Raw genomic sequence first — 72,089 nt, forward strand, 5'->3', positions numbered from 1 at the left:
TCGATCCCATGACCTTGTGGTCTGAAGTCAAGAGCTCTTCCAACAGAGCTAACCAAACACACTGACCTTTGTACATTGTCATAACATGAACGTGATGGGTCATTCCACCAAATTAATTAACTTTCGTTTCGGTAGTGACAAACTTTCGTTTCGGTAGTGACACAATGGTGAAAAAAAAAGATTTACTAAGTCCAGAGCTCGATGAATGTTAGGGACCCAAAAAAAAAGTCACTACAAAGTACTACCAATCAACTCTAAATTGCCTGAAACGTACTCCTAACAGGTTTTTGGGGGGACGATTTTGGCCTCCAAACTTAGGCAGCAAAATCAGCTCCTGTTATATTTGCTGCTGACCCGGAGCGCCAGACTCCACATGGCTTGCGCCTCTCCCCGTCACCGCGCTAGCCAATGACACTGACAAATGCTCAAAAGAACAAATGTATACCAGTCTGATACCAGTGCGTTTACATGGGCAATGTAGCCCGATTCTATCGGTATATACCAGCCCTTCAAACCCGAATGAAATTTCATTCGGATCAGACCGGTATGGCCATACCGATGCGTTTACATGAGCATTTCTATTCTGAATGAGCATTCATTCCGAATTGAAGTGGAATAAACCTGTCCATGTAAACGCAGCCATTGAGTGATTGAGTGGTGGTCTAATGGTCTGAAATTCAGCAACTCAAGCAATTCAAACCCCGGTTCTATCATTGATCATTGCTGAAGTACTCTGAAATTATGAAGGCCAAACTACAAAAGAACAATTCAAAAACACTATAGACAAATCCGGGGTAGAACAGTAAAGTTACACTAGAAATCTTTTTCCTAAAGAAACAATGTGGGCTCACTTTAAAGCCAAACAATAGTAGCTATAAAAAGTACAAATTCCAACCACAGTTGGCTTTTACTGGTAGATCTAAAAGGTCAGAAAGTGTTGTGTACAAAGTTGATATTTTGGGATAAGGATGGTGATGGTAAGGTAACAGGGTCACTCAACTAGTTAGGGTTAGGGGAGGCCACAGGGTCTAAAATCAGTAGAGCTCACCCTCCGAAGAACATACTCAGCAAGTTAAAGGAGCAGCATGGCCTCTAGGTGGGCTTTTAAACTCTTTCTTCACACGGAACACCCCGATAGCACGTATTTAATGACATTCCGTGGAAAATCTGATTCAGATAATAAATTACAATTCCAGAGGCACATGATATCTAACCATCCGGGAATACACATTATAACGCATTAGAATAATACAATGCGCTGGCTAACACTGGGAAGTGCCGAATCAGCAATTTATCCAAGGCCCTTTATGTTGTGACCCGACCGCAGATCTCCAAGGAATTGTAAAATCAATTCCTTAATGGCCTACGGAGACCCAGCATATCATCCCATTATGCACACATAAGGAGGCTTAGAATAATCTCTAGACCACAGGATAAGAGGAGGGCTGACACTCTTCCTTCCAACGCGGGCTCAAAGATTCACTGCAGAGCTTATAAGGACACTGACTGCCCTTCTAAACCTCAAGATTCACCCACTTTCAACTTGGTGTGCCTATTTTTGGGGCATGTCATTTTACTGTAGGTGTGGAAAATCTTTATATTTTGTTGGGGAAAAAAAGATATTGTGAAAATAGGAGATGCTGTATTTGCTATTCTTTGGATGAGGATGAGCGCTGTGCAAAGAGCATTTACACATTGTCGCTGTTGGGCAAAAACCTCTTATCTCCATATTTCAATTTGTTTATGCTTTATCATTATGCCCTACTTCATCATACAATAATGTCACACAACAATAGTGAAAACAGCAGATCTACAAGCTCACAAAGGCCCTGGATGCGAGGCGCTGTGAGCTTGTAGATGGGCTATTTTCACCATTTTAATGTTTTGCACCCTGTCCGTCCGTCCGTCCGTCCGTTTCTAATTCTCTTTTACTCCTTGAACTGCAAACGTGAAAGCCTGCGCGCACAAACAAGAGTTTCACCTCACCTTCACCTGTAATTGTGTTGTGACAATAAAGTCAATTGATTGATTGATTGATTTACACTGAAGGAAAGGAGACTGCGTAAGTCTCCCCTGTGCCAACATTGGCACAGGGGAGGGTGATCACTGGCACACTAGCATAAGTGTGAGAGAGAGGATTTTTGGTTTAAAATAAAATATATTTTTTAAATGTACAGTTAGTCGATTAAATTACGTCCCCTCACATCTGTATGCAAATTACACCCTGCACATAATTCTACATTCATTCAAACTGTGAACTCTGACCGGGGAGGGAGTCTGTGAGATAGGTGGGTTATTGCTCTGAGGGCCCTGTCTTGGGCGCCGCCTTACCCCTCATCCCTAAACGTATTAGCCATTCTTTTTTACTATTTTTAAAAACATTTTCAAAATAGTTCAACTAGCCAATCTACATCGATACGTTGTGAGCTTGTAGATTGGCTATTTGAAATGTTTTTCAGACTATGAGCAGATTCCTTTCCGGGGCGTAATGGGTTAAAGGCGGGGCACTGGTCTGGACACTCCGGTGTGGCACCGGAATGTTAGGGTCACGGCGTGTGTGTGACCCTAGAGACGAGCTGCCTGCGAGAACGGTGGAATCAGTGTCTGTGAGTGCGGCCTTACAGCTGCCATGTGAAACGTTTTAATGCATGCAACTTTGTTTTCACCAATCTGTACGGTACAGTACGTTAATACCGTATAACTACAAATTGTACAGTGGTTGGGGAGGTGGCCTTCCTACCAGGGTTGCCAGATCTGCTCATTATAATCTCCCCGCAATATTTTATTTGAAAATACCCGATCTACAAGCTCACAACGCGTCGCGATGCGACGCGTTGTGAGCTTGTAGATCGGCTATTTTCAAATAAGCTGATGTATATGTTAAAGTGTTCTCTTCCATTGACACATTTTGACCCTGGTGTTAGGTAGGACACCCTACTGGTTTCTAAAACTAGTACTGTCTGAAGCTCAGAATGCAATACCTCCCCTGACCGAGCACAGATCAGTGGTAGAGATTTCATTTCCCGCACAGGAAGACTCGGGGGTTCGAAACCCCCGGCACACGTGTGAGCTTTGTAGATCGGCTGTTTTTTTGGCACGCGACGCAAGTCATGTGACAAAGTATACATCCGGCTTCATCGTTTGCTGTTTTTTCCCTCCCACTTTTTCCTCATCTCACAGACAGAGACAGTGTTGCCAGATTCTGTGAGAGAAACAAGCAACCAGGTCTAGCAAAACCAGTCAAATAAAATATTGCAGGGAAATTATAATAAGCAGATCTGGCAACCCTCCTGGTCACAGACGGTCTCCTTGTGATGTAAAAAGAGCAGACCGGTCACACAGACGCTCACGAGAACGGCAGCTGTCCCGACGGAATCCAGATAAAAATAGCATCCACCCCACCGCCTTGTTGTTTCTTTTAACCTCCCCTCTATTTAGGGATGATTGGCAGTTCCCACCTCAATACTTGGTCTCCAGGTCCCCCCCCTTGCCCCCCCCCCCCCCCCTTCCAATTTAGAGTGTCCAATTTAGCTTAGTCAAGCCAATGTGTTACTACTTTTTATTTTATCTTCGAAACCAAAGTTTTTTTTTCAAAAAGGGTAGGCAAAATAAGCTTCGGCTTCAGCCTACACCTTTTCGATGCCACTTGTATAAGTGGACTCTAATGTATTTATGTATTTTTGCTCTTTTAAATGGACCGAAATAAATATTTACTACTACTACTACTTCCTTGGCAAGCTGTCATGATCTCTACATGTGTACCACGCCTCTTGCCAGCTATACTGTGCCTGTTGGGTCTCATGAGTGGCGATCCCTTTCAAAAGGGACCGTGGAGGAATTGTGGTAGAATGACACCTTTTTGAATCTGAGACATACATTTAACACTAAGTACACCATGTGGCTATGGTCGTAGCTGAATGCTTTACAGAGGGGCACCTTAGTAACAGTTAGCTGAGTGGATACTGTGTGTGGACCATCAAATGTTCTTGGCTTTAATCCCACTCATAGATCAGTGTGGCTTGTCATCAACACGGTCCTTTTTGTTTACGTCTGTGTATCATCCTATATCCCAGTGGTTCTCAAACCTTTTAGTGTCTAGGACCCCCAAATTGATGTAATTGGCTGCGAAGCCCCATCTGAAAAGGCTTTGTGCCAGGGATCCCCAGAAGAAAAGATTTGTGTTAAAAAAATTCAAAATTATTCAAGATTTTCACATGTTTTCTTGATGTTTCCAAAAATAACAGATCTACAAGCTCGCAGCGCGGCACGAAGTGACGCACTGTGAGCTTGTAGATCCCACACAGCATTAATTAGGATATATAGATTAAATGACAAAACACAGGATACGATGTCAATTTCCTATGCTTTCACAAAGAAATTGTCATTTTATTGATATCGTTTTTTTTGTCATCTAATCTATATCCTAATCTCTTTAGACAGTATACACACAGTGTGTATTAGCATTGTTTTTACCCCCCGGCTTAAAGTGTGCTGCTTTTTATTATTATTTAATAATATGATCATTGTAAATTTGAAAACAATAGAAGTTTATTGAAACCATATTCTCCTCGACCACAACCAGTGTGAGTCCAACAGTAATAGCAACTGTAAATGTATACTTATTTGCATGATGTTGCGCATCTAAAATAGCCGATTGTAGATCTACTATTTTCAGTGCGAGACCCAAGTATAAATCAGACGTTAAATTCTTACAGATTGACGACTTTGACCTTTGACCTCCAACTCCCCAGCTTCTCGGTACCGCTCTGACAAAACCATGGCAATTTACAAGCATGTGACTGCAGTCATATCTTCACATGTTCAGAGGGCTAGAAATGATGTGTGAAGGGGAGAACTTTACTGTCCGTACAGTATCATGCTAATGCCATTTTTAGCATGTGCTTGCTTCAGCTAGAGATCCAAGAGAGAAAGTTGGTGTCTCCCCAGATCTCAAATGTACAAACACACATTATGAATGAATCACTTAAGCCCTGTTACAAAAGAAAAATAGTAAAATAGCAGATCTAGATCAGCTGTTTTCACTGTTTAAAAAAAATAATTTATGAAACTTTTTGTTCAATATTTTGAAATGTCTTAAAAAAAAGTTTATTTCTTGTTTTTTTTTTTTTTTTTTTGGTATGAACATGTAAAATATATTTACTTGCGACCCATAAAAACAGGCCCGCGACCGAAACTGGGGCCCAGTGTTTGGGAAACTCTGTGACAGACAGCTGGCTCCTCTCCCAGTTACTGTAGTTAATACCGTCTCCTGATTGGTCAGTGAAGCGGAGCACCAGAATCACTAGCCCCGCAGAGCTTCTACAATAATTACATCTAAATATTTCATGTTTAATCACAGATTATGCCAGATCTGGCTGTACACCAGCGCACACACACACACACACACACACACACACACACCTACCCCCACACACACACACACACACACACACACACACACACACACACACTTACTTAGGTAATGACTAGTGGTGGATATAGTATATACTCAAGTATTCAAAAGTTTAAAAAATCAGATTGCAATTTTTTTTAATACTCCAAAAATGGACCTACAGCAAGTACAGTACTTATGTAAATGGACTTAGTTACTGTCCACCCCTGGTTATGACACAATGCACAATCAATCAAGTAATAGAAAAACATTCTTATATGGTACAGAGCAGTGGTTCCCAAACTGGGATCCCCAGATGATTAGCTTAATGTGCAACATTGTTTTCTCACTCAACAGTAAACCGACCAACATACAGAATAAGTGTATTACAGGGTATCTGCACATTTCTAAAGTTACAATTGAATGACTTTTAAGACCTTTTTAATACCAAATTGGCCACATTTTCAAATATTTCATAAGAAAGAGGCTTGTAGTTCGGCTATTTTTTCATCTCTGGAAACCGAATCTCCTCTGTAAAATCCTCAGTGTTAATTTAACTGTGGAAGGGTACAAATGGACCCGAATGGACCCCATTAGGGTCCATTGGGTTGCTAAGTATCAATCATTTAGTTGGGAACAAACTGGGGGTCCCTGGACCCCACGATCATCATAAACAGGAGTGTGAAATCAATAGTGCCTAATTATATCTATATATCTTATGTTCAGGCATTGTTTTTCTTTCTCTTATGATCATTTATGTGACTGCAAGTTCTGGGTAGCTAGCTTGTATGGAAAATTATTATTTTTATTTCCGTACACTATTGTATACCTGTAAACTTGTGATGTGACAAATAAAGATCAAGTCGATGGATTTGACCCCTCAGTCTTAAGTCAGTTCTAGTGTTGTTTTTGTTTGTAATAAACTGTCTGGCACTTGGAAGTATACATTCTGTCATTGACTGAGACTCCTATTCGCTTTCACCTGGATTAATGCCATCCATTATCATTTCTGGGTTTGTATATCTATTTAGTAAAGGGGAAGATTTCTATTCAATTTAGCTTCGATTCATGTGAAAAGAGGATGGAGAAGCACATCATTTGGTGTGAATCCACAACAAAGCTCAAGGATGAATCTCAGAATGAAGGATTCAGTGCAAAATGCTTTGGTGAGTTGCTTGTTGCCGTGTCTACCACATAATTACACTGGCATGAGACTGGGATGCCTGTAGTGTTGAATGAAAATCATACAATTTATATGCTTTAAGGCGCTGGTTGATAAGGTTTAATCCTCAGGCATGCATTCTTTCCACATGCCCTCAAACTATTGTATAGATAAGACATCATCCCACACACACACACACACACACGCACAGTAAAGTTGACCCTTAATATGAGCTCCTTTTGCTGTCCAGGCGAGGAACATAATCCTAAACCCCAGCTATAGCTGGGGTTTAGGATTATGTTCCTAAATTATACTGTATTATACTATAGCACAAAGCATGTTAGCCCACCCCTCCCCTTAGCCCACTAAAGATGCATTTACAGTATATCTTTGCTGTCGGGCAGAAACCTTGTATCTCTATTTTTCACGAATTAATGCCCAACTTCATCATACTCACATTGCCATCTGCGACACATGTTTTAAAGTGAAAGTGGTTAAGTCTGTCTGCAGGCTTTGCATATATTAAACCAATGAAAATAATTAACAGGAGCGTGTGACTAAATAAGATCTATATTGGATTTTTTTTTTTTACATTTTCTGAAAAGTAAACAAAATACTGTATCTATTATCTTCATATGCAGATCAGTAGGTCAGGCGAGTCGTGCCCCACACAGAGAGAAGGCATGAAAACACCAGAGGTCAACACAGGTAAACCTGTAAGCCTCACAGAGCCAATATGGCAGATCCCACAGCTCTCCGTGGCTCAGTGAGCGGCTAAACCTAGCATTGTCCCTGGGATCACAAAGGATGGCAGAGAGCTATTGCAAGTGTAACATTAGCACCACGCCGGTATTAATAGTAACGCCTACTGCCAGAGTTACAGTTGCACTGTAGAGAGCAGTGATTACACACAGACAGGTGTGTGTGTGTGTGTGTGTGTGTGTGTGTGTGTGTGTGTGTGTGTGTGTGTGTGTGTGTGTGTGTGTGTGTAAATATAGCCATGAATGCAGTTGAGGAATGTGTGTGTACCCAGGATAGCATACAGACACTAGAGGTCACATAGGTCAGGGAGCTAAATCCAGCTATCAAGACACAGCCAACTGGACCAGGCCACATATTATAATCACATTATTTTGGCATCAAATTCAATTATTTTCATATGGCTACCACCACCACCCCTTATAGCAGTGGTTCACAAACTTTTTATCTCAAGACCCGAGTCCCGAGAGTGTCTCCCTGGGACCCAAAATAGTGAAATTAGCCAATCTACAAGCTCACAACGTGTTGGGATGCGACAAAGTTCTGCTATTTTCCACTATCCTTTTTACTAATAGAATTTCTTTTTTTTAAAGATTTTAATTACTTTTCATTTCTGAAAATGTTTTTTTTTTTTCATTTTTTGCTTAAAAAAACTTTTGAAAACAGTATAAATTATTTAACGAAAAAAGCAATATTTATTTGTGACCCATAAAGATGGGTCCGCAACCCAAACATGGTTCCCGACCCACTGTTTGGGAAACTGCCTTATAGAAAGTGACAACACTTTTGACATCTGCCATGTGCCGCACAGCCGGCAGCCGTGAAGAATAGTCAGTTACACTGAAGTGAAATCATGTACTGTACTTATTGCAACAGAAAGCAAGTCAACCAAGGCTTTTCAAAGTCAAGTTGCAGTCGGCACAGAATATAACTAATTAGGGTCATACTAGGTCTGGGCCAGAGATCTCATATACTGTAGGAAAGAGCTTAATTGGCTTCCAGTGGAATCCAGACTGACCATGGTCCACAGGATTTCTATATGGAGAACCTTCCTATCTATTTAAAACATGTTTTACTCAGGTCAGAGACGCAAGATGTGTATAGTACAGTACTAGAGCTAGTATTGTAAATGTATGCCTGGATAATAATATAAATGTAAAAGTTTAGTACAGTGGATCTCAAAAAAGAAAACAAATACAGGGACCCCTATAACTCAGAGAGAGAAATTTGATGTCTCCCTGGGACCCAAACTAGTGCTAGCCGATCTACAAGCTCACAACTCGTCGCGACGTAGTTCTGCTATAATCACTTCACTTTTGGAATTTATTTTCTTTTAAGATTTATGAAATCCGGAAAATCTTTTGAAAAATAAATTAGTTTACAAACTCAGTACATTTTCAGGATTACAGACCTGTAAGGGTCCATTTGGAACCCTCTCAAGGAACCCTGAACCCCACTTTGAGAAGCACTGGTATAGTAGGAAATGGATCTTACTTACGTTGGAGCTACTCAATGGACAAGCCTGATTGACAGACTGGCGGGCGGAAGTATCGCCAAGTAATCTTGGCTATTGGAAAAGGTTGCAGTGTTTCACGTTAACATATTACTAATTTGAAAACTACTTTAAATAATCTATTCTTTACGGTTGAAGAATAACCGTATTCTTCGTAACCGTAATAACCCCCCCCCCCCCCCCGCAATAACTTGAATTCAGATAAGTTTACTAATTGTAACACTTTGCCATCAACTACTATTCCGTGAACAGGCCAGAATAATGTGGCAATTTCCATAATCACGGTGCGCTACTAAAAAAGAATATCCCACTGAATGAATACAGCACATTTGCTGGGGTGGCTTTATTACATACTGTATGCCCTTAGAAGCAAGCCATTATGACTTGTCTGAAACATCTTCAAACTTAAACCAACTTTGACATTTATTAAGTCATACATTGATTTTGAATTTTACATGAGCTTTATTCCTCAATCATACAGTTATGCAAAACAACTGAATGTTTTTACTCAAAAAAGCATTTGTAATATGCATGTATGCAAAACAATCACTAACATCTTTCTCAAAATGCACCAGTAACAATGTAGCTTTGGCATCTCTCATTTGCTTTCCCAAATCATTCGATATTACGACAAGCACACTTTTTTCCTTAACATTAATGTTAGAAATACAATCGCAGACAGATTTCTATGTAGTTATGTGAGACCCACAACCAAGTGTTCAAGGCCAATGTAATACTGCTCCAGTACAAAAGCTGTTTTTGTGTCAGATCCCAATACACCGGGTCTAAGCTGGGCATGACGATCTGAGGATGTGTGTGTGTTTGTGACCTCACACAAGTGAATGCAATTCGACACACAAAAACAAAGCTGACAAGATGAAACGCAGGGACACAGAACAAGTATAGACAGCATGTGATATTAATAATATATAATATAGGTCCCCACTCCTTGGGCATTTCACAAGGTGTACTGTGTAATATACAGTGACAAAAGACACCCAGATGTCTCTCTTAATCAACCTTGTTTTTCAAAAGCAATATAAATGTGTATAATTTCTCTGGACAATGTGTCTTTTCCCGATCTTCCTTTTAAACGTTAGAATTAGATGAAAACATCTAACGCTCTTTAAGTGCACAGCTTCTGTACCAGAGTCGTTACGCACCGTTCTGTACATTGGCTTTAACTCAGGCTTAAGCAACAAAAGGCTAGTCTAACACTAGAAATGGCAACATGTACCACCAAGCATCTGCTATAAGGGTTTGCAGGCAGGTTTGCAAATACATTGTTAAAACAAAAGCTTCCATACATTAAGATGAACAAAATGTAACTGATTATATGCACACATCCAGTCTTCCAAAGCAACTAGTCCATCATATGGTGGTTGAAATCCTAAGTATTATAAAACAGGCAAGATTCATAAAACATCTAAGAGAAAAGTACAATGCCAGTTATAATTACAATATTTATTTGAACACTTAGATCGGAAAACATTAGAGATTTCAAGCTTGCATTACAATTTCCTGAACTTATACTAGACCAATAGATTGACAGAGTTTGGTCTACTCATTTTAATTACTGAAAAACAAATTGCAATACTATGAGTTAACATGTATTAAAATAATAGGCTAGTAAGGTTTCAAATGTAAGACAATTTAAAAGAAAACAGCAACACCACACTGCAAGGAAGCACTGTGCATTGTGACAAATGTGTGTGAACTTTGTTTTAAGAGCCCATTCAACAATGTAGCACTGGACTTGACCTTGACCAGAGGGTTTGTAAAAAACTAGCTCCTCCAACCACCAGAACTGAAGGACTGAGACGATGATCTGGAAGAAAAACAAAAAAATACAAGCCACAAACTGTAAGTAAGGTTTTACAGAACAAAGGGGGATGACATTGAAGTGAGATGGAGGTATAACAATGAACGATTAGCCTATTCTCTATGAATAAGAACAACATATTTAACACTATTTAAACCCTATATACACTTCATTGACCGGGGGTCCCCCAGAGGTTTGCACTTGCCCCCCCCCCCTTTTTCCTTCATTACCAAATCTGTTAGCTGAAAAAAGCCAATCTACAAGCTCACAACGCGATGTATTGTAACAGTGTATACATAAAGTTTCCAGACCCTTTCAAGTTTTCTATATTTTATGTTATGTTTCAGACTCAACTTAACGGATTCAATTATAATCTTTTGGAGTGTTGGGCTACAACTTGGAAAGACACGCCTGTCTGCCAGAGTTGTGGAACGAGATGCTGGCGACAATGGACTGGAGGTGCAAAATGCATCCAGCATTGTCATGTGATTCACGTGAATGTTTATTGAACTCAAATGCACAATTTATTCATTCTTCAAAAAGCTTTAGGTATGTCATTAAAGTGGGGTCCAGGGACCCTCAGGGTTCATTGGGGTGGGGGGGGGGGGGGTTCTAAATGGACCCTGACAGGTCCGTAACTCTGAGTGTACAAATGGAACCAATACTACACTCTCAGAGTTATGGCGGTCCTTGAAAAGGTTTGAGAACCACTGTCGTAGAGACACCCCCATATTGACAGAACATTCTCCTATCGTCTATTTTGGCACATTCTCTGTGTTCCTACAATTCCCATGATGCATTGTACGGGGGTCAACACCTGTCTAGAAAACCCCATACGCTCTGTAGCGGCCGTGACAAGATGATGAAGATGTCTGTTTTGCCGGGAACACAACAAACTAGGACAAGGTCACACGGTCAATGCAAAAAAAAAATAATCAGGAAATAACAAGACTTGATTTATACTTAGTTGCCCTGTTGTGAGCTTGTAGATCTGCCAATTCTGGTGCGCAACACCCGCTTGCAACTAAATGTAACTCCGGCTTTAGGGTTGCTGTAGTTTATTCCGACTGTATCCCAGTGACAGCATCACTAGGGTTATATAACCCAGTCAATCCGGGAACGCATCTGTGTCATTTTAAGATTTCTTTGGCTATTAAAAAATAGCAGATCTACAAACTCATAGCGCGGCTACGAGCTTGTAGATCTTCTATTTTCAAAAAATAAATAAATCAGCAAATCTTTGAATATTTATGTTTTAAAGCGAACATTTGTAACTGTCAAATGTCTCAATTTTTCTGAAAAACGATTGTTTTATATTATAAGTTTTTCTTGTCAAGGACCCCCAAAATTATATGTTTTTGGCCCGCTGATCCCCATTCCAAAATAGCAGATCTACAAGCTCGTATGAGCTTGTATATCTGCTATTTTTTTAATAGCCAAAGTATAAAAATAACGGTTATAGAGCTAAAACCTAAAATGACACAGATGCGTTCCCAGACTGAATGGGTTAACCGTTCCGTGCAAGGTTTGGCTGCGTTTCAGAGGCAACACAGAAGACTGCTCGGTGTTATTATGGCTGTGAATGGAACCTTCACCAACAGAGCGAGAGAGAGAGAAGCGAGGAAGACAGAGAGTCAGAGAGGGTCTTATCTAAACGGCATGTGAATGTCTCTGATAGGACTTTTGCCATGTCTCTGCACTTTCCTGAACACTTCAGATTGCATTCCACTTGCATCGCACCCCGGGAGGCACACCGGGCTGCCATGTGACACATGGCAGCCAAAGGAAGAGAAGAGGACACATAGGGGAGACGGAGACAGTTAAGGCCAGGGAGAAAGCAATGGAAGGCAAAGAGCAACTACAGGAGCAAGGGGGAGAGGGACACAGTGGCATTAACCCTTTAAGACCTGAGGCGGTTCTTAGAAATGTTTTCTAAATCCAAACAGTTTTTTGCAAAATTAAAAAAAAAAAAACGTTTAAGATTTTTCAAAAATAGCAGATCTACAAGCTCATAGCGCGGCACTCGGTGCCGCGCTATGAGCTTGTATATCTGCTATTTTTGAATAGCCAAAGTTCCAGGTCTTAATGGGTTAAGCCTGCAGAAGGCTGAGGCATTTTGGTGGGAAGAAGAAGTGAATACTCAAGAGTTAAAGGAGAGGTGTATGTATATTCCTAGTTAACCATTTAAAACCTCATCGTCCCGATTCTGCCGGCCATGTCATAATAGGCAAAAACAAACAATCTACAAGCTTGTAGATTTGCTTTTTTTCTGTGAAGATGTAGCAGGAGAGCATGCGTGGGCACAATATAGACCCCTGGAAGGCTCTGCTCAAGGACGACTTCACCCATTTTCAACCTATCCTCATATAATTGGTCCTCACTAGACCAATTATATGAAGATGGGTTGAAAATGGGTGAAGTCGTTAGTAAAAAAAAAGTCGAAGAAGAGGTGTATATTCATATTTAAGGAGGGTGTATATTATATATATATAGAATTTAAAGTACTACAGCTAGAGAGGAACTTGTGTGTTGCGTTGGATATCCTTAAAATGCACACAAAATCACATGCACGTGCACACACAAAGTTGCAAAACATACTTACTGATTTGTGGACCCAAACGCGTTTCCAGAGAAAGCTAAAACAAACAAGCAAAGAGAAACTTAGCTCCAACAATTGTCTCCGTTTGATTGGCTAATTGAATTAGCCAGTGCTTTGAATTCAACACACTGACTGCACGTGCGACAAGAATGAATGACAATGGCCATCCTAATTCCTAATTCTCTCACAGTGGACCATTGTGGGCTACTATGAGAGACAGAATGAGAACAAGGGGGTAAGTAATGATTAATCCATTAAGACCTGGAACGCATCGGTGTCATTTTAAGATAGCTTTGGCTATTGAAAAAAATAGCAGATATACAAGCTCATAGCGCGGCACCGAGTGCCGCGCTATGAGCTTATAGATCTGCAATTTTTGAAAAATCGTGAAAATGTGCGCAAATATTAGAATTTTTATATTTTTAAGCAGACATTTGAGACTCGAATCTTTGCTTCTGGGGGTTCTCTTGAGCTAAATATTTTACAAATGTTCGCTTTAAAATATATATATTCCAAGATTTGCCTCAAGATTTGCCTCATTGTTCATATGAGCTTGCATATCTGCTATTTTTGAATAGCCAAAGAAATCTTAAAATGACGCACAGATGCGTTCACGGTCTTAAAGGGCTAATGGATGACGGATGAGGGCTAAATTAGACCATTTAAAATTTCAACCACATAAGTAACACTGATGATAGATTTCGGCCTGCCAGCAATGACAGGATTTCATGAATAACAGATTTGAGAAGAGACGGGGGAGAGAGAATGAACGAGTTATACAGAATGGGCCTTTACAGAAGACAACCTTCACGTATTCAACAAATCTGGGCCACACATGCGCACATGTGCACGTTTGCACAATGGACTTGCATGCCATGGCCCGCAGCATCGCATCAATACGAGAATGCACAATGACGGGTCATCAGGACCACAGCATTGGGATTCCACCATCTTTTACAAATTACACAACAAATGTGAGCAATTTGGTTACCATTCGCTATTAAACCATCAATGTATTCATGGCCCTAGCTGGTGGGTATCAAAAACATCAGTGTGAAATTGGTTTGTAAGTTTCCGAATTTCATTCCTGATAGCTCATATTTCAGCATAAAGATACCTACGCTACAAGACAGTGAATAACTGCACCATCACCCATAATCTTGGCTTTGCAGAGCGTGACAAAATGACATGGTGTCATTATAAACTGTTAAACCTATTGGCGTAGATGGTTATGTCCCTCATTTATTTGCCTTTTGATAGTTTTCCAAGACTAAAGGACTAAAATGTCCGTGAAGACATTGTTTTCCTTCTTCCTGAGCACAGCTTATATTATGTTTTGAATTGTTTACAATGGAAACGCCGCATTTTTGGAAAAACTCCAGCAGCGTGACAAGGTGCTCAGTGTCTATTTTGCACTCGCGCGTTCACGTGTGCCGTTTTTTAGCTGCTTGCTGAGAGCTGAAATATTTTTTAACTTGGAAGTTTGGAAGCGTTTTGGGGCATTTGGAAGCATTGTGGCGTGGCGTTTTCAACCAGGAAAAAAAATGATTTAGCCGCCGAACCCGTCACAAAATATTTTTGTTCCAGGGACCCCCGGAAGCAAAGATTTCAGTTAAAAATGTTAGCTTTAAAAATATATATATTCAAAGATTTGCACAATTTTTTCAAACACAGCAGATCTACAAGCTCATAGCGCCCACTTTATGAGCTTGTACATCTGCTATTTTGGAATAGCCAAAGTATAACAGTTTAAAATCTGAAATGACAGATGCTTTCCCGGTTTTAATGGTTTAAGATATTTTGGCCTGAGGTCGACGCTAGAGGAAAGGTCATGGGGGTCACTAAAATAGTTGTGGTCAATAGTTTCGTGCTCTGTCTGTCTACTGTGGGTTCAAATGTAGTTACCATTTAAGTCTGATTGTTTTAACACAGCCCTCGTGCATTCTTTCCCGTCAATGTTCATTGGAAACTGTGTGCTTATCTGAGTATAACCCCAATTAACTTTTACAAATGTTTTGTCTAAGACCTATGCAAGTCTGAGATAAGGTTTTAAATGAATTATTTGAACAATGAGCAATAATTTGTAATTTCGATGAAACAAGTCTGACATACCTTTGCCGAGAGATAAAGGCAATCTGGAGGGGCTTTAAGACAATAGTTATTTGCTCTATTCCATAACTGTTAAAATAAGGGCCAAAATACTGCAGACCTACAATTACCAGCCAATTTTAAAATTGTCATTTGTTTCCAATAAAGATAGAAATGGGAGAACATTTGGCTTTTGTAATAATCTTAAGATGAAAGGATGGTAATCTAAAAGGTAAAGCAAAAGGGATAATGTCAATATACTATACCAGTGGTCAGGGACCCAGTGTCAAAAAAAAAGCAAAAAAAAAGCCGATCTACAAGATCACAACGCGTCGCCCTGCACCGCGTTGTGAGCTTGTAGATCTGCTATTTTTGTCGGGGGTTGTGCAGCGGCGAGCAACCAAGAGTAAATGAATCAAGGGTTACCTCCTACTTGGGGCTGCGGCTGTCCAAACCCGCCGAAGGTGCTGGGCTGCTGCTGTTGTTGCTGCTGCTGCTGCTGCTGTAGCTGTTGCTGCTGCTGTTGCTGCTGTTGCTGCTGTCCAAAGCCTCCACCCTGCTGGGCTAGGCCACCGAATGATGGAGCGCTCTGAGTGGCTAGAGCGCCAAAGGATGGGGGGGCACTTTGGGGCGAGGCGAAGCTGAGGAATCAAGAAGATATAAAGATGTGATATTGGTTGTAATATTGCCCATTAATCCATGATATGGCATTGTAACGGTTTCATTCAACTGTTTTTAGGCGTGCCAGGTAGGCAAGTACCCACCAGAGAGTAGCTTAGTCTCTCTCTTTTTTTTTTTTATCCAAGTGGTGTGAAGGAAGCCGAACAAAGGACTCAATAAAACAATAAAGAACCCTTGGATCTTTGGAACCGTCAGCTCCAAACACAGAAAGAATGCTGAATGACAAATCCTCTTCTCCAAACAATTCACATCCTCAGTTCAAAAATTCTCCTCCCTGGATTCTAAACGCAGTGGAGGTTGAATATCTGCAAGCCTGCTTACACAGTTATTGAACTGTATGTTTTATATAACTTGCTCCAACTCGAGCCACTTCTATGATAAAATGAAAAAATTGATAGAGGATGCTGGACAACTGTCCTTGAGTGCTGCTGCCAGCACGCAGACTGAGGGTGCTTTCACATAATGATACAAAGGGGACATTACAGTATGTGAAAGCACCCTGAATCTCCCACACTCAATCACAATAGAGTTCTAAATGTCTGCCCAAACCCGACCCTAACCGACATGTTCGGGCCTGGGACGAAAATGTATGGCAATTAGTCGGGCCGTGCCGAGCCTTGGGTTCCATGGGAAAAAATGGGGGAAAAAAGTAATATTTTTGGGGGGGGTTTCGGGTTTTCTGACCTTTCCTTACCCTCTATATATGGGCAGGGAAATCGAGGCAATTAATTCCTTCGTTCAGTTGAGCACTGAATACCAACGTGAAGAAATGTGATTAAATTAATGAAATCCATGGTCTTTGAAATGCTCAATTTACTTCTCTTTTAAGCACCACTATGGAAGAATCTGTTACATTTTCTCTATACAACTATAAGAGTTGGCAGGCTTTCAAATATGAAGAAACATATGAAGACTGAACAGTGTCTATAAACAAACTACAATAGAGTTCTAAATGTCTGCCCAAACCCGACCCTAACAGACATGTTCGGGCCTGGGACGAAAATGTATGGCAATTAGTCGGGCCGGGCCGAGCCTTGAGTTCCATGGAAAAAAATGGGGGAAAAAAGTAATATTTTTGGGGGGGGTTTCGGGTTTTCTGACCTTTCCTTACCCTCTACATATGGGCAGGGAAATCGAGGCAATTAATTCCTTCGTTCAGTTGAGCACTGAATAGACCAATTATTTGTTTACTAACATTGAGACTGGACGCACAGGTGATTGTTTCACGCAATCAATTCCCAACCTGTTGTTTCGGGGTGCGCTGGTTTCAGCACACCCCAACCCCCTCTTGTGTGTTGGCTAGTGACGCGCGTCCTAGCGAGACCTGACAGAATGGGTTTCATTGAGAGCATACTGGTTGCACGCATACTGGTTCTTATCAGTGTGACGTCGTCTGTTAAGGGGTCTATACCAACGTGAAGAAATGTGATTAAATTAATGAAATCCATGGTCTTTGAAATGCTCAATTTAATTCTCTTTTAAGCACCACTATGGAAGAATCTGTTACATTTTCTCTATACAACTATAAGAGTTGGCAGGCTTTCAAATATGAAGAAACATATGAAGACTGAACAGTGTCTATAAACAAACTAATAACAAAAAATGGAACAAAATAATGGAAAAAACTATATCAAATATGTTAGAGCAATGGTTCTCAAACTTTTTCATGTCAAAATTATATATATTTGGCCGTGGACCCCATCTCAAAATATTTTGTTCCAGGGACCCCCCCAGAAGCAAAGATGTAAAAATGTTGGCTTTAAAAATATATACATATTCAAAGATTTGAGCAAATTCTCATGATAAAAAAAAAATAGCAGATCTATAAGCTCATGGCACGGCACTCGGTGCCGCGCTATGAGCTTGTAGATCTGCTATTTTTGAATAGCCAAAGTATACAATAATGGTTGAAATACCCCACTTTGAGAACCGATGCGTTAGAGGATGGTCTGAGGTGAATACAACATGTTTAGCTGGGTGTAGTGAAAAACACACAAGCCGCTGGGCTGACTACCTCTCTGGATTAAACAGAAGAATGCAAGAAAGAAAAGACTCAAAGAAGGGAAAGGAAGAGAGCGAAAGGCTTCTACTATGGAAGGTAATTTCCTTCTCCATCTCCCTGAATGTGAACATGGCTGTGTGTGAGGCAGAAGCTGGCGATGTGTACACCATGGTACTGTAGTAGAGGATGGAGCATTGGGAGATTAAGCGATAATCCTTTCGATAGGAGTCATGCCCGATACAAGACCCCCAACAAAGAGAGAAAGGACAGAGCAGACCAGCTTAATCTGCAGGCACCATGACCCCAAGAGTGGGATTATTTAACCCATTTAGACCGGGAAAGGATCTGTGTCATTTTTAGATTTCTTTGGCTATTCAAAATGGCAGATATACAAGCTTATAGCGCGAGTGCCGCGCTACGAGCTTGTAGATATGATATTTTTGAAAAATGCGTGAGAATTAGTGAAAATCTTATTTTTTTTAAGGCAAACATTTGTAACTCAAATCTTTGCTTCTGGGGATTCTACAAATATCTTCCAAATCCTAACAGCTTTTTGAAAACACATGTTTCTATATCAGTGGTTCTCAAACTTTTTCATCAAGGACCCCCAAAATTATATGTATTTGACCGCAGACACCCCCCCATCTCAAAATATTTTGTTCCAGGGACCCCCAGAAGGAAAAAATTGAGTTAACAAATGTGGCCTTTAAAAAATAAAATAAAATATATTATTTAAATATTTGCACAAATGTTCAAGATTCTTGAATAGCTAAAGTATAAAATATGGATAAAGTGGTGACACAGATGCGTTGCCGGTCTTAATGGGTTAAGTGGAATAATCTAGCGCTGTAGAACTCCTTCATTTTAGGCTGCGAGTACAGTATGCCGCCTGCTGAACCAGGGTTCATACATGTGGTAGATTCCAGATTATCGTTTTCTTACCCAAATCCTCCCATGTTAGCGGCTGCTGTGCCTTCTCCAAACACCTTGTTGGCCGGGGAGCCCATGGGGTTGCTGAAGGAGGGGGGCGAACCGAACGCGGCCGCACCCCCAAACGCTGGCTGGGCCCCGAAGCCTGTGGCGGTGCCAAATACTGGGGCACTGCCAAAACCACCTGGAGAGAGAGAGAATAGAACAGTGCTCGGTTAAAAACAATTGCATCGGTTATTTCTTATTTCATCATGAAATGCACAGAATGGGCCCTTTTGTAAACATGTCATGCACATTCTATTCAAGCCCAGACGTCAGAGATTTCAGTATTGGCATAAATGGATAGACAACCAGATGTAAACAATAAGCGATTATAATGAAAGATTAAGACGAAACAAATAAAAATAGGAGTATGGGAAATATGGGGGCGGGCAGATTTAATTTCCAAAAATTGCCTGACATGGCACCCCAGACCATCACTGACTGTGGGTACTTGACACTGGACTTCAGGCATTTTGGCATTTCCTTCTCCCCAGTCTTCCTCCAGACTCTGGCACCTTGATTTCCGAATGACATGCAAAATTTGCTTTCATCCGAAAAAAGTACTTTGGACCACTGAGCAACAGTCCAGTGCTGCTTCTCTGTATCCCAGGTCAGGCGCTTCTGCCGCTGTTTCTGGTTCAAAAGTGGCTTGACCTGGGGAATGCGGCACCTGTAGCCCATTTCCTGCACACGCCTGTGCACGGTGGCTCTGGATGTTTCTACTCCAGACTCAGTCCACTGCTTCCGCAGGTCCCCCAAGGTCTGGAATCGGCCCTTCTCCACAATCTTCCTCAGGGTCCGGTCACCTCTTCTCGTTGTGCAGCGTTTTCTGCCACACTTTTTCCTTCCCACAGACTTCCCACTGAGGTGCCTTGATACAGCACTCTGGGAACAGCCTATTCGTTCAGAAATTTCTTTCTGTGTCTTACCCTCTTGCTTGAGGGTGTCAATGATGGCCTTCTGGACAGCAGTCAGGTCGGCAGTCTTACCCATGATTGCGGTTTTGAGTAATGAACCAGGCTGGGAGTTTTTAAAAGCCTTAGGAATCTTTTGCAGGTGTTAGAGTTAATTCGTTGATTCAGATGATTAGGTTAATAGCTCGTTTAGAGTACCTTTTCATGATATGCTAATTTTTTGATATAGGAATCTTGGGTTTTCATGAGCTGTATGCCAAAATCATCAGTATTAAAACAATAAAAGACCTGAAATATTTCAGTTGGTGTGCAATGAATCTAAAATATATGAAAGTTTAATTTTTATCATTACATTATGGAAAAGAATGAACTTTATCACAATATGCTAATTTTTTGAGAAGTACCTGTATATATATTCTTTTAAAGCGAACATTTTTAACTCAAATCTTTGCTTCTGGGGGGTCCCTGGAACAACACATTTTGAGATGGGGGTCCGCGGCCAAATACATATAATTTTGGGGGTCCTAGACATGAAAAAGTTTGAGCACCACTGACATAGAAAAATACTTTTTTCAGAAAACAGCAAGGGCATAATAAACAAAACAAAAAACATTGTGTCACCTATGTAGTACATGTACTGTAGTGGCCTTTGGACAAGGAACAACATACCAGCCTCACAAAGTATTACAGCTCCATGACAGTAATCGATTGGTAGCCATCCACACAAAGCCTCAAAGGGAGGAATAGTAGTGTAGAAGGGCATGCTGAAATTACAGCCTAGCTACTAGGCATGCCCCAGTGAATAATTGATTGAGCTAATGTAACAGGATTACATTCCCTGGACCAGTGGTGGAGCAATAGTGTGCCGAGTGGCAACTTTTGGCAACAGTCTTTTTTCTTTTTTTTACCAGTAGTACTTATTCATCCACTGTGTGTGAAGCCAAAGAAACATGTCTCTACCTGAGGCGATTCTTTAAAAAAATCTAAATCCTAACAGTTTTTGCGATGCGACGCGTTGTGAGCTTGTAGATCGGATATTTTCAAATAGCCTAGGTATAAAATAGGACTAAAGTGTACTCAAGTACAGCACTTGAGTACATGTACTTTCCACCACTGGTCCTGAATACATGTGAAACGTTTCATCTGCTGCCAAGTAGACCGAGTGGTTGGTTTCAACGGGGCTATATTTGTTTTGAGACTCGTTTCATTACCTAGTCCTATAGTCTATCCACGGGAGATCCCTTCCCTTACAACACAATTACCTAATTAGCTAACACATGTTAGGCACAGTTCTCGTCGGAACCAGTATTTACTGGCCTCAGGTTCTCAAAACTAGCAGCTGTAGAGCGACAGCTTAGTTAGCACAAAGACTTGATTCCACAGAGACGTGTGCTATGTGTGCTCTGCCAATACCAGGCAATTATTCCCTGTGGCGACCTGGTCGTTGCTCTGTCGGCAACAGCCTTCATTCTCCTCTATCCTGTCATATCACTGTTTTCTAATGACCTAATGGGCTACAGGTTAAAGTCAACCTTGATAAGTTGACCCCTAATTTCCATGTTAAACTGAAAACAAATTTCTTTAGAAATACAATCATATTTAACTAGCAACAAGAGGTACAGTAAGACGCTTATGACTGGGTCTACACTTGTATATCTATGGACAGATGAAAGGCTGTATATCCACCACTGAAGAGGGAATGCATTGAAGTAGGGGGGAGTATTTGTACTTGGTTTGGTGGGCGTGGAGAAGGAGCCAAAGCCCTGCGACGCTACGCTCCCTGCTCCTGTGGTGAAGGTTCCACTGGGCTTCTGCTCGCCAAAGGAGGTCTGTCCAAACCCAAAGCCCTTAGCAGCACTCTGGTCTCCGAACAGGCCTGGGGCACCTAGAGGAGAAGAGTGTGAGGTAAAAATTAGGACATTTTTAAGAATGGGATGTTGAAGGATCTAAACCCATTCAAACCCAGGGAACGCATCTCTGTCATTTTTTTAGATTTCTTTAGGCTATTCAAAAATAGCAGATATACAAGCTCATAGCGGCACTATTTTTTGGAACTAAACGTGGAAAATCGTGGGTCTTTTTAGAGCGAACATTTGTAACTCAAATCTTTGATTCTGGGGATTCTACAAATGTCATGCCGCGCTATGAACTTGTATATCTGCTATTTTTGAATAGCCAAAGAATACTTAAAAAATGACACACAGATGCGTTCCCGGTCTTAAAGGGTTAATTTGTTCTCCGTAATGGTCTTGGAAGATGGACTCCCGAGTTGGTCCGGCGATGACTCAATATCATACCTCGAACAATCTATGCAAATTCTAAGAAACCTTTACTTCAAAGGGCTCATTAACATTGTCTGCTATGTCCCCGCACCAGGTTGAAAGTGAAGATGTGGCAGATTCTGAGCAGCCTCTAATGCAGTCTGGAGAGCACTGAGGATATTGCAAATCACACTGCTCTTCACCTAAGGCCCCTCACAGTCAGACATTGTTTGACGTATAAAAATTCTGATCATGCAAAGATATTCCGTTACTGTACTTTCCTCCAAGCAAGTCTTTATCTCTGTTCAGCTAATCTTTATCCTGGAACATGGTGGGAATGGGAATGTTCACTTTATGATGGTAAGTTTTTGCAGCTATACTGTACACGTAAATTACATCGTTTTTGCCTTATTTCATCTTCACAGCACATGTGCAAAATTGTGTTAGAGTGATAGTCAGTGGCAGAATCATGTGCAGTGAAATTGGTCACACATTGATCAGCCATGTTATGGCTCTATTCCTCTTGATATTTACAGCGAGTCATAAACATTTGGACGTGTATTATGCTGATCCTTGAGCATCTTTCTCCAGATGAAAAGGTCCCCCTTACTTTAGATATAACTCCTAGGTCAAATACATACTTTCTAGGTGCACATTTGCTTTAACAATCGTTTAAAATGTTCTAATCAATCATCAGTGGATGAAAACGATCCGTCTAATGGTCAAGTTAGTTGAATGGTGAGAAATAAGCTTAATTAAATCAAATGTAAATTTGAATTATTTTGACGATTTAGTATAATAGATACGTGACATACTGTGCAATATGATAAAAGGAAGGTGTTCATTAATACATGCTGTGAAAAGAATTAAGCTGTCAAACTCTTACGAGCCTACAGTATATCAAGTGAGGTTGACTGAGACCATTATAATAATTCACACTTGACAATGTGCCTAAAATAATAGGATGATCTGTATCACCCATTAATTCAAGCCCGATCCTGTACATGGATGGATCACCCCATTGTGCTCCATCTACTTGAGCTGTCACAGATATGCAGACCTTTCTGCCTCACTAGAAACAGGTTACTGTTTAGCAGCGGTGCGACGTAGGTTTGAAGGCCGCCAATATTCTCGATTTGATCAGCCGACATAGCGTGGCACGTCCTGGTGTGACACTCATGTAGACCACACATATCTGACCACAGCACCATGTTTGACTATGTTTTACAGTTCATCAGAAAGAGAGAGAGATTGGTTCGAGCCTGCGATCGATTAACACCAACATACAGTATGAACGTGTGTCTGTGCGCGTGTTTAACTCAGTCCATGGCGTTATTTAGAGAGAATGATTGACAATGGACGTCAATTAACTAGACGGTACAAACCAGTATAGTTACAAATAGTTTGGCAATTTAGGGCATGGTGCCAAATTCTTACTTCCTCTGGCCAAGTGTGGACTAAAGTCTCAGGTATGCAGGGGAAATGATCCCGTCATAATCCCTTTGAAATAGGCCTCACATAGGCTATTCAAAGACCAATGCTAAAACGATTCCCATTTTCTATAATGTATTTTGAGGGATATATACTTTGCTGACTATCAAACTCTAAGCCAAATTGATATTCTCGAGTCAATCTGCAAATGTGTTAAAATAAATGCTTATTAATCCTATAGTGATCAAATTAATCAAACTGAAAAAGACACATAATAATTAGCCTCATAGCATAATTGCCCAAGTAATTCTTTGGTCAAATTGACATTTTACTTTACTCTCCTAAAACTGCTGCTTCATTGTGCCTTATTGCCCATGTCTTCAGCATATCAGAATGCTTCCAAAATCAACTTTTTTACTATCAGAATGCTTGTTACCATTTCTGCCTGAGGACATACTGTAGGCAATAAGGCAGGGTGAATCAGCAGTGTTATAGGAGAGTAGAGTTAGGCAGAAATAAATAAAGGCAGATAAAAATGACATTGCCTAAGTCAACTAGATGACTTAGGCAGATAGTGATTTTTTATTTCTTTTCTGAAAACCTTAAAAATATGACTTAGGCAATTATGCTATGAGGCTAACGATGTAACACAGTAGAGGAAATCAGCACTTGCTGCATTGTATGTACTGGAAAAGGATATTTATTTGGTTATCCATGATGTACATGACGTCACATGTAAAAAGGGTTGATCGTGCAATGTGTGTTGTACATTATTGACTTTTGTTCCTGGCTAGCCTGTACAGCATGCAGTTTATATCAATAAATTGCAGTTTCTGAAATGCTGAGTGGGCCATTTCAAGCCAGCAGGGTCAGCCTTACCGATAGTCATAATGGCTGATGCAGGATATGTTTAACCAGTGTTTAGAGCGGATGCCTTAACATGATCCTTCAATGTAATTTGGTTTTTAGCATCGCTTGAAGGCAAATACTGAATTATTCTACCTCTGAAATGTCAAGTTGTAACATGACAGTCTTTCAAATCAAATGAATATGGCTACTAATGGGTCACATTATTCTAATGTAGGAAAACGTGTACTGAAGCCCATAAAAGCTTAATCTTGATGAATGTACTTTTACTTTCCAATTTGAATGACAGCCCTTTGGTGTGCACAGGTCTTATCCAGAGTTAGTTAAAAATGTACGCAGAGATGATGTGTGTAAAGCAATTTGGGCTGCCAAATAAATAATTGAGCTTCGAATAATCGTCAACTATTTGGGAAAATGCGCATAAGGATGAGACCGGAGATTAAATGGCAATAATAATAGTGAACATGTTTTGATTATGACAGATATGGTGAATGGTGCATGGTCTTCGTTTTTGTAGAGCCCTTATCCAGAGTGCTTCATAATATGCGTTATATTCACACATCGACGGCAGAGGCCACCATGCAAGACACCAACCTGCTTATCGGGACCAGTTAAGCGGTTGAATGTCTTGCTCAAGGACACTTTTGAGATGAAGCCATTAGAAGCCAGGGATCGAACATTCTGTTTCCCAGATGGCCACTCTACCTCCTGAGCCAATGCAGCCGCATGGCTACTAAATCCCTGTTAGGAATTTAGTGTGGTATACACAATATACAATTCCACTTAGATTACAGCTGGGGGCGAAAATCTTTATAGGCCAGTATTTTCAGAGGAGAAAAAAGATAAGATTATCTGATACTGTATATCACTTGGATTTACAAACGTACATGAAAACACACATTATCATGAAGGAATAGGTTTGATACGTTTGCCTAGCCCTAGGGCAAGGGGGAATACCACTGAAACGTGGCCACGGATTTAATTAATAAGTAATTAATGATTAGTAAGTAAGCATTGAACATTCACATGAGCTTTCAGCAACAAGGAACTAGTCTCCAACACCATTGGCTAACAACAATAGCCTCTGTTGATTTCCCTTCTGAGTTTCACAATATTCTGCCTCTTTTGAAAGCAACTTGTTCAACTATGGTGATTAGAGAGTGTGAGCTGCAATGAGGCATGTTTTGCTAGGCAGTATTAATTAAATCTCAGTTATAGAGATGACGGTTTCAGTTAGTATTGTAAAGATGACAGTTCCAGTTATAATGTACACCTACCAGGCTGACCCGGCTGTCCAAATGCCCCAGGGGGGGCGGCGGGGGCACCAAAGGGGTTCTTGTTAGCTGCATCTTCACTGGGTTTGCCTCCCAGGCCACTGAAAAACCCACCAGCACCAGGAACTGCTGCATTGGCTGTGCTTGAACCGAATAGACTGCCTCCTGATGATGGCTGCTGCTGCTGCTGGAGAGAAAAAACTTTGTTTAAGAATACAGGGGCGCCCGCTGGCCTAGCGGTCCAGGCGCATACCACATATAGGCTTGAACTTTGCTGCGTGTCACTCCCTGTCTCCTGTCAATCTCCACTGTGTACTATAAATAAAAGGCAGAAAAGCCCCAAAAATACATTTACCAAAAAAAAGAATGGAATACAAGCTGAACCCAGTGACATGGCGCAAAAATTAAAAGCCACGTATGGCTAACACGTCATACGATGAAAATAGTTCTACGAGCTCAAAACGCGGTGCGCAGTGAAGCGTTGTGAGCTTGTAGATTGGCTATTTTCGCTGCGCACGACAGGTGTACATCGTGTACGAATTTTGCCCATAACGGCATTCACAAAATAGGGACAAAATAGGGTTCATGTGTTTAACCCATTAAGACCGGGAACGCAGCACGTGTGTCATTTTTTTTTTTCTATGGCTATTTTTGAATAGCCAAAGAAATCTAAAATGGCAGACATGCGCTCCCGAATTCAATGGGTTAAGAATGGGAGAGAGTCCAGTACCATGTGGGAGAATGTAAAAGCCGTTTTAAACGTGTAAATTGAGCAATCAATAAATAATACCTGTCCAAAGACACTCCCACCTCCAGGTTGTTGGCCGAACCCAGATGGAGTATTGGAGGTGCCAAAAGCTGTGAAGAAAAAAAACAAGGAAAAGGGTCAAGATGTATATGCGACAAAGTCTACAACACACAAATCACAGACTGTGAACACAGATGTGGATGCATTCAAAGAAGGGTGACTGCTATGAAATTCAAATTGTTTGTACCGTGCGCGCTGCAGTGATAATTCTATGGAGGTTATATAGGGCTGCGACTATCGACTATTTTCTTAGCGATTCAATTAATCGAATAACAACAAATCAATTAACCACTTGAGCGTTCTTGTACAATTCGTTGCACAATGGTGTAGTGCATGAATAGTGAAAAACCTAGTGGATCAGATTTGGAATCGGGGTGTTAAATGCATTATTTGATTAATCAAACAATTATTGACATAATGTTCGTTAAGGTAATTCTATGATTACAGATCATTTGACAAAGTGATTAAAAATCCTGTTTTTTTTAACTACCCAGAATCTAAATCTGACACTCGGATAGGGATTAAGAATTTTGAACTCTTGGGCCCGTGGTCTAATTCCAGTCCAACAACTGAAAAGGCACGCACATGTACCATCAGCCATTGGCCCAGATAAAAATGCAACGCATCACTGGTACATACGTGTACTGTATGTATGTCCCGTGACAAAAAGCTTTCCATATTAAAACCCAGATATGGATTAGACTAAAATAACTCGGTGGCAAAGGCCACATATCATCCAGGCTTTGTGAGAATTTCAGGGCTGTTTAAAGTTAAACAGCTGTTGTTGATTTTGGTGTGTCTGCAATGCAATGTCCACAGAAACTATCATCAATATGGACAGGTATGGACAGGTTGTGACTGTGACTAATGTCTGAGTTGATACACTGAGATCAGCTGCCACCCTGCCTGTCGCTCACCCTACCAGGGTGCTATAAAATAGTATGCGTGTGAAGATGAGAATTCAGTAAAGCTGTGGGAATGCAGAACTAACTGGTTTCTATTCTGTTCTCTTGGAGACTGCCACCACACCCAAAATCTAACAGATAAATCTATCCCCATCAACACCACCATACCACCTTTTTTTCTTTTTACCAAGGGGCTAAAAATGGCTCTGAAACAACGTCCAACACTCTCTAGTAGGCATCTACTTTAAATTCCAGCTATTTTCGTGGCAGATTCAATATCTGTACTTCCGTAGACAACACTCCATTTGCAAAAAAAGTGAGAATAAATATGAATAAAATGTACAAATATAAATAGCCTCACATTGGGTCCACACAACCCACCAAGGCAAGCTTACTTACGGCCAACACTGATGGGTCATGCAGCTGTTGGTCTGTCACAGACACCCACCTCTGACCCGACACTACTGTAAATACCACAGTGCTGTTGGAGATGGTGGTGCTTGCGTTTCACTCTTTGCCTTAGCAATGACATCTATCTAGTCTTGCAAAAGTTAAATGCTGATGATGCATCAACATTTTAATAAGCACATTAAGCAGTAGTGCTAATGTACTTGTATATCATCGCCGTCAGGCATAAACCTTGTATCTCCATATTTCATCTTTGTGATGTGACGCATTGTGAGCTTATTAGATCTATATTAATATAGATCTGCTATTTTTGAAACTTTTTTCATTTACTTTAAGCCTATATAATAACATGCCCAAAATAGGGAAAGTGGTTAAGTCTGGTCTGTGGGTTTTATAAATGTTTAACCAATGACAAGTATTAAGAGGAGCTTGTGAATAAATAATAACTTCATTGGACCCATTGGAACACAGGTTCTCCCCCCCCCCCCCCCCCATTTCCTGAAAAGTAACGATTTTGGACATACAAGGTTTCTGCCTGATAGTGATGGAATTATGCATGTTACAGTAGCCTACATAACACTGTTCATCAATCCAGCTCCAAACCCTTACCTCACTTTACCACCCAAACGTAGGTACAGATAGAGACTCACACTCACCTCCTGAGGGCTGTCCAAAGCTGAATCCGGTGGATGAAGTTGTAGTGGTGTTGCTGCCAAACACAGACCCTTGTCCAAAACCGGTGCTCTGTTGTCCGAAGGCCGGGGTGGAAGTCTGGCCGAAAAGCCCCGTTCCCGTATTGCTGGCGGTGCTGGCGCCAAAGGAAAAGCCGCTGGCGTTGCTCGCCGTGGGAGGAGGAGCCCCAAATAGACTGCCGCCACCTCCTCCTGTTGTAGCACCAGCGGGACTCCCTCCAAACGCCGACTGGCCAAATGCAAAGCCGCCGGCGGCGGCAGCTGTGCCAGTGGTACTGGCCGGCTGGCCGAAGCCGTTTCCTTGTCCAAATACAGGCTTGCAAAAACCAGTTCCAGTGGGGGTGCCGAACCCAATTGAACCGAACCCTGTAGCTGCCGGGGGGGCCGAGGAGACTTGGGCCCCGGCGGGCTGCCCAAACACAGTGCTGGGGGGGGCAGTGGCTTCACCACCGCTTGCAATGGTAGGAGTAGGGGTGGTGGATGCAGGAGCGGCTGTGATGATCACCGGTGTGACCCCCATGGTGCTGCTGTTTGTCACTGCAGGGGGAGGCTGCGTGAAGATGGACCCCGGTTTGTCAGAACTCGGAGCCTGATAGGGTGGCGGAGGTGGCTGGGCGACGGCCTCCACGGAAGGGGAGGGAGCTGTAGTTGGCGGTGCCCCGGGAGCGGGGATGTTCTCCGGGGTGAGTTCTTCTGCTGCAGCAGGGGCAGAGGTCTCTGGTGGAGGGGCCGCTTCAGCCGGTGGGGTAATAGGCGCAGCAGGGACCGGAGTAGGGGCGGTGTAGGGTGGAGGAGGTGCAGTGGCGGGTGGAGGAGGGGTCGCGGCTTTTACCGGTTCAACCATGAACTCTGTGTCGGTAGTGTCTGGCACAGGAGCTGGCTCGGCTACAGCAAGGGGGCTGATTCTTTCGACGACGGGTTCAGGCGTAGGGGTGGGCTCGGGTGGCGGGGTGGGCACTGAAGGTTGTGTGGGCAGTTGAGGCTCTTCTGGAGTGTCTAAAGGGGCTGCTAGGAGGCTACTAAACGACGTAGCTGAAGCAGCCGTGCTAGACGGGGGAATGGAAAAGGCCAGCTTAGATTCTGGAGGTTTGAAAACACCGCCAGAGCTTACTGATATCGTCGTCTTAGTTAAGTCTGCACCCGCGCATTCTTCCGCCGGCTTAGGCAGAGCTGTGCCGAAGCTAAACTGTGCCGCTGCTCCTTTGCCCAGACCGAGTGCTGTCCCATTGTTGCTAAAGCTAAAGGTGGCGGCGGTGGGTTTGGCGGTGGCGTCTTTAGCCTCGTCGTCTCCCTGGCTCACGCGTAGTCCAGAGAAACTGCCCAAAGTCTCTCCTCCGATCGCTCTCGGGGCCTGGGGCTCGACCCTCAGCGCAGGCGTGGTGGAGGAGGGTCTGACCGGTTCTCCCGACATGATGGGAGGAGGGGTGGGGGAGCTCGTGCCCAGTGCAGGGGAGGTGCACTTGGGGGAGAGGGAGAAGGGCTCTTCTGTTGCCGCGCCGAACATCATCTTCCCACTTCCACCGAAGCTAAATTTGCCCATGTCCTTCACTGGAGACAAAAATGGGTGAAGATTTAAGAGAGATTAAAGGAAAGAAAGAAGATGAAACCAAGTTTGAGTCGGTCTTTAAATTGACTAATTCCACCCTTACTTAAAATATTGGTATTATTTATTTGTACCTTGTGAGCTTCCGGCTCCCTGAGCAACTGAAGTAAAGCTCAGGCTCGACGATCTGCAAAAGACAACAGCAAGAAAAGAAACCTGTTAGATCTCAAATATACGTGGACCCCCCCCCCCCCCCCCCCATCAAAATATGTTGTTCCAGGGACCCCCAGAAGCAAATATTTGAGTTACAAAAAAAAAATATATATATATATTCAAAGATTTGAACAAAATGTTCACAATTCTTCAAAAATAGCAGATATACAAGCTCATAGCGCAGCACCGAGTGCCTAGTAGAATATAGTATATATATATATTCAAAGATTTGAACAAAATGTTCACAATTCTTCAAAAATAGCAGATCTACAAGCTCATAGCGCGGCACCGAGTGCCGCGCTATGAGCTTGTAGATCTGCTATTTTTGAATGGCCAAAGAAATCTAAAATGACACAGATGCGTTCCCGGGTTAAGTTGACTCACGTTGAAGAGAAGGAAAAGCCTTTACTGCTCTGATCAGGGACCACAGGGCTGTCAGCTTTGGGCACTCCACCTGATAGAGGGAGAAATATATTCATGGACACAATCAACTACCGTCCACTTTCTCTCTTCCATGGTGCAGGGAATAAAACATCAAATTAAAAAGAATCCCAGATCACACTGATCAGTGATCACCTCCGCTTTGAGTTTATTTAAAAAAGAGAAAGAAAACACATTCGGTCGCAGGGAACTTCCAAGATGTTGAGGAAGGTCCTTGCAACCAATGATAGATACAGTATTAGAATACATTTGAAGAGCTACTGTATGATGTACTCTATGTACTGAATAAGATAATAGCACTAGTTTAATTTTATGGAGTAGGACCATTGCACAACTTAAAGACAAACTTGATAGGACACAGATTGGGAATTTCTCAAACTGACAGGTGTTTATATATGCCTAACTCTGGGAATTGGGCTGAGTGGCACTAGACTATGATAAAAAAAGGCCTGTGAAAAGAAAGTATGCTTACTAAACATGTAGTTCGGCTGCGGCGCAGTCACACCTTCTGCGGATGTCTTCAGCATACCTTGGGTAGGGTTCTGAGGAGACAGCACATATAGACACTGACAGCTTGTTTTGTACAAAGCTTGAGAGAATTGCCAAACGTTCAGTAAACCTCCATGATGTAGGGAATCAATATCATGCAACCCATAAACAGACAACTGAAGGCTGTAGTCAAGTTTCAGAATGTCTCATACCATACTGTAATCAGGATTTCTCTGTTAAATCTGTTACATTTCCTTTTCCAGCAGGGATGCCTTTGCAAAATGAGAGCAGTGAGGTCCCAAATGGCATCAAAACACCTGGACTAAAACACAATTATCCCTCATCTTTTATTCTATATCCGATAACCGGGAGGGACTTGCTTGCTTGCTAGTTGGTTGTCTACAATAAAGCTGAATATATACAGTATATAGCTAAACAGATGCAAGAGGAAAGGTTGTCGTGCTTTCAGGTGCTGGAGTTTGCACATCAAGGAAGTAGGTTTACGTGATGTGACAAGTAGGCTATGGTTTCTATGGAAACGTTGGAAGGTCTCCACTAGTCGCTTTGATGTGTACCGTCCAGTTTTATAGTGTTGCAAACCAAAGTTTGGGGGATTCTGTCGCAAGTGGTTGCAAGTTTCAACTCGGCTTGTTTTTTTATTGACCGATTCATAACACTCCATTAATCCTCCAAGGGGGAGATTCTGGGTGCCACAGCAGAATAAGGAGATTAAGAAGTAGAACGTGCACAAGACTATACACACTTACTTTGCTCCCAAGCACACCCACACAAAAATACAACAAAGAATACAATACACGCATGCGCCCCCCCCCTCCCACACACACACACACACACACACACACACACACACACACACACACACACACACACACACACACACACACACACACACACACACACACACACACACACACACACACACACACACACACACACACACACAGTGTACTCAATTGCAAGCAAACCCACACACAGACAGTAGTTTGTTAAACAGTCCATGAATGCATTATTTCACAATAATAACTTGCTATTAAATAAAGCACAAATCAGGCATTTCCCTCGTTTGAAATCAGAATCCACAACAACAGAGTTGAACTTTACAGGGGGTCATTCACAAACTTGAACCCGGGCCTGAACTGGGATGTGAATTTCTGAGAGTGTTTCCCCCTCCTGGTGCCATGAATGGCTTCGCACCCAAATGCAATTTGTAGCACTGCGCCGCCAGAACACGGGGCATTTTTCACTCCTGCAGTTAATGGTGTTTATTCTGCTGCACCAGTGGTTCTCAAAGTGAGCTCAGTGTTCCTTGGGCGGGGGGGGGGGGGGGTTCCAAACGGACCCTTACAGGTCTGCAACTCTAAGAGTGTACAAATGGAACCAAATGGGCCCCGTTCCATTTGTGCACTCCTTGAAATCAAATGTTTGAGAACCACTGAGCCACACAGCAACACAGGACAGCCATCAACAGGCTGTGACTTTCTGTGAGTAGAGGGGTCATGAGGTGAAAGGTTATGTGGAGGAAGATCTCTATGATTCAATTTTAAATATGCATTTGCAATCTGGGGTATTTCAAGTAATATAATATATAGATTGGGGGAAGAAAACTCGCTTGGGTGGCGCAGTGGTAAAGTCCCTGCCCACCACCACGGAGGTTGTGCAAACACAATTGGTCCATGTGTGGGGGAGGGAAGCCGGTCGGGGAGGGTGATAAATGTCACTGCGTGTATTCCTACGGGTTGGGGCGGCACCTGTCAGTAGGGAGTGTTGGGTGGGAGGAGTAGGACGAAGGCTCTACGATGTCCATACAGTAGAAGATACTTTCACAAACTTGAGGTTTGCGCAAATTAAGTTACTGCTTATTATTACGTAACCACTTTATAAACATATTTGAAAATATTCAAAAACGATTGAAAATAGCAGATCTACAAGCTCACAACACAATATTGTCATGGTTTAACTACTGTCTGGACTGTCTGTTCTAATCCTACAGTTGCTGTGGTTCTAGTCTATGTTCACACTGCAGTTAAAAAGGAGGGTCAAACTTTTTCCTTTTTCTCCGAGTCACAGAACAGTGTGAACAGCAAAAAAACAACATGGAATACGGATTTGGGCCACAGTCATATTATGTGTTCCTCTTAAATTGGTTGGTGATGGTGGCCCACCACCAACCAATGCAGTCCAAGCCCTATATGCTTTCACGTGGAGATGAGTTCTCTCTCAGCGATAACAAATTACATGGTACCTTGAAAAGCTTAGGTCATAACCATCCAATGGACAGTGAGTTAAATCCTTTCATTGGAAACGTAGCACAATACTATTGTACTGTAAATCCCCCCCGAGCCAGGTAAATTTGACAGAACTCAATGTTATTCAATGGCATTCCTATCCTACCTCTGCAGTGGAGGAGAGCCAAGGACCTAGGATGCCTCAGAGATGTCATGTTCTGTCACCTACTCACTGGAGCAAAATCAGGAAATGCGCTGTAGCAGTGCATTGCTAGGCTTTTAACTTTGCCTCCACGTAGGCTTAGATGGGGGGGGGGGGGTATGAATAGATGAATGTTAGGGACTGAAGGATGTTCGTGGAAGAACAGCCGTGCAGATCCATCGGTGCCGAGTCAATGAAATAAATGAATGAATGATTGCTGTATAAGTGGATGCAGGGATAATACTCACTCGTTTAGCCTGGTTGGTGGCAACTGTTGCAAAGACCTGCTGTATCGCCTGTGCTGCTGGAGCTGGGACTGAGGAACTGAGAGACATGGAGGGATTAGTAGTCTTTAAGAACTGATTTAAAAAATATATATATTGAATTAAGATTGTCTTCCTTGGGCTTAGCAGTTTGAAATGGGGGCCCAGGTAACACAATTGTGAGCAGATTAGTCTTTTGCACAGCTGAAAAAAACATCTTGATGGAAAATATCTCCACACTATGCAATACAATATATAGTGACGTTTCAGTCTAAGCCCTTTGTCACCGATAGTGAAATGAAGTAATCACAGCATGAACAAAGACATCAGTCGTTTCTGCAACAAACCGATATTTTGTCTCATTCACGGTGCCCCCTATGGGTCTAAGGGAAGAGCCCTTCAATATATCAATCAATATGCGATTAAAATTAAATGTGTTAATGATTTTTTTTTAGTTTTTGTAAATAAAGGCCTTTCCCACAAACAATGTGTACAAAAAGTATGACACTGAGCGGTTTGCAAGATTAGACACAGACGGGTCAAACATAATCTCTACCCCGGCTTGGCGGAGATAATCAATAAGCATTAAGCACGATTAATAGCGGACGTTGTGAAGAGACGATGGCATTAAAACAGTGGTATTCAACCTGTGGGACGGGACCCCCCGGGGGGGGGAGGGGGGGTTGCATGATTTTAGGGGGTCCCCATGATGATAGTGAAGTGACAATTTAAAGGACGACTTCACCCAGTTTCAACATATCTTCATATAATAGGTCCTCACTAATGCTCATGATAAAACTGTACAATTTTTTCAAGTCTGTGTCTCATAGGAGAGCTGTAGACAGTTCAGAAACCCGTCTACCAGTGACATCATCGATGGGGAATCCAAGCTAATAGAAACTGCAGGCTTTGTATTCCTGGAAAGTTGCAATGCAATAACAGAAGCCATTGTTCTCGTGTTAATAAAAATCTAAATAAAATGTTTTAAATCTTGTTGAAAAAAAAAAATCCTGCCTAATGATGATGTCACTGGTAGACGGATTTCTGGACTGTCCACAGTCCTCCTATGAGACACAGACCAAGTAGAAAAAAATGGTACCATTTTATCATAAGCATTAGTGAATAAAACACAAAACGAAAGAAAAGAAAAAGACCATTACTGCAACAAAAGTAATCAACAAACTATACTATAAAACATTGGCCAAATTGTCAAATAATTTAAGAGGCAAACATTTTGAAAATAGCCGATCTACAAGCTCACATCCCATCACAACGCGAGATCTGCTACTTTCACACTATTTCAAACTAAATGGGGGGTCCCCAGTTCAAATATGATTATTTGGGGGGTTCGCGGCCTGAGAAAAGTTGCAAACCACTGCTTTAAAATACAAATTGTAATACTGACACTATCACATTAATGTTATTTAAAGTGTTGTGCTGTATTATCACCATGCCTCCACACAGCAGAAACAACTAGGATTACAATAAAAAGCCATTTGAGAATACCGAGGGAGGCAAATCACTTATTCTCTTATCCAGGTGGATAAATTGGTAAACCTCACATCTCTGAGAAACACTTTGAAGCTTAACACAAACCCATGCAATCATTCAAACAGGCACCCTTTCTCTTTCTCCAGACACTATGAAACAGATAAAGAATGAACAAATAACGGCTTACGGAAAACACTATAGATCCATGGATGCTATAGAGTCTGCACGTCTATTGCCAGGTCACAGAGTTAACAAAGAGAGACACAAATGGAGCGATAGACCCAGAAAGACAGACATTAAAACTGTGTCTCCCTGCGGACACAACTTTATGCAGCCGAATTCAGGCAGTGAAATACTGCAGCAAAAGGGTTATTTATGCTGTAGATATGAAACCTTATTAATGTGGTTGCTTCTTCAACACTCCAGTTCACTTGCATTTAAATTGTACCCATTGTATTTTATATCCCAAGTTTGCCACTTTCCTTCACAGCACATTACATGCCTAATATATCAAATCAACAGACTTAATCAGGAATTGTTGTGAAACTATTTCTCTAAGCAATAGGTGTATTGCAAAACATTGTCAGTTGGTGAGAGAGAGGGAAGGGGACCTCTTCTCTAAAAAAAAAACATTTCCTCTCTTGCATCATTTCCTTGCGTCTCTCCATGCATCCTTGGTGGGAGGGAGGCGAAGAAAAGATGCACGTGAGGGAAACGTGGAAGAAAATTAAGAGGGATGGGATGCACCCATTCTAAACATGTAAAGCCTGTTGCATGGACGGGGTAACCACCCCTTACGGTAGCTCTCCCTTGAAGCTGACAACAAAGCCCTGCCACAACCTCTTCTTAACCAATCCTGAGCGATATGACAAATAACAGTGGTTACCGTAGTTCTGAAGCCATGCTAGTTGCCTAAAACCAGTGGACAATACCTTTGTTGAATTAGGGTGATGTTTATATCCATTTACTGAATGGCACACCTTTACTGTGAACATTCCTCCTGCACATTGCGACGTTAGGGGTGAGGTCAGCCTACCAATGCGATACATTATTCAGGACAGTTTATTAATATTGCATGGGACCTGATCACTATCACAGGGACTGGGCGCTTTAATGCTGCCTCGTTGTGAGCTTGTAGATCTGCTATCTTCGCTATTTTTCGATGGGAATGCAAGGCTGAAAGTGGTTAAATGTTTGAAGCAAGTTAAATAACGTCAATTTATTTCTGCAAAGATTACAGAAATAGAAACAGTGAAATATACCAACTCAAGTCTAGCATTAGCAGAACAATCCAATTATTAAACATCTATTAAAGCTTTTTAAAAAGTTTCAAAGTTAAATCGCTGACGCCGACTATCCGATATTGGCCCAGCTATATTAATCGTTTTTGCTAACATGGTCAAAGATCATGGTCATTCGACTTTAACAGGGAGCAATGAAAACTTTGCAATGTGATTGTGTATTCAACGCGGGAACGCCTCTGTCATTTTAGATTTCTTTGGCTATTAAAAAATAGCAGATCTACAAGCTCATAGCGCGGCACCGAGTGCCGCGCTGAGCTTGTAGATCTGCTATTTTTGAAACATCTTGAACATTTTGTGCGAATATTTGAATGTATACATTTTTAAAAGGGAACATTTGTAACTCAACTCTTTGCTTCATGGGGGTCCATCCACTCCTTGTTTAACTTATAACTGAAAAAGGCTGTATCTCGCTTCCTAAGCACTTTTTTTTTACTTTGAAAAAATCTCTGGCACTGGGACAACATAGCCAGAAATAATTCTGGCACTCGGTGAGTTAATGGGTTAAATACATGAATAACAGTTCAGTTGGCTCAGGTTGGGTAACAAACAGGGTTTTACTGGTCTTACTGTCTATCATACAGTGATACCAAGTATGTACCTGACAAAAACCTGTCGGTTTAACACATTACTATCAGAAAATTGATAGCCAACGTGCTTCTCGCTGGGAACGTACACTGTCCATGGTGCTGAGTATTGTATTTGTGCCAAGTAGAACATTGGCTCAATAACAATGATCCATGTGAATATTATTCACCCCAGCTGATTTCTCCCAGCAGAGAGCAACAAGACCACAAACATTCATACTGAGACACAGTATGTGTCATTTTATGGATTTCTTTGGCTATTCAAAAATAGAAGATATACAAGCACATAGCGCGGCACCGAGTGCCGCGCTATGAGCTTGCAGATCTGCTATTTTTGAAAAAACGTGGAAATTTGTGAATGTCTTTGTATATTTTTTAAAGCCAACATTTGTACAATATTTTGTTCCAGGGACCTCCAGAAGCAAAGATTTGAGTTGCAAATGTCCGCTTTAAAAAGTATATATTCCCAGATTTGCAAAAAAGAAATCACGATCATTTCTTTTTTATTGCAGATCTGCAATACATTTTACATAGCACGGCACTCGGCAGAGAGCAACAGACCACAAACATTCATACTGAGACACAGCATCTGTACTGGCTTGATAAGTTCCTCAAGCCAGTGTTAATTCTTGCAAATCCAAAAGCCAAAATGTATAATGTAACACAGGTATTCTTGTCTTTGTGAACAGTGACTTGTCTCTCAGTCACTAGTCTCTCAAGCCACCATATTCCACAATCTTGAAATGCTACAAAGAGTCTAATTCCACCAAACATTTGAGAACAGTAAGCTCTTCAGACCGGAAGAGTATTCAGCCAATCACAACGTGTTCACAAAACGCATTTCAAAATATCTTTAACCCATTCAATCCGGGAACGCATCTGTCATTTTTTCTAATATATATTTTTTATAAATTTAGAGTAGCCAATCATTTTTACCCCTTTTTCTCCACAATTTAGTCGTTATGCCAATTGATTCCTCCCCACACAAATTTCTGTGTCACTGCCGTCGTATCCTACTGACTCACCTACCAGTGAGGAGCCCCCACCAGGAGGACGTAGGGCCTTCGTCCTACTCCTCCAGCCCCAACACTCCCTGCTGACAGGTGTCGCCCCAGCCTGTAGGAGTACGTGCAATGACCGATATCACCCTCCCAGTCCGGCTTCCCTCCCCCGAACACGGGCCAATTGTGTCCGTGTAGACACTCGAGCAAGCTGGATGCACCCGGTGGATTCGAACCCACAACCTCCGTGGTGGTGGGCAGTGACTTTACCACTGCGCCACCCAAGCGCCCGCATCCGTCATTTTAGATGTCTTTGGCTATTCAAAAATAGCACATCTACAAGCTCAGGAGCTTGTAGATGTGCTATTTTTTTGAAAGATCGTGAAAATCTTTGAATAATATTTGAAATCTATAAATGAGATGCATTCCCGGTTTGAATGGGTTAGATATATTGCTTAATTTCTATTTTTGCTAAGCAGCTATAGCTCGCTCAGCTTCAACTCATTTGGTTTCCAGTAAGACTTATTCATGTGACTGTGCAGGGGAAATAGAAGTGGGAGGGAAGGCGGGACATTTGCTTTATTTACTAACCATTTTCAGAGCTTCTGAAGTACAGACTGTTAGGCTGAAGCGTTTGGAAATTGTGGGAGCAAACACGTCTGTCTTAACACATTTAGACCTGAGACCGATTTTAAAAACGCCTAATAAATGCTGACCTAAGTTTTCTGAAAAACTTCAAATATTTATTCCAAATGTACAAAACATTTATGTCGCTATATACTGTACATAGCAACAACAACCCCAAAAGGGGTTCCCGTCTTGAAAGGTATAGTTACAAATAGCGGTTCCTGCCCTAAATGGGTTAAGAGACTAATCACACACCTACTGAGGCCTGAAATTAAAAGGCCAGTTGTTAAATAACACCAAAGGGATTAACTTGTGGAAAACTTAATAAGGCAATGAATGGGATGGTGTTAATCTTTGAGGTGCTCCATTTAATAGAACCCATTGTGTTAGTGTGAAAACTGCAGACATTCGTTCAACAAAAAGAAAATTCAACCTGCTCTACTGCACACCTGGCTTGGCTCTCAATCAAGGGTAAAGTTCAAATTGGCACTTGTGTGCCAGTATGTGGCAGTGGCGATGAGAAATCTATAGTTCGACACAACAGAGCAATACCGTATGCAGGACGTTGGGATAACGGAGCTGAAAGTGTAATTGCTCAAATTCATCAGATCCATATAGTATTTTAACACTTACGGGATAGTTCACCCAAAACATGACTTATTTTCTATCTATTACACACCCCATGAAGCCTTGAATTCATGGAGATGTTTTAGTTTTTGTCGCATTCCTAAGCCAAATATTGGCTTAGGAATGCTCCGGTAGGTGTTTGACCCAGTCAACAAATTATTGGCTGAGGAATGCAACAAAAAAAATCTCCATGAATTCAAGTCTCCATGGGGTGGGTAATCGATAGAAAAAAAGTCATTTTGGGGGTGAACTAGCCCTGAACCACTTAACCCATTTTGGGCGTGAACCCCTATTTGTAACTATACCTTTCAGGACGGGACTTGTTGCTATGTACAGTATATATAAGCATAATGTTTTTGTAATTTTTGAATACATATTTGACATTTTTCTGAAAGTAGTTAATCTGTAAAGTCACATCTCCACATGCAGATCAGGTATTTTATCATTGTTTGAAATTGTCAAGTGTGTGCCTATAGAGCACCGAAGTCTGACGTAATTTACACATCCTTGGTTTGTCTACCTGGTTCGCGGTTTCCCACCCCCATTCTGAATCCCATAGACGTATTTAATATCGCGTCAAATAAGAACTGTGTTGCAAAAATAAAAAAATGACCCCGGCGGTTTGACTCTTATGGATAAGAAGCATCAACTGACGGTGAGAAAACGATAATGTTACTTCCGCCGAATTAGTTAAACTGTATCAAATATAAGTGACTGACTATCATAAACGATACAGAACCTCCTCCCTGACAATATCGCCGAGACAGTTTGTTTATTTTTGGACCACAATTCTTATGAGACGATTCTATGATGACCCAATGTTATTCTCCATAGCGAAATTACTTTACAAACCTGGGGATGAGCGAGTGACGTCAGGACTTCTGTACTCTATAAAGACATGCCCAACAGCTTCGATCTCTGGGTTGATTTTGTGACTAGTATGATGAAGTTTACCTGATGACGGTGGACACTGGAATGTGAGGTCCTTTGTCCTTCAGCTCCTGAACGTTAACCACTTGAGGAACCGTCTTCAGAGTGGACTCTGTGAGGGATGCACCCATAACTGATCCATGACCAAGAAAAAACAATGATACGATTGCTATCGTAAGAGTAGTTGTAATTCTTATCAGAATGAACTGCAAATTAATAGTTTACAGCCAGTGCCAATATGAAGGGGCACAGAGATAAGGCATAGAAAATATTAACATGGCACAACCTGGAGGTGTCTGTCTCCCTCTTGTGACTTACAGGGTACATGACAAGCAGTGGTGTAAAGTACATTTACCGTACTCAAGTACTGTACTTTTACTTAACTGGAGTATTTCCAATTGTCTATACTTTTACTTCTACTCCACTACATCTCAGAGGCAAATATTGTACTTTTACTCCACTACAATTATTTGAAAACTTGAGTTACTAGTTACTTTGCAGATATAAATTATTACATTATAAAACAAATTGACCACTTTAGCCCTATTTTATACATAGGCTATTTGAAAATAGCCAATCTACAAACTCACAACACGTTTTGTAGATCTGCTATTTTCAAACATTTTAGTACTTTAAGTTCATTTTGATACCAATACTTTTGTACTTTAACTCAAGTAGATTTAGAATTCCGGACTTTTACTTGTAACGGAGTACCCTCTACATTGCAGTATTGATACTTCTACTTAAGTAAAACATTTGAGTACTCTTCCCACCACTGGTTATTGAGCTGACGTCACAACAAGTGTTTTGAAAGGCCGTCAAGAGATATTGACCCTTTCATGGTTTCATTGACCATTCTCCTACCTGGCTTCTGATTGGCCATTTGCCTCCGCAGAGCAGCTGTGGCTGCAGCCTGTTGAGCAGAGACGTTGAGGGGCGTGGCCTTCTCAGAGGGCGGGGCCCCGTGCTTCACCGTCTTTGTTGCTAGTGCTGTGCTGTCGGCGTCTCCAAGGTTAATCTTATTGGTTGGAACTGGAAAATCAAATCAATAGGTCAATTAGATAACCACTTAATCCCTATTTCTGTGTCACTTTTTGATTTGAGCTAAAAAGCATTATTTTACACTTTGGCTATTCAAAAATAGCAGATCTACAAGCTCATAGCGCGGCACCGAGTGCCGCGCTATGAGCTTGTAGATCTGCTATTTTTGAAAACATCCAGAAAATGAGTGCAAATTAATATATTTATATTCTTTTAAAGACAACATTTTTTTTTTTAAATAATTTTTATCCCACGATTTTTGTAACCCATTTTTTTCACCCGGTGCCAATTTCCTAAGTGATCCTGGGCGCTACACCAGCCCTACACCAGCGCTACACCGGTCCCCCACAGCCAGGGAGGCCAGGGCCGAGCTCATGCTTCCTTCAGTGCATGAGAGCCAACTGACCTTCTTGTCACCTGACAGGGGGGAGTTTCCCTGGTTGGACGTAGCGCGTGGAAGGAACACGTTATTCCAACCAGTTCCCTTCCCCTCCATCAGGCGCCCCGGCTGTCATGGGGGAGGCGGTATAGCGACCAGGATTACTACATGTTTTTGTGAGGGTATTAACTACCCTAGGAGACACGGGGAGAACATGCAAACTCCACACAGAGTAGGCCCTTTCGCCAACCCCACCCTGGGTATGGGCGCTGATGACGCGGAGGAGAAGACACGCCCCCAGCGCCCACAGCGTCCACAGCGTCCCTGGCGGGAATCGAACCCAGGACCTTCTAGCTGTGAGGCGACAGTGCTACCGACTGCGCCACCGTGCCCCTAAAGACAACATTTTTAACTCAAATCTTTGCTTCTGGGGGTCCCTGGAACAGAGTATTTTGAGATGGGGGTCCGCAGCCAAATACATATGATTTTGGGGGTCCTTGACATGAAAACGTTTGAGAACCACTGATATAGAAACATAGGTTTTTTCAGAAAAGAAACTGTTAGGATTTAGAAGACATTTTGTAGAATCGGCTTCAAGTCTTAACGGGTTAAAGGAGAATTCCGGACTAGCCTTTTCCTATTAATATATAATACTAATATGATGTTATAATGTCCTAGGACGAGTGATACAGTAGAAAATGTTCATAACTCCATCCCTCGTCCACCGCAGCTAAAAACCAGAGCTGACGGTCCATGCACGAGATGATAGATCGCATATTTTTATCGCTTTTTGTTTATTCTACAGTACCACTCGTCCTATGACATAAAAACATCATATAAAAAGGTGAGGAAAAGGGTAGTCCGGAATTCTTCTTTAATCGTACAGTGTCTCACAAAACACAATAAATAACCAATCTACTAACTGGGTTGTGAGCTTATAGATCAGCTCTTTCCTCTATTTTTTTTTACGGAAAGAGCTATAGTGTAAGCCTATATGTACACCAAGTCACACTGGTATATTGTTCAAAGTTTAACACACGCCATGTTTCCCAATACACACATGTGAAAACAGCTGTATGTGCCAAGTAGTGATACGGTACTTTACCTGGGCTGGCGATGGGGCTCATCACCAAGCCTCGCCCCAGGCCTGGGTGCACCTTGGTAAAAGGGGTCGACTGCATGGACCCAAAGCCCGGCTGGATGGAGGGGGTCCTCACAACGGTGGGGTGGCGGGGGGTGGCGGCTGCCGGGGGTGCCACGGGCAGAGGGAGAGGTTCGGGTTCCAGCTCCTCCTCTTCCTCCTCCTCCAGCTCCAGGTGAGGGTCCAGGGACTGTGACAGGGATGACGTGGAACTCACATCGTCCAAGTCCTCGTAGTATTTCGGGGAGAGGAAGGCCGAGCGGTATAGGTTGGCTGTAAGGAAAAAAGACATGAAGGAGATACCACCAAAATGTGACATTTTGAGCATCAAGCTCTTCCTCAGCAAAGCACAGGAACTTGACTCGGTAACAATAGTGTAACTGTGCAAAACTGCACGGAAACACACACACAATGGCAGCCAGGGCACTGCCCAAAAGGAGTGAACAATAGTGCTGCATCACGTAAAACCGTATCTCAATGCCATCATAATACGTTTAATTTAGGATGTTTTGTCCCAATCAGTCCTGTAACAAAAGTGTATCGTTAGCTTTCTTCTTCCAACAGCAGAAAACTACAGAGGTTGTAACTACAGAGGTAGATCTGCTCTGATTAATTTTCGTGCCTTTTGTTTTTCCTTTTATTTATAATTTTCTCTTACGATTGTGCCTACAACTGTCCTGGGGATTGAGGGTGGAGGGAGGGTGGGATAGGGGTATGTAGTATACAGTATGTACATTTTGTTTGTATTTTTGTGATACGATATGAAAAGATTTGTAAGTGCAGTATGCTTGCCCCTGGGCCTTGTACTAAAAACTAATAATAATGCTGTTTCCAAAAATATATGTATTCAAAGATTTATATGTTCACGATTCTTTTTTTTTTTTGCAGATCTATAAGCCATTTTTGAATAGACCAAAGTATAAAAGAATGGTTACAGCTAAATCTCTAAAATGACACAGATGTGTTCCCGGTCTCAATGGGTTAAACTTCAAAATGATCATTATTAACATGATGACTAATTGGAATTCGATCGCTGTACCTGGAGCAGTGGAGTGAACCGGAGGCATCTTTCCCTTGGAGAGTAGGTTACGCAGCTGGGACTGTTTCGCCGGAGTTATCTTAACTGTAAGAGAGACAGGCACATACTGTTTGTAGCAGTGAATATGAACAATAATATGAATAGAAATAAGTCATTAACAGCATCATAACATAATTAAGAATAAAACTGCCCTACCTGGGGATTTGGTTGCGGTTTTTGGAGGGGACACTTCGAGTTTGGCTTTCAGTAGGGCATCCCTCAAACTCTCTAGCTCATTGTCCAATCTGTAAGACAAAAAGACACCTCCTTATTTACTTTATTTTCATATGGCTAATTGTAAGAGACTGCAATTTTGTAACCCATACAGTAAATACTGTATACGGTAACGTTTTAACTTACTCTATTTACTCTAAGGACAAAGGTGGCAATTGTGTTCATAGAGGAAGTATTATACCTTGTGGTGTGAAATAAAAACAGCCAGTTTGGATCAAATCTATTTACAGTACTTTTTGAAAAAAAGAATGCCATGTAAAACAAAGCCAAAATGATATTTCCCAATTCCATCCACTAATAAATATGACATGTATGCATATATTTAACACCAATGAGCTAGTCTCATGTACTGTATGTTGTCATGTCATCACACACCCAGCAGGTGGCTCTGCTGTCGTGGGTCTTGGCACTGCAGGAACGTCGGTGGTCCAAGCGGAGGTCTTGTTGTAGAGGCGCAGAGAGGTGAGCTCCTTGATCAGCTGATCCAGTCTGCTCTTCTGCTGGTTGATGATGTAGTTGTTGTTGGCCAGGGTGGTGAACAGAGCCTCACGGCCTGGGACCACCATGTGTCTTGGGGATGGATTGAAACAGGATTTCACAAGTTCAAATAAATCTGTGTCAACATTACATAGTTTTATATATAGCATCAACTACAGTATACTGTATCTGCATCGCGTCTGCAATTCTGAAGCTCTGACACAGAATAGGTCATTGTTCCATCTCGTCTGTGCAGTCATGTAAATAACTGCTACTGCTGCTTCAGCAAGATATTTTTGATTCAACTCTCTGAATTTTTCAAAATTCCGGTGGAAGATGACCGTTTCTTCTTCTCAATTTTTACCAGGTGGAATTACAGACCGTCAACTTGTCATCATGAAGCCTTTGTTTAAACGGTTATTAACCCGCCATTTCTTATTCGCTTCCTACTTGGAACCGAATTTCGATACCCAACCCTATTTGTCATGTCATTAAATATCAAATATGCATTGAAGCCCTTTGACAACCCTTACTTTTGCTTTTTCTTTTTCTCCAGGTGTTTCTCCCATTCCACATCTAGAACATCATTGACATCCTCCACAGATGTGATCACATACTGGTACAGCCTGCGGATTTCCTAATTTAAACACGGACAACATTGCTATGAAGGTTAAACACTGGTTGATGAGTGTTATTAACTCACCAAAAATATGAGTGCATTCGAGCAGAACGTTAATTTTACACAACAATAAAGTGAAGTAATTTTTATTAGGAACAAGGACAAATTTTCTGGGCTTCCGTACTGCAAATAAAAGGCATCAACCTGTATGAATGAGGCATCAAACATATCAATAGTTTTGATGCTAATCATTTTCCAGAATAAGCTGTCGAAATCATGCATTTCACTTCAAACTAATTTCCTTCCTCTACCATATTAATAATGCATCTCTCCACCTTTACTTTGTATGCTCTGTTCTAATCTTGATTATTTTTCTTGCTCTGTGTATCAAACCTTGAGCTGCTCTTCACTGCGAGGATCAAGAGGTTTCTTGTACAGGAGCTGCAGGTAGCTTCTATCTCTGCCAAGCTCATTTTGGGACTTGGCATCCTCTGCCCCGGCAAAGCCCTCCAGTAGGGTGGTCTTCAGTGTGCCAATGTCCCCATGGAGAGACTGAGGAGAAAAAAGGCAAGGATTATTCAGAATCAAGAATTTTCATACAAGGATTCTAAAGCAAAATAGAAAGTCCAGGTATGAGCAGAATAAATAAACTATGCAGTATTATAAGTGCATGGAAAGCAAACAGACTTCTTGCCCTGCTTAGCACAGTAGATAAATAACTTTTCCCCCCCAATTGCGTCACTGTGTTACCTCTGTGGTCTCCTTAATCTCCAGCGTGAAGACGTGAAGGTCCTCCGATTCCTTCCTCAGCTCCCTCATCTCCTCGGTGGTGCCCACCTTAAAGTCAGCCTTGGCGCTGCGTGTCTTTAGGTCGTCCAACTCCCTCTGGAAGTGTGCAATCTAAACAACAACAATGTCTGCCTGGTCAATTGATTTATACAACTGTGGTCAAACATGTCACCACTGGTTCAGCATGACACTTAAAATAAAACGCTTTAAATAGTCTTAAATTCATATTTAAGGACCTGCATTTAAGCATCACACTAAAGCAAGTGATCTTGGAGATGGATTTTCTACAAATACTCTGACATAGATCATCTGAATTAAATGTCATCACTCACCTCCTCCAGTGTGGCCACCAAAATGGGATCCGAGTCTTTTTTCTGCTGCAGCTGTCTCTCCAGGGCCTTCACACTAAGGGCTGCCTGCATAGGTTCATATGGACACAGTAAAACATGCTCTTCATTAGGAATGGGCGATAGTACCAGTACATTTAGCAACACAGCGATTCTTTTAAAATATCACATTTATCAAAAACCTATTTTATACAACTGTCACATCACTCTCATTTAAAATGAGTACATTTTGATCATTTTCTATGTATACGGATGTGTGTCACAATGTTTGTTTTATGCGGCATTCAAACTGAGCACGATGACTATATAACTATAACGATGACTGTACGAGCGTCCATACTGATGAACAAAACGTTCTGTAAACAGTGGCACAAACAGGCAGTCCAGCTGCAAAACATTCTGAGCATAGTGAGTGAGACAGAGTGCATCCCAGATGTCAGACAGATTTTGAATAGCTGTCAATGTAATTATCGTTCATAAAATCATTCAGAGAGTGATCCAAATGATTATTGTCCACGACTATAGTTGTGGTGTGGACGCTGCCATCCATTAGAATGAGAACGATTTTATTTGACATATTTATAGCTACCGTCGTCGTTATCATGCTTTGTGTGAATGGCCTCTTAGTTCAGGTGATAAGGGAACCTGCATTCCTCAAATGAAATGCACAGTACCTGAGGAGTGGCGGTGGACTGAGGTGCTGGGGAGGGTTTCTGGACCGCTATGGCATGTGCGCTGGATGGGAGTGGACGCACTGGCTCTGATATGGAACCCACAAGAGAACGTCAAACAAAACCATTAAAATGTAATTGCAATTTCATTTATGTTCCTTGGGCTGAAAAGAACCACATACTGTTATTCTAATAGGGCTACAACTATCGTATATAATTATTATTAGCTATGAAGCAAAAAAAACAGTTTGCCAACCACTTACAGTAAGCAGTGTTTTATACTTTGTCGTACAATGGTAAATTTAGCACCTCCTCTGCAGGATTTCGGGAATAAACATTAACAATGATTTCCAAAATTAATCGATTGAAAACAATGTAAATGTGGCATATATGCTAACAATTTGGGCACCCTTCCAGTATATTTATATGTGCATAACATACTGTATATAACTATGTACAAGAAATGATCACGTTTGTGCCCCGCAGAAGCTACAATATTGTCTTTTCATGTAGAATCAGAAAAAAAAAAGCAATTTCATAAAGGCATGCCCAGACTTTTGTTTGGAACTGTACAATTGTAAAACTTGAATATCAAGGTAGGACTGTTTTACCCGTCATGGCAGGGTGCTTGGTAATGGAGGGAGCAGGAGCTGTCAGACTGCTGGGCTCAGAGAAGGCCAGCTTAGGCATGGGGGGTTTTATAGAAAATGCTTCGGAGGCTGGTGCTGAAATGTCCCCTGCTGAAAACCTAAAAAAGGTTATAAAAGACCAACGATTATAAAAGACCAACTTTTTTGTCAGTTAAAGGGATAGTTGACCCAAATAATTACTTTTTTTCTACTGATTAGTCACCCTATGGAGACTAAATCGATAGAAAAAAGTAATTTTGGGGGTAAACTATCCCTTTAAGTATCCAAAACTACTGTACGTGTCTATTGAATTCTGTACCTGTAAGAAAGGTACACTTTAAATGTCATATGCCTAATTTTATGCAGGGTTTACCACCTTGACCTTAAACAATAATAATCTATTAATAATAATATGTGATCTATTTAGGTGGAAAACAGGGTATGACTTCTTTTTTTATTATTAAATTATTAGTTAGCTGTAGCCATTAGATATGTTTTTTTCTTCCATAGCCAAGAAAGACCGTGCTTACTTGTCAAGAAAGTTCAACTTCATAGCAGGAGGAGCAGCGGCAGCAGATTCAGGAGTGCCACTCCGTGCAGTGACTGGGGGGGTGGAGCGCGCCAGCGGAGCAGGCGGTACGTCGGCGGACGCTTCAGCCGGAGGTTTGGCAGGGGGCGGGGTGAAGCAAAAGGCAGAGCTCGCTGCAGCAAAAGCCGTGGAAGACGGCAGGGAGAAGGTCAGGTTGTCGGTGCCTTGGCTAGACGGGGTGGAGAACCACGGCGTTGATGTTGATGAAGGCGGGACGTCCGCGGAGACGAAACTGAATGAAGACGGGGTGGCAGATGAACTTCCCAGGGCAGCCAAGAGACTCGGTTTGGCTGGTGCTGGAGGCTTAGGGACTGCAAAGACATGAAAAAATCACTTTTAATCTATCCGGGGGTGCATATTGTCCCAAATTCAAAACACTTCATATTTGCAAGTTTTACACTAGTGAATATGCAGTGGGACTAGCCTGACAACACTGTGGATTAAAGTATTGCTTTACATCTTGACAACAATGTATTAATTGATTGAACCAATGCATATTATAAGGCACTCCATGTATGGATTCATGTCTCGCCTGGATGAGTCCCAGAACAGTATTATTGATGATATAGTCAATCCTGGGAAGAGCTGTCTCCGGTACTCGTCCAGGCTGCGTAAACACTGGATTGTCAGCCTCTATTTATGATTTTTATTTTTTATTTTTTTAAATGTGGTCTTATTTATTTGTTGTGTGATATTTGTATGTACTCTATGGACCCCCTGTGTGTCTGGAATAAAGATTGAATTGAATTATTTTCAGGAAGTGTGACTATCACAAATATGACAATGTGGCTTTAACAGGTTAAATTCAATTCAATCTTTATTTCAGACCCAGGGAGATCCATATCACAATTATACAGCAAAATAAAATGCAAATAGCCCACATTGTTCAGTTTCTGACATACAAACATGAGCACCAATGGTTCCACAGTCTAGAGGAGAACTGCGTGTAGGGTCCGTTATGACAGCTATGATGTCATTTACTGACTGGCAACTTTGATGATGTTGAGGGCCACTATATTTCCACACTCACTCCAGAAGGCAGACACCTCTTACCTCCGTATTTTGACTGTTTTCGTAATTAATGCCCAACTTCGTCATTCTATGTCACACAAAAGTAGCAAAAATAGCCGATCTACAAGCTCAAAACGTGTTGCAGTGCGGCGTGTTTTGAGCTTGTGGATGTGCAAATTTTGCAATTTCAAACTGAATAATGTTTTGCTATTTTCTAATTGAAATCCTGAAAAGTATTTTTTTTATTTAATTTCAAAAGCATTTAGTTATACTTATGTTAACTTTATGAACCTAAAAATACAAATATATTGGACATAAAAAAAAAGACAATACAATTTTAATACTAGTCATTAAGCTACTAATATAGACTGAAGTAATGAAAGCGGGTCATGTTTGCATGTTTGGAATTGTAACAGCTGAAATCAACAATATATCAGTATTCCGATATTAACCTGCGGGCCGCTTCAAGTGAAGGTGGGGGCTGCATGCGGCCCCTGGGCCGCCAGTTGCCCATGTATGCCCTACACATAAACCTGTACATAAGGTTACGTAGCACAGCAGAGCAGGTGGGTAATAATTGCGATTAACGATTTAAATGTTTGGCATTGAACATTGGAACATATGAAGCCTTTTAGGCTTCGTAATAAAAAAAATTGCACAGGGCAGTTATGACAAATAACTGAAAAATACAAAGAAATTGACATATTTAAAAAATATATATGCTATAAGCTATAAGTGACGCTATTTCTGCTTTATTTAATATTTGAAAAAGTGTGAAAATCTTCCAACATGGAAACGATTATGCAGAAATAATAGCGATTATCTCAAATAATTGCGATGATAATCACGATTATGTAAAAATTGTGACAGGCCTACTGGTGTGCATAGCAGAACACCAAGATTCTGACTAAGAAGCTAGGGACCCCTCTTTGTGTCCGTTTTAAAATGTTTAGTATGTGACATGTATATATACACACCATAATGTTAACGGAATGCCTGATTTATACGTGGTTGCACGTTGGTGTCCCGAAAATATCCGATCTACAAGCTCACAACACGTGCGTGCATTGTGAGCTGGTAGATCGGCTATTTTCGGTGCGCGACACCGACATGACTGAGAGGTGACTAAGGGTTATGGCAGATCTTCAAACCTTCTCGGGAAATTCTCTCTCCGTCTAAGGGCATGGTGACAGGGGCAGACACCATTTGCTTCACCGCAGGCTTGAAGTTGACCAAGGTGAAAGGGCAAAGCACTCCGTCTGTAGACAGCACCAGCATGACAGGGGCTGGGGGCAATGACTTCTCCTCACCTGAAGGAGAGAGATACAGTAGGATATGATTACCCCTGAAACACATGGGCAACGTCAGCAGTGTGTGTGTGTGTGTGTGTGTGTGTGTGTGTGTGTGTGTGTGTGTGTGTGTGTGTGTGTGTGTGTGTGTGTGTGTGTGTGTGTGTGTGTGTGTGTGTGTGTGTGTGTGTGTGTGTTTGTGAGAGAGAGAGAGATCCCAGAACATCTTGCTTTTCATCATGTTAACAAGTCAGAACTGCTACAGAACCCACATGAGCAGAGTACCTGGGCGAGTGGGCGAGCGTGTGAACTCAGCACGTGTTTAACCCAGGCATGCAAACAGCCCCGAGGTGAAAAAGGTGACAACATGTTGTTTTCTTTCGGGTCAGGTGTCACACAATTGCCCTATTTGGGTTCAAAAAGGTGACTGTAGCTGAAAAGTGACACTTTTGCATGTCTGTTAACCCCACACACACCCCCAGGCGTGCTCCTCATTCGTGCATGAGACTGTTTACAAGTATTTTGAATAGCAGAATTTGAGCCAAAATGTGGTGCTTCGGAAGTACCGAGCACACAACTAGATATATGTGATGACACTTGGATTATACTGAGAGTTGTGTTGGAGTTTATAAAACACATGTTTTTGAATTCGCCATTCGCCACGAAGGAATGCAGCAATGTTTTTTTTTAAACATAAATCTTCTCTTTTAGAGGTCCCTAGCACAACACCTTTTTCAGATGGGGTACGTGGCCAAATACATATCAATTTGGGGGTCCTCGACATGAACAAGTTTGACAACCACTGCATTATAGACTAGAGTGTCAAGACAGTACGTACTGATCATGATGGGGAGCTCACTGGTGTAGTCTATCGCTACCCCCAGTGGAAGGGTGTCGTCATTGTTCTCGGACACGGGCAGCTCTGCCCTGGCGGCATCCTCCAGAATCCATAGCTCCCAGTTGGTCTTAAAGAGGACACAGTTATATACAGTCATTCCTACAGTCAGAAATATGTGAGATTTACTCCAAGGCCTTAAGTGTTCACCCAAAAAAATACTTATTTTCTATCAATTACACAACCCATGAAGCATTGAATTCATGGAGATTCTTTTGTTTTTGTCACATTCCTAAAACAATAATTTGATGAATAGCGGAGTCTCAAAGAGTCATCAAAGAGTCTCCTACTGGCAGGTGACCCGGTCATCAAATTATTGGCTTAAAACAAAGAAATCTCCAGAAATTCAAGGTTTTATGGGGTGTGTAATTGAAAGAAAATAAGTATTTTTTGGGGGGTGAACTATTCCTTTAAGGATGTATTTATAGTATTTACATTACCTTGTCCTCCTGCCCAGCAATGATGCTAACCTCCATGGAAGCTGCTGAGGCAGCAAAAACCACATCCCTGGATGAAGAAAAAAAAGAATAATAGGGTCCAAAACCAGTTTCTACCAATAGATTCTAGCAATAGTCACTGTTAGATGTAAACCTTGTAACAGTATGTCCAAACAGTACATTTTTAATGGGCGAAAAAAGCCTGTTCCAATGGATCTTAGATATGACATTTTGTCACAAGCTTTAATAGCATTCAGTGGTTGACCACTTTCAACCCACCGTCCCTATTTTGGCCATATATATAGTATAGTCAACATTTTTTTGAATTAAAAAAACAACAACTAGCAGATCTACAAGCTCACAACATATGAGCTTGCACATAGGCTATTTTTGTCATTTCTTGGAAAAAAGAAAGGTAAACTAGGGCTGAGGTGGTTAAGAGAGAAAATAGCGTTGATTTATTAAAAACAAACTAAAGAGATACAAGGTTTGAGGTTTCCACCCGACAGTGACTAAATGTAACTTCTGATAATAATCTGTCAGAAAGGAAGCATGCATCCGCTGTCTGTGCATGCAGTTTAGTTTATTTATTGTGGTTCTTCCTCACCAATCCTCTATCTGGTTGAGAAAATAGTGGTGCTGTCTCTCGGTACAAGTGCCATACACCAAGTCGTTGAAATTCAGGTACCGCTCAGTCTTCCGCTCGTCCTTTTTTTGCTACAAAGAAATCACTGATGGTTAATTACAAATCCAGTATTGGGGATATTTACAGGTTGTGGCCAACAGGCAAAATAGTGATGAAGGATGTACTTACAGGAAGGCTGATCACCACCAGCTCAGGCGGCGTCTCGGGGGAGCCATCAGCAGCAGCATAAGCCACAGCAAACACGTACGTTCTCAGCCACAACACGTCCAAAACTAGTCCAAGAGAAAATCACATCGAGAAAGAGAGTCAACAACAAGTGTAGTGTCATGCAGAGGGTGATCTGCAAGTGAAAAAAAATGTCTTCAAACCCTCCGACATGATGGCCTTGGAGCCAGCCTATACAGTATAATTCAGTCTGAGCCTGGACACCGCTGACTGACTCCCCTTTTTATTAACAAATGAATAAATAAGGAACCACATTTTTAATTGTGTTTTGTTCGTTACAAAAACGACATAATGAGGAACTTTCCTGCTCAACTTAACTTCTCCGTCTATGCAATTAGTAAGCTGAATTTACTAATCATTCTAAAATGAGTGTGTGTAACAGAAGCTCTAATCTTAGCTAAATATAAAATGTATGGTGGTATAGGAAAGGGGAACTAATTAAATCTTTTACTGACACCATCAGGGAAAACCAATTGCAAAATCAGCACAAATGAGTGCATTCCAGAGTGTTTTTTCTGTTACTTGATGGGGCATTTTATTTGAAAAACTTGACCAGTAAAATATGAAGTGGCTGCACATTGCTGTCTGTGGGATATTGGAGATATATATGTTTCAGTGTTGAGTTTGTTGGAAAAGCAGAATGAGGAAATGGGAAACCGGCACACTGCTGGCTGTTTACAGTGTAGCGCATGCAGATAAGGCAAAAAGAAACTCTGGTATTATTGCCTATGTTGGGATTTACACTGTATTTATTTCAAATATTCCCTTATTTAACAAGGAAGTCCCATTGAAATGCCGGATCTCTTTTACAAGGGAGAATTGGCCAAGACAATAGATTATAATTTTTTTGAATAGTTGCATAAAACAAATACAGTCGGTTACATAACATGCAGACCCAGTCTCCAGAAACCACTGACACTCTTCCCGCAGAGTTCTTTATCAGAGATTTTAATTCACTAAGTGAGACCAGTGCATCTAAATGGGTCTTATAGCCCTTCCCATGCTAACGGTGCAAAATAGCAGAAGGTGGTACTTCCTAGATGAAGTTTAGGAAGTACTCTGGGCATTTTGAGAGGTAAATGGATTCAGTAGCTACTAGGAGGAAAAGCTGTGTAACCTACAAAGCTAGAGGGGGAAGCTTCCCTGGGATGGCTTTATACATAGGTAAATCCCTATGCACTACACATCTTACACTTTGATATAAGAGAAAGTGGTGTGTAAGTGGCTTGCTTTGTTTAGTAACAAAGTGCAAGAATGCATGGTAAACACAGTCTAGGAGGCAGCGTGTATATATTATGTCACCATAGTCCATTATAGACTACAGTGATATATGAGAATGCTATAACAACATTACTACACCGGATTGACGTTTCCATCAGCCATTGCTGAATGCGCTGATTTTGAACCAGAGTGGCGTACTGCCAATGCATGGCTACTGTGAAAATGCCCACCTGATGGTTTCAGGCAAAGACAAACAGCAACGGATTCCCCATATTATCATCCATATAATTTAACATACTATAGATGTACAAGGAGAAATTAAAACAGTCACCTCACAGTAGTTTACTGCAGCTGCTAATGTGCATCTGTCCGAATATAAATCTAAATAATCGAAGCCTATATAGCTGGCTATATAGCCTATATTTAAGATATAGTAATTGACGAACAGGTGACAGCTTCCTTTCTCGGATTTCGGCAGGTGTAGTTCCAGACTCTATATAGCATTCGGAGATTGTGGAATAGTTGTCTGGCTGCGCAAGACTATGTGCATACAGACAGGGACCTTATGCAGGTACACATAGAAACAGTACTTTACGCACCAAACCTATTCGATCTACAAGATCAAAACGCGAGCTTATAGGTCTTAAGTGGAAATCACCCTTAAGCCCTCACACTTCCAAGCATTGCTAAGCGAGAACATATCTATGTATGCGACATATGATTTCATTTCATGATCAATTAAGACAAATCAATCAATACCCAATGAAGAGGACAAAATGATCGATGAGTTCGCAAAAAATCATTATTGCAGTGATAGTCATAATTGTTCTAAATACACCAGTGACCATCTTACCTTTGACAGGGTTGTCAGAGTTGTAGAAGTTTGGACAGGGAATTACTTTCTTTTCTTCCAGTGTCTATTGATCAGATGAAAAACATCAAATTATTAAATAAGTCTACATACATACTGTAGTCAACAATTCGAAATTACTATTATATTTTCCATTGTTGATCATCTTACTGGTGAGTACTGGATGACTGTGGCATTCATTTTCCCAGCTGCCACTTGTTTTCCTTTGGGACTCCAACAAACTGTAAAAAGAAAATGAATTCACAAGATCTGCATATTATATACTGTATCATAAGCAGCCCTGCGTTCATTTTCTCAAAAGGTTTGCGTAATTATCAAAATGTGTATTCTATATACAAAGACTTGTCAAAGAAATGCTCGAGCTTATAAAAAAGTGCATAAATCGACCAACATATCGGCCATTATTTGCCTTTTTTTTTTTTTACATCGGTATGCATTTATGGCAATCGCCGATTTCCATTTTTAACCTTCTAAACCAGGGGTCTTCAACGTTTTCAGGCCAAGGACCCCCTAGCTGAGAGAGAGATGAAGCAGGGACCCCCTCTATATTGTATAAAATTGTGTTTAAGATTATACTTTTTTTTTGTTTACTTGATCTGCTCTTTTTTCCCTCTACACCTATACCTCTTTGCCAAAAATAGCTGATCTACAAGCGCACAACGCCTCGCAGCACGAGGCGTTGTGCGCTTGTAGATCGGCTATTTTTGGCTAGTTCTCCTCAGAAAAGGGATGCTAGGTTTCGAGTGGTCATGGTAAAAAGAAAAATCATATCACATAAAGATTTGGCGGACCCCCTGTAGTAACTCTGAGGACCCCCTAGGGGTGAAGACCCCTGTTCTAAACATTTTCAAAATAGTCGATGGCGCGTTGTGAGCTTGTAGATCAGCTATTTTTCAAAAAATCTGAATAGGGTCTAATGGGGCATTTTAATCAGCACTTTTATTTTTCAAACAAAATCGGGTCAGACCAAAATGTGGCATATCAGTCTCTAATACACAGTCTCATGGCTGACTCACCACTTGTAATTCCATTTGCGGCAGGTAGAGAGGCGGCCTGCGAGATATTGTCTGTGACGTCTAAAATCGACATGCTACCATCAGACAGACAGAGAGCCAACACGGACGGCTGGACGGGGTTCCACTTCAGGTCCTGCACACAGACGTGGGCGTCTACTTCTGGCCGCATACGTGCAAAAGGTAACTTATTTTCGTTGGCCTATATTGGCAGGGAAGGGAAAAAAGAAACTGATCAGCTGCCTTATCCCATTAAAATCGGGAAAGCATCTGTGTCATACAAGAGTGAGAGATGGAGATAAAAACATTTGTTCTTCCAGAAAACTCTTAGTGGTTCTCAAAAATAGCAGATATACAAGCACATCAGGCTTAAAGGGATAGTTCACCCCAAAAAATACGTATTTTCTATCAATTACCCACCCCATGAAGCCTTGAATTCGTGGAGAGGTTTTTGTCGCATACCTAAGCCAATAATTTGATGACCAGCAGTGTATCCACTGCGTCATCAAGTTATTGGCTAGGGAATGCAACAAAAAACGAAAAATCTCCATGAATTCAAGGCTCCATGGTGTGGGTAATCGATAGGAAAAAAATCATTTTGGCGGTGAACTATCTCTTTAAAGTGATCACCAAAAACAAGTCACCTTGTTCATGAAGGCGCGGGTGTCATAGAAGCTCATGGACAGCCCCTCCTCAGTCATTCCACACACTGAGAGGGTGAACTCATCACTGCTGAGCGCCACATGATGAATGGACATGTCCACGTCAAGTTCAACTAGCCCCTTCTGACCTTCCACTGGAGACACAAACAGGACAGAGCAACAAAAATAAACAGAAAAGGAGTCATCTTTTTTTTGTTTTTCACTTTGGTGATTATGACTAGAGTACATTATGAAATACATTTATGTTTGGCTTTTTAGGCTCTGAAGTTGCACAGGGCAGATATGATAAATTACCTAAACTTACAAAATAATCACTGACATATTTAATAACTTTATACTTAAAAAAAACATGAATAGTAGAAATAGCCTATCTACAAGCTCTAAACGTGATGCGATGAGTTGTGAGCTTGTAGATCTGCTATTTCCCCATTTTAAAAAAAATGTTTTGAAGTATACAGAATGATAATGCTTCAACATGGACACAATTATGGAAAATGATTGTGATTATCTAAAATAATTGCGATTAGGCGATTATGTAGTAATTGTGACAGGCCTACTTTGGTGTCCCAATTTTAGGCATTTCCTAGGCAAACATTTTCAATTTTTTACAATGTACAGTATTTCAAATAAAAATAGCAGAAAAAAAAAAAGCAGATTTACAAGCTAAACACGCGCCGCAACATGAAGCATTGTGAGCTTGTAAATTGGCTATTTTCGAATAGCATCAAGTATAATAAGTGGTGCATAAGTGCATAATTGGTTAAGTAGTAGTTAATTGAATGACGACATTGTGAAAAGATTTTACTAAGAAGTGAAAGGCCAAGAATGGCTTTTGGGGGAGCGTACTTATGAAGTTGGGGTTGCCCTCAAGTATGTCCACGGTAAGAATGTCTAAAGTCCAGTAGACCTTCAGCGTTTTGTTTAGACCAACAAATGTTAGTCCAAATTTGTTTGAGAGGGCCAGCAAGCTGGATCTGTATTTCGGCAAGTCTGCAGGCTTGTCAAAAACTCTGAATTTCTTCATCTGCCGAAACTGGAAATCCTGAAAAGGGAAATTAAATGACAGCATTAGCCAGTGGCCCATAGATACAGTACCTTTCATTATAATCTAGACTAATCTGAAACATTATTGAACAAGAAGATTTTGTCTATCTGGAGCATGAGATGACAATGCTTTGGGGTTGTGCGCAGACTATGAAAAGGCACTGGGAAATGGCAGGAATGGATCTAAACTAAAGGACGGTCATTATGGTGCAACCAGTCAGTGACAGGCTTCATGGATTGGAGACAAATCTTTGGACAGTGAAAAAAATCTAAGAGTAATGTGGCATGTTGTCATCACTAGGACAAACATGATGTTACAATGATATAGCCTATAAAGGCCACTTTACACAGGATGTCATAGGATGCATGCAATAGCATACTTTAACATGTAATGTGCCCATGTAACTTTATCCATCTGCTTAACTTAAGTTACATTACATAAAAAATAAACTGCACATTTAATTATATTGTTGATTTCAAGTCCTTTCGCATTCAACAGTTAGTTGCTTCTGGTATCAACATTCGTAGAGAACGTTGCGAGATGAACATTTGCCTGACCAAATACGACAAAAAATAAATGTTACTTCTTTGACTTCATATGTATGCTAAAGTTACCACAACGACTGAGAAGGCTATGTAATAAAACCAACTAGCTTAGCTAGCTAACTGACAAGCAAAACGGTGCAATAAGGCTAGACTGTTAGCCCTGAAACATGTCTGTCATATCATGACAGTCATGGCGTAACTTGTTCCTGGTTTTGGAAATGTCTCCATTTACAACCCGTACATCTACATTAACGTTCAGATTTCAAATATAAAGGGCTGACCCCACGGTCACCGATGTAACAAGTTGAAACGGGCGGTCTAAGTACCCGTTTCTTCCGTATTGTTCAATAAAACACATTTTGATTCGATCGGTGGCCACTTGCTCATAGTGTATCAGAGTGCAATACACCTCCCAACCGATAGGGTCGCGTAATTGAAAGCATATGGAGGAAATTCGGAGAAAATGGCCACTGATCGGATTAAAATGCTTTTTATTGAACAATAAGGAAGATACAGGTACTTCCGACTGCCCGAACATAATTGTAACATCCGTGGCCATGGGGTAAGCACTGTATATTTGAAATATGAACGTTTATGTAGACGTAGGGGCTGTAAATAGAGAAAGCGCAAACACCAGGTTGAAGTTCATCCATGACGTATGGCTAGCTCCAATATGAGAGGTTCCAGGCGGGGCTATAAGCTCACACATGCTAACATACCCGGGCAGATATGTATTAAAATGTATAATGAAACTTGCCTTCATTTCCCTCTCGGGAGGAGAGTCCGGAGAGTCGCTCATCTTTAAAACGTGTGTTGTTTGTCTCCCACCTGGTTGTTTAAACGGTGTTTGTTTGAGCAGCAGCAAAATGAAAGAAACAAACAAACTAAGTACGACACGCCGCGCGCGCTTATGACACTGTACTGTGACGCAGTTAGCTGAAGGACGGAAGGTCAACACCAGAGCAATGGATGCATTAAAAATGGAATGCGGAAGTGATCTGTCTATCTCAATGACGCCAGATAGTTCCAATGTTTGGAACTATAGCCCATAGGAGGCCGCTTTGCAGCGAGATCATAGCGTGTCATTACTCTCTTTTCTACACTCTGGGTGTGACCATCGTGCGTTGCCATGTTTTGTGAGAGAAACAAGCAACCAGGTTTATGAAAACAAGCCAATTTCCAAAAAAATCTTGGAAAACATTTAAAAAAAATAGGAATATTTTAGAAACCAGTACTTTTACTTCTACTCCACTACATCTCGGATACAAATATTGTACTTTTACTCCACTACATTTATTTGAAAACTCTAGTTACTAGTTACTTTTCAGATATAAACTATGATATAATGAAACATACATTAACCACTTTAGCCCTATTTTATACCTATTTTCAAATATTTAGTACTTTTACTTTTGGTACTTTAAGTACATTTTGATGCCAATACTTTTGTACTTTTACTGAAGTAAATTTTTAATTCTGGACTTTTACTTGTAACAGAGTATTTTTATAGTGCAGTATTGGTACTTTTATTTAAGTAGAAAATGTGAGTACTTTTTCCACCACTGCTTTTTTGACTGAACACTAAATGTTTTTGCCGGAGCAAAAAATATGCTATATAAGTAAGGTAAAATAAAATATACACGTTTTTTTAAATTTATTTTAAAGCCCCCCGCCCCCTGCTACTGAGACCCCGGGTAGAAACGCCCACACCGGGCCGCGCTTTTCGGTAAGATGAAAGGGTGACGTCACTCTCTTCCACGCACTTCGCACGAGCGACCAGCAGCCAGCGGGGAGAGCAGCGCTAGCGGCGGCAGAGCCACAGGACGAATTGTTTGTTAAAGTTTGTAAAAAGACTATTATATTGAACTAAACAACTCATACTGTAATATTATATATGAGTGTTATCACAGTGTTTATTAGGAAGGTGAAGCAAGCTACAAAAACAAGAGAATTGTCTCCAAAAAGGTGGGTTTTCTACAGGTGTTTGTTGTTAGTTTAGCTAATAAGTGCTTATACATTAAAGGAATTGATGACGTAGCATGTAATTTTCACGTTTATGTTACTTGGTAAAAAGCAACAACTGTTCAGTATGAAGCATTGTTTGATGTGAAGTGTGAATATATGTGTTTTATTTTATTGAGGCCTATAGTCAGTACTGTAAAATAACCGAGTACATGTACTCAAGTACTGTACTTTAAGTACAATTTTGAGGTTTTATTTTTTACTTTACTGGAGTGTTTCCAATTTTCAGTACTTTTACTTCTACACCACTACACCTGGCTCAGAGACAAATATTGTACTTTTACTCCACTACAAGTATTTGATAACTTTAGTTACTAGTTACTTTGTAGATTTGGATTATTATTACAAAACATACATTAACCACTTTCAACCCTTTGTACATTGCGGCCAATTGAAAATAGCAGACCTACAAGCTCACAATGCGTCGCGGTGCGACGCATTGTGAGCTTGTAGGTCGGCTATTTCATGCCCGCTCTTTATGACGTCACCGTGCCACCTGCTTTGCGGCGAGATCAAAGGGGCAGAGCGCGCCAATGGAGCAGCCGCCCCACACACACAACACACGCGCACGCACGCACGCACACACACACACACACACACGCACACACACACACAGAGAGAGAGAGAGAGAGAGAGAGAGAGAGAGAGAGCTTTTATCTAACCCTAAAACCCTCTCTCATTCTCGCACACAAACGGCCAGCTAGCTTCACTATCTATGGGCGAAATGTCTGGGCGAAATGTCCGACTTTTTGGGCGAACTGCGGAATGGGCGAAATGACTGGTATTCCAACAAACACAAGACACAACCGAGTGTTTGTTGTTAAAACTAAGTTAAAAAGGTGAGTTTGGCTAATTAAGTGCTTAGAATACATTTCACTTTTATGTTACTTGTAAAAAGCAACAATGTAGCATATGTGAAGTGAATATATGTATATACAGTATATATGTTTTATTGGGATGTGTTTGCTGACACACAGGCCTATAGTCAGTGCTGTAAAGTAACCGAGTACATGTACTCAAGTACTGTAGGCCTACATGTAGGAGTACATTTTTTACTTTACTGGAGTTTTTCCAATTTGCTACACAGAGACACATATTGTACTTTTACTCCACTACAGTTATTTGAAAACTTTAGTTACTTGTTACTTTGTAGATTTAGATTATTACTAACCATATATTACAATTATTATTCTATGAGTATATATATATATATATATATATATATATATATATATATATATATATATATATATATATATATATATATATATATATATATCCCTATACATTTTTATACATTTAAAAACTTGTGAAACAGGACATTCTGCATAATGAGTACTATCTACTTTTGGTACTTAAAGTACATTTTGATGCCAATACCTTGTGGCGTGTGACACACACACACACACACACACACACACACACACACACACACACACACACACACACACACACACACACACACACACACACACACACACACACACACATTTACATTACATTACAGTCATTTAGCAGACGCTTTTATCCGTTACTGTCCACCACAGTACTGATCAGTCTCTCATTGTCTCCACGGTGTGTCTTCATGTCTCTCTGTCCTCCAGGCAAGCTGTGACGCCAGACGTTTGGTGGTCCAGGCCCCTCAGGGGGGATGGCAGGCTGTGCCCCACTCCCAGATGGAGCAGTGCAGAAACCCTGTCGCGTCAAACCCTGCTACCGATGGTGCTACGAAGCCTGGTCCCTGTGCCGCTCAGAGGTTAGTCCCAAGTCCAACACTATAGTCTGACTCTATAGAATTCAGTGTAACGATAGTTCATGTAGACACGGAAGGCAGAATGTTGATATACTTCATTCACACTCCCCGGACCCCCCCCCCATTCGCTAACAAGTTATACAGTCGTACTCCTTTAAGTCAGTACGTTCAACCTCTTGTCATTCTCATTCGCTACAAGCTAATTTACTCACGCCCTGATACCCACAGTGCAACTCTGGCGGTTCATTTAAGCAGCCTCTGTTCTCTGTTCAGTCTATGTGCTTCGCTGTCTAAGCTGGGTGTACAGCTGTTTGTTTTCAAATTCCCTCCACCTATCCGGCCTCCTCCCCGTGGCTTTTAGTTCATATTGTTATAGGTTGATTCTGTGTTTGCACTGTGGTTCTATGATTCTGTGTATTGTACTGTCTTCTATGGATTGTACTATGATTGTGGTAGTTTAATTATGCATTGAAGGTTCAATGTTATGTAAAACTGTATTTTATGCTCTGCTCTGGGGGGTTTGTGATTGAAGATCTGTGACATTTTGCACAGGGAATCTTTTAATATCACATGAGCAGAGTCACACCGCCAAACTTGAATGCAATATCATTGCATATATGATAATGGTTAATATGGGAATGGTTAATAAATGGTAAATGGTTCATTAACAGTCTGGTTATTTCTGAGCTGAAGTGTCTAAATGAACCAGTGGTTCTTAAACCTTTTCATGTCAAGGACCCCCAAATTGACACTTATTGGCCCACAGACCCCCATTTGAAAAGATATGCCAGGGACCCCCATAAGAGACGATTTTTAGGGCTCTAGCAGTGATTCTCAACCATTTTAGGACCCCCCAGTTTGACATGCATTATAGGCTACGGACCCCCATTTAACAGCATTTCTATCTCCGGGATCCCAAATTATATTGTAAAATCTATGTTGATTTAACTCTGAGAGTGTACAAATGGAACCAAATGGACCCTTATGGGTCCATTTGGTTCCATTTGTACACTCAGAGTTACAGAACCATAAGGGTCCATTTGGTTCCTAACTGTCCCCGGACCCCACTTTGAGAACCAATGCTATAGACCAGTGGGTTTATAACCTTTTTTTTTTAAACCTTTACTACCTTTACAAGACATATATTCATTTAACAGCCTCAATATTTAATGCAGATCCAGCTTCTCTATTTTAAAAAAAATACTAAAGGGACCAAATTTAGCCTGTTATGCTTACCTTGATAAATGTGGTAATGTAGTCCCAGGATGTTCTGACAATTTATTTACATTATGTTTGTTATCTTTCTGGATATTTTAAATAGCTTTGAGTGTAACACTAATGTCATAATTATTTATACTGTACAACAGGATATAAATAAATGTATTTTTGTTAAAATTGATCTACTTTGAACAGAACTATCCCTCAACTATATTTCAATCACAATACATGTTTCAACAATTATTCAAAATTGAACTCTTTTTATTCCTTAACTTATTTTTCACCTCATATTGAGTGAAACAATGGAGAGGTGCAGGTAAGAGTCAAGAACCAAACCAAGATATAATAATTTGTTGAACTTTACTATACTTGTGGTTGTGGGTACACTTTGGTATAGACAAGCACACACACATATATATTTGACTATCATACACATTCTGATCCCTCCCCACACACACACACACACACACTCAGTACTGTGTACACAGTACACACACACACACACACACACACACACACACACACACACACACACACACACACACACACACACACACACACACACACACACACACACACACACACACACACACACACACACACACACACACACACACACACACAAATATGCAGGATTATGGTGGTCTGGACGGGAACCACAAGGATTAGTACTAGAAGACAGTTACTCAACCAGAACAGAGGTACAGCAGGCAGGTAGAAAGAGCGCGCACGCACACCTTGTTCCACCTCAGACATAGAGCTGCTGTCACAGGACAATAATAATAGCATACTTCTCCTTATGTTTCTGTACAGCCTTTCTTTCCCTTTTTGTTCTATTCCTCTCTTGATGAGAGGAGATTAGGTCAGTCCACATCATGCGTTTTTTTGTCACCTTGTCAAAGAAAAACTAAGATGCTGTGTAGAAACCATGAGAGTGCTGTCAGCACAGATTGTACATTTGTCAAACTCTTGGAAACAGGTCCAACATGGATTCTTGGCCACAACAGACTTATTCAGCACTTCTCATCATGTACTGTAGTTGTAACAGTGTACATTTGTATGTGTGTTTGTGCGTTGCAGGCGGGGAAGGGGGAGCCTCACGTCTTCAAGGAGAAGACGTTCAAGAAGAAACGTCAGTGCAGCGTGTGTCGCCAGAGCGTGGACAACGTGGGCAAATCAGGTAGATAGAGTGACTGATACATAATATTAATAATGGTCAAACTTGCTGCTTGTGTATTGGCGAAACAGCTCTGGTATATTGAATGCTCATCAAATTATTGGCTTATGAATGAGACAAAAATAATAATCAATGACTTCAAGTTTCCATGGGGTGAGTAATTGATAAAGTCATTTTGGGGTCCTTGTCCTTGGCCTCTTGTACCCCCCCCCCCGGCCACCACTTCGAGCTGGCGCCTGCTTGAAGTGGTCGGCCATTGATGCGCTGACCTGGGCCTCCGTTGCCTCTGCGAAATTCTCCCGAACAGCTTCTGCAATCAAAACAGTGACAAATATATTTTGTTAATGTATGTCATCATGTCAGTCACACATTTATAACACGAAGAAGCAACAAAGAACTAGCACAGACAATTGTTCTATTTACCCTGGATGAGGGAAAAGAAGTTTGTATTCTTGAACGCCCTCTTGTTTTGCTGCCCACCACCGGACATATTATATTTCCGCATCAGGCCATTGGTGAAAAGTCTGAAACAGATAAAAAAAAATGCAGATAAATTCTCAACAGCATGCTCTAGCAGCTTGTAATGAAGACAATGTATAGTATTGGTATCAAAATGTACTTAAAGTACCAAAAGTAAAAGAACTAAAATGTTTGAAAATAGCAGATCTACAAGCTCACAACGCGTCGCATCGCCTCAGAATTGTACTTAAGTAATGGTTGAAAATCGCTGCTAGAGCTGTACAATTCTTCTCTTATGGGGGTCCTTGACATATCTTTTCAAATGGGGGTTCGCAGGCTAAATAAGTGTCAATTTGGGAGTCCTTGACATGAAAAAGTTTGAGAACCACTGCACTACACGTATATTTGGCTCTCGGTCACTTGAATTAATATTTGTTTCTTTGTTTCTTTCTTTCTCAGAGTGGAGACACAGAATGTGCTGAGATTGTTCTTGTGCCCTAAATGCCCAGAAGACTGAGGTTCTCACGCCGCTGGAAGGCTCAACCCGGGGATGCCCTTAGAGATGGAGATCTCGCTCTATCCATGGATTCGCCCGCATGGGGGGGATTCGTCCGCGCTGTTGACCCTGGTCTTCGGTGGACCTCCACTGTGGTTGATCGCTGAGTGATCAGATTTCTGGTCACCGCACGGCGGTCTCCACTGGTGGTCTCCGCCAAAGACCTCCGTCCGCCGGGCGTTTCCTCTGAAGACACCTCAAAGTAGGAAACCTTTCCTTTACCTTTGCTGGATGCTGCAGCTCATGCTGCAGTCTGTTGGATGTGGCGTATGCTGTTGGACGCTGCTGGTGGCGTATGTGTGATTGTGTCGTATGTGTGCTGATGTGGTCAAAGATGTTGCTATGCAGTTTTTTTTTCAGGTTGTGGAATCGGAACGCCGATGTTGAATCTATGACACACACACACACACACACACACACACACACACACACACACACGCACACAAGTACATTTACATTACATTACAGTCATTTAGCAGACGCTTTTATCCATTACTGTCCACCACAGTACTGATCAGTCTCTCATTGTCTCCACGGTGTGTCTTCATGTCTCTCTGTCCTCCATACAAGCTGTGTGGCGCCGGAGGTTGGTGGTTCCAGGCCCCTCAGGGGGACGGCAGGCCCAAATGGACCCTTATGGTAAACTTTATTTATAAAGCACATTTAAAACAACAGAAGCTGACCAAAGTGCTGTACAAGGTTAAGACAAACAAAGCATCAACGCATCAATAAGCGCCCATTGGCGCACAGACAAATACAGTGCATTATTAGAACACAATAGCAGCAGATCAAGGACAATTAAAAGCTAAAGAGAATAGGTGGGTTTTTAGGAGGGATCTGAAAACCCCAATGGACTGGGCAGAACGGATGGGGAGAGGGAGGTCGTTCCAAAGCGTGGGGGCGGCAGCAGCAAAAGCGTGGCCACCCCTGGTCCTTTTCTTGGTCTTTGGGACGATCAGCAGGGACTGATCAGCAGACCTTAGGGCCCTAGCTGGAGTGTATGGATCTATGAGCTCAGCGAGGTATAGTGGAGCAAGCCCATTTTGAGATTTAAAAGCAAATAAAAGGACCTTAAAATTAATTCTAAAAAAAAAAAAGCCAGTGAAGTGAGGCCAGGACAGGACTGATGTGCTCACGTCTTCTTCTTCGGCTCGCCAGTGAGAAGGCGAGCCGCGGCATTTTGGACCAGCTGTAGGCGCCTGACTCACAACTCGATTATTGCAATTCCCTCTACACCTGCTCTAAGCCGGTGTAGAGGGAATTGCAATAATCGAGTCGTGAGGAAATGAAGGCATGAATGGCTATTTCTAGTTGTTGTCGGGGGAGATAGGCCTTAACCTTGGTGAGGAGTCGGAGTTGGAAGAAACTAGCTTAGATATGCCAGGGACCCCCATAAGAGAAGATCTTTAGGGCTCTAGAAGTGATTCTCAATCATTTTAATTTCAAGGACCCCCCAGTTTGACATGCATTAGGCTACGGACCCCCATTTAACAGCATGTCTATCTCGGGGATCCCAATTTATATTGTAAAATCAATGTTGATTTAACTCTGAGAGTGTACAAATGGAACCAAATGGACCCTTATGGGTCCATTTGGTACACTCTCAGAGTTACAGAACCATAAGGGTCCATTTGGTTCCTAACTATCCATCATTTAGCCCACTGTCCACTGTTGTGTGTTACTGACTTTGTGGACACAGGTCTGAGCCCACAGTTTACGGTCTATCAGGGCTTGGTCTTCTGTGTTGGGCCATAAGTGTACAAAAGTGTTGTGTGCATGTTATGTTGTAAGCTATATATAATGACACACACACACACAGACACACACACACACACACACACCCACCCACCCACCCACCCACCCACCCACACACACACACACACACACACACACACACACACACACACACACACACACACACACACACACACACACACACACACACACACACACACACACACACACACACACACACACACACACTCAAGTACATTTACCTTACATTACATTACAGTCATTTAGCAGACGCTTTTATCCGTTACTGTCCACCACATTGTCTCCACGTTGTGTCTTCATGTCTCTCTGTCCTCCAGGCTGTGGCGCCGGAGGTTGGTGGTTCCAGGCCCCTCAGGGGGACGGCAGGCCGTGTCCCTCCCAGACGGAGCAGTGCAGAAACCCTGTCCCGTCAAACCCTGCTACCGATGGCGCTACGAAGCATGGTCCCTGTGCCGCTCAGAGGTTAGTCCCAAGTCCAACATAGTCTGACTCTATAGAGTACAGAAGTCCTGACGTCACTCGTTCATCCACAGGTTCGTAAAGTAATTTCTCTATGGAGAATAACATTGGGCCATCTTAGAATCGTCTCATATAAGAATTGTAGTTAAAAAATAAACAAACTGTCTCGGCGATATTGTCAGGGAGGTGGCTCTGTATCGTTTATGATAGTCAGTCACTCATTTGATACAGTCTGTTTCTGGCGAAAATGTAACTAATTTGGCCGCAGTAACATTAGTGTTTTCTCACCGTCAGTTGATGCTTCATATCCATAAGAGTAAAACCGCCAGGGTCATTTGTTTATTTTTGGAACACAGTTCTTATTTGACACGATATTAAACAAGTCTATGGGAATTCTGAATGGGGGAAATAAACCGCAACCAAGGTAGGATGAGTAAATTACGTCAGACTTCGGTGCTCTATAGACCAGTGGTTATTAAACCTTTTCATGTCAAGGACCCCCAAATTGACACTTATTGGCCCGCAGACCCCCATTTGAAAAGATATGCCAGTGACCCCCCCATAAGAGAAGATCTTTACGGCTCTAGAAGTGATTCTCAACCATTTTAATTTCAAGGACCCCCCAGTTTGACATGCATTAGGCTACGGACCCCCATTTAACAGCATTTGTATTGCCGGGATCCCAAATTATATTGTAAAATCACACACATACAACATAGTCACACAGATAAGTACACATACACAAACACACCCATACACACACACACACACACACACACAATACACGCACGTACCTCAACACATATACATACACACACACACACACACACACACACACACACACACACACACACACACACACACACACACACACACACACACACACACACACACACACACCCACGCACACACTCCTACATACACACACACACACACACACACACACACACACACACACACACACACACACACACACACACACACACACACACACACACACACACACACACACACACACACACACATATACACATTCCCTAAACATGCACACACACACACACACACACACACACACACACACACACACACACACACACACACACACAGACACATAGCATCTTATATAAATTAGGACACACACACCCAGTCACTCATGAAAGAGACAAAGGACATCGGGTAACACATGATTTACATTAAGTGCACATACATGCACGACACATGTACGCACGCACAGTCTCACTCCGATGCCTTATAGGGACAAATACCGCTATCTCCATCCGTGCACGATTGTCTAATACACACACACACACACACACACTCACTCACTCACGCATGTATGCGCATCTCCATCACGCACGGACATCTGACCACCTACACATGTGGACAGTGAGAGCACATACATACACATACATGGACAACCAGCCTATAAGTACCTCAGACAGGACAATAGCCCCAGAGCCCTTGCTACGGCCACTTCCACCGACCACATGTAGCAGCAAGGCCTCCTGTACGTCTGTGCTGTTTTATACAATAAACCAACTTAAGGAACTTGTACTTGTCTGGACCTTCCAACTATGTTTGACACTTGTACAATATACTACAATTTAACTCTGAGAGTGTACACATGGAACCAAATGTACCCTTATGGGTCCATTTGGTTCCATTTGTACACTCAGAGTTACAGAACCGTAAGGGTCCATTTGGTTCCTAACTATCCTTCATTTAGCTGGGTACCCCCTGGAACTCCCTCAAGGACCCCTGGGGGTCCCCGGACCCCACTTTGTGAACCAATGCTATAGACCAGTGGGTTTATAACCTTTTTTTAAATTCAAGGACCCCCAGTTTGATGTGCATGAGCGTAAAAATGTACCCTCACAGGGTCTTTTGCAGTTAACACATTAAGACCGGGAACGCATCTGTGTCATTTTTACATTTCTTTGGCTATTCAAAAATAGCAGGTCTACAAGCTCATAGCGCAGCACAGAGTGCCACGCTATCTGCAATGTTTTTGAAAAATCGTGAAAATGTATGCAAATCTTTGAATACATATATCTTTTTGTTTGTTGAAAAAACATATTTTGCTATGCATGTATTTGGCCGCAGAACCCCATCTGAAAATACTTTCTTCTGGTTAGGTTTAGTCATAGTTTTACTGAGGTTAGGGTTAGGGTTAAGGTTAGGTGTAGTCATAGTTTTACTGAGGTTATGGTTAGGGATAAGGTTAGGTTTAGGCATAGTTTTACTGAGGTTAGGGTTAGGTATTGTTATTGATGGGAGAGGTTTAAAAGGGCAAATTAAATCCTCTTGTGCACTGGCCTATCTATCACTTCCCAAAAACTGTCCCAACTGGAGATATGTGTAATGATTTATTTTGACCACCAGAGGGGGTCCTCCTAAATTGTGATCATCTCAGGGGTTTATCCTACTATAATCCTACTATCCTACTATAATTCTAGTAATCTCACGGCGGTGTCTTGGGTAGGTCTTGGGTGGGTCTGTAGATCAGCTATTTCTGCTATTTTTAGTATTTGAAAATGTGTGAAAATGTTTCAACATGGAAACGATTATGACGATTATCTAATAATTATTACGATTATGTAATAATTGTGACAGACCTGCACAACAGGTGAAAACTGAACGTCAACGAGGGGAATTTGTGACTGCGTTGCACCAAAAATGGGCTCAAACAAGGTCAAACTGACTGATTCTAGCTGCTGAAATAAACTCATCATTGTTGACCAACAGAACATGGACGTTGTTTGAATAAAGGATGATTTGTTTATTCATTGTCCATCAGAGTGATGAGGTCAGCTTCTCTCTACTTTTGTATGATGGCTATTGATAGTCTAAACTTTTCATTTGTTTGTAGTTATTAATGTCTGCTTGCTGGACATTAAGACTTATAATTTTGGGATTTTGATAAGGAACTACGCAACAGGCCAGATCCCCACCAGGCCGGGTTGTCTACCCAGGCCTGTGAAATTCATAGGCATAGAAGGTGATTGGAATGGAATCTGCTCAAACTGACTCATATACTGATACAGAACCACACATAGGCTATACGTTGTCGCTGTCGGGTGGAAACCTTGTATATAAGGATAAGGATTGTTATGTCCAAAAACTGTTCCTTTTTTTTTTAAATTTAAGAACAATTTAAAATAGTGCAAATAGACGATCTACAAGCACACAACGCGTTGCATCCCAATGCGTTGTGAGTTTGTATAGGCCTATCTGCTATTTTCACTACTTTAGTGTGACACTCTTGTATGATGATGTAGGGCATTTATTTATGAGAAAAATATAAAAAGTTGAAATACGGAGATAGAAGATTTCTGAAGGACAGCTTCTCTCTCTGTCTGTCTGTCTCTGTCTGTCTGTCTGTCTGTCTGTCTGTCTGTCTGTCTGTCTGTCTGTCTGTCTGTCTGTCTGTCTGTCTCTCTCTCTCTGTCTGTCTGTGCATTTATCCATCAAAACATTATGTGTTTAGGCCTGTGTGTATTTATTTGTTTAAATGTTTTTCAAATTGATTTGGACAATGTTCTGACAATATAGGCTAAAGGTCATAACATGACAATAATATAACATGGTAATCAGTGGTCTGATTAGACTCTAAAATCAGTATCTGTCAGGCTCTAGTCAGTTGCCCAGATGGAGAAAGACGTCGCACATTGAATATATCACCATGAATCATAATGCATACCGTGGGTAGAAGATATATATCATATACTATAACAACTATGTAGCGCTTACAATAGGCCGACATGGCAACACCACGCTGCACCATAGACCCCGCCCACTCTTTGAGTGCACTCTTAGGGGTCGGCCGATCTACACAGTACACGCCAGACTTTTCAAAGCGAGCGTATGCGTTGTGCGTACCGTTTGTTTAGATCCAATTGATTATCAATGATACCGGCTACACCAGGCGCGCGGATACGCGAGTCCCCCATACGCAGACTTTTAAAATAGGACTGGATCTAAAAGTGAGCGTGTGTGCGAAAAAAGTCTGCTGTGTTTCCACAGTCACGGATCTCAAACTCACTTTCGATCCCTGATAAACTCTCTGTTCTCAGCGCATAAGCCAAACAGCACACTTTGGGTGCTCATATTCCCCTACGGGTATGGTCTAGTGCAGTGTTTATCAACCTTTTTGGTGCCAAGGCACACCTGGCATAGCCAAAATATCCCAGGGCACACCTAGAATTTAGCGGCTGGCCCTGGGTGCATCTCTTCTTTGCTGGTGGAGCTCTCATCATCTTGTAGTAATAATACTGAGTGCCAAAGCATGTACCCTGTGCCCCTTT

General features: G+C 41.5%; 1 protein-coding gene and 1 long non-coding RNA gene across 5 annotated transcripts; one reads left to right on the forward strand and one right to left on the reverse strand.

Moving 5' to 3' along the window:
* The first annotated feature begins 9,166 nt into the window (after positions 1 to 9,166).
* Positions 9,167 to 10,415, forward strand: LOC311037087. Its single transcript, XR_014599922.1, has 2 exons — positions 9,167 to 9,212; positions 9,287 to 10,415. It is a non-coding gene; the product is annotated as an uncharacterized lncRNA (long non-coding RNA).
* Positions 10,278 to 59,289, reverse strand: nup214 (nucleoporin 214). Of its 4 annotated transcripts, none has more exons than XM_084046156.1 (36): positions 59,123 to 59,289; positions 57,622 to 57,817; positions 56,758 to 56,909; positions 56,117 to 56,315; positions 55,251 to 55,321; positions 55,083 to 55,146; positions 52,952 to 53,055; positions 52,745 to 52,854; positions 52,141 to 52,207; positions 51,644 to 51,770; positions 50,668 to 50,826; positions 48,447 to 48,816; positions 47,899 to 48,035; positions 47,291 to 47,376; positions 46,602 to 46,685; positions 46,231 to 46,380; positions 45,874 to 46,032; positions 45,395 to 45,498; positions 44,760 to 44,954; positions 44,307 to 44,395; positions 44,112 to 44,195; positions 43,037 to 43,345; positions 41,376 to 41,543; positions 40,536 to 40,623; positions 33,933 to 34,008; positions 31,220 to 31,289; positions 30,691 to 30,760; positions 30,228 to 30,280; positions 28,515 to 30,098; positions 26,528 to 26,595; positions 25,741 to 25,927; positions 21,634 to 21,789; positions 18,961 to 19,132; positions 15,762 to 15,976; positions 13,251 to 13,284; positions 10,278 to 10,654 (listed from the first exon to the last, which is right to left on the reverse strand). In XM_084046156.1, the coding sequence occupies exons 1-36, from the start codon at positions 59,162 to 59,164 to the stop codon at positions 10,612 to 10,614; spliced, it is 6,042 nt and encodes a 2,013-aa protein (XP_083902282.1). In that variant the 5' UTR covers positions 59,165 to 59,289; the 3' UTR covers positions 10,278 to 10,611. The 4 variants fall into 4 exon arrangements, with proteins under 4 accessions (XP_083902282.1, XP_083902281.1, XP_083902280.1 ...); XM_084046155.1 differs by having other exon boundaries at positions 25,741 to 25,921; positions 40,536 to 40,644; XM_084046154.1 differs by having other exon boundaries at positions 25,741 to 25,924; positions 40,536 to 40,644.
* Positions 59,290 to 72,089: the final 12,800 nt, after the last annotated feature.

The sequence above is a fragment of the Gymnoscopelus microlampas genome (genome assembly GCF_963454915.1).
Source record: "Gymnoscopelus microlampas genome assembly, chromosome: 21".
Taxonomy (NCBI): domain Eukaryota; kingdom Metazoa; phylum Chordata; class Actinopteri; order Myctophiformes; family Myctophidae; genus Gymnoscopelus; species Gymnoscopelus microlampas.

What these genes read in the sequence shown, in the direction of transcription:
- nup214 (XM_084046153.1), bottom strand. Translation starts at nt 59,164, where the DNA reads ATGAGCGACTCTCCGGACTCTCCTCCCGAGAGGGAAATGAAG. An exon ending in GAGAAAAAGAAAAAGCAAAA is followed by an intron (nt 44,955 to 45,394) that starts GTAAGGGTTGTC and finishes TCCATCCCCAAG; the next exon opens with ACACATGGTGGTCCCAGGCC. An exon ending in AACCGCAACCAAATCCCCAG is followed by an intron (nt 44,196 to 44,306) that starts GTAGGGCAGTTT and finishes TCTCTCTTACAG; the next exon opens with TTAAGATAACTCCGGCGAAA.